Raw genomic sequence first — 55,506 nt, forward strand, 5'->3', positions numbered from 1 at the left:
TATTTATTTTGCTAAGATTACAAAAAAATATATGGTAGTTAATGTTTGGAGATATTATAGATTGTTTATTTGTTTGTGTGATTGAGTTGGAGGATGAGAATAATTGGCCGACGTTAATCCAATTATTAATGTGGTATGGCATAATGTGAAGTGAAACAAGTTTATTTTGAAGCCATACCCTATTGGAGGGAATTCTTCAATTAATAAAGGAGACGTCGAAATTTTTACTAATAATTGCTTACATAATTATTTTATTATAACTGTTACATTTTTTATTTTAACTTTTTTTTATAATGTTTTTAGTCTTTTAAGTTTTAACATTTGAGATCGCAGTTACTAATACATATCTTAATGCAGGGAAAATATATGGAAAAAACTTGAGGAATATAAGAACAAAGGAATTGAGATAAACCCCGACAAAGTCGACTTGGAGGTTGTAGGTGGGCTAAAGAAAGGAAAAGTCTATGGTATAGGGAGTGCTTCACAAATTTACTAAAAAAGCGATCCTACTTCTTAACTTATTGCATCATCTTCCACTCTTTCCATGATTTCTCAACTGGCCTTTTACATCGTCATTAGTTCTTATTTGAAGTAGCTTTCTTTATATGGGAGGTGATTTTTGATGCAATTAGTCATATGATCAAGTTAAACATTGTTTTAATACATTGATATAAAATTGATGATATTTTGGATATTTGAATAAAAATAACATTTTGGTTATTTGAATTTATGCGTTGGTACCTTTTTTTTTATTGATATTGGTCGTCGCTAAATTACGGTCTCCAAATATTGATAGTCAGTCGCAAAAATTTAGCGAGTGCAAATTTGGTTCAGAGACTGATTGGTTAGTTGCAAAATAATTAGTCGCTAATATGTCGCAAATAATTAGTTTTGTAGTTGCAAAAGTTTAGTCTCGTAAGTAGTTGCTAATCCGTCGCGAAAAAATTAGTCTCAGTAATCGCATATCCGTCGCAGTAAAACTAGTCTTCGTAGTTGCAAAAGTTTGGTCTTGTAGTCGCTAATCGGTCGCAAAAGTAGTCTTTAAACATTAGTCTAGTAGTTGCTAATCCGTCGCAAATATTTTACGACGGACAATGATTTAGTTGCTATAATTTGAAAGTTAGTTGCTAAATGGTAGTTGCAAAGGCGTTGCAAATCCATCGCTAAATTTGCACCTGTTCAAAAATTAGTCGCAAAAATGGATTTGCGACGAGGTCTTTGGCAACTAACCAAAGTAGTTGCAAATCCGTCACAAATCCATTTTTGCGACGGATTTGCGACTATTGGCCGTCGCTAATTACCCTTTTTCTTGTAGTGCTACGACTAACATACTAACACACTATGGATAACATTGTTGTTTACAAATCATGCATTACAATAAAAGTGATATGACTAATTAAAGTTTAATGATGGGCTTTTAAATAAACAAAACCGTGTGAAGTGTTAGAAAGATCTAATAGTTCACTCATATGTTACATTAAAATGTAATTTATGATGTGGTAATATTTATTATCACTTCTATAATATAATTTTAATAATTTATGAGTAATAAATCACATGAGAGGAACTAGTACGTACATGTTAAGTTTAATTAAGATCTACGTGTCAATAAAGTACTATTTTTATTTAAGTTTAGGAAAAGTAGTTGATATAAATTATGAGAACTGAGTCATATAGTGCAACCGAATCCCGTTGAGGTCAATTAAATGTGTATAATAATTCGCATTCTATTCAAAATATTCTTGAATAAAATTCTTAGTGAAATTAATTTGTTTTCGATTTACCATATATGTTGCTAAATGACTGAATTATTAATCTTTAATATAATACGATGAGCCTTCAACCCGATTAAAAAAAAATCATAATATTATTATAGCTAAAAGTATATGGGTACAACCTACGATGAGCCTTCAACCTGATGAAAAAAAATGATCATAATATTATAGCTAAAAGTATATAAGTACAATTTCTCATACCGAAACAATAAATTAAAAAAGAACAGAACAAAATTATAATGTTTTAAGAATTAAGCTGACATTGTATTAAAAAAATTTTAAAATTTTAATTTTAAAAGTATAAGTTACATAATTTAAAAACTATTAGTTTTTAAAGGTAATAACATTGGTTTCAAAGGAAATCTTGCAGTCACTATCACACCGATACGAGGTACGGTATCTTAAATTTGAGTACGAATATTTAAAAAAATCGCTAGAAGATTGAAGCAAACGATGATGTTGAGTTCCATGCTGGCAATCCACAACGAATAAAGCAACAATATGCCATCCGTTTATTCTCTATTTTGACCACCCATGCCACGCTGGCAATCTTTGTGTTAACCCTTCAGTAAGAAAGGGCCGTTGATTTATTATTTTTTACCAGATTAACAAAATTATTTAACATCTTAGTAACATAAATATACTTTATGACAATAAATTACATATTAATGTCATTAATATAACACTAAAGATGGTAAGTGATATAAACATGGACTTTAAGATTAAAGGTGAAGCGGATTCTCGGTTTAGGGTTTATAGGTTAAAGATGATTGAACGCAGTATATATTGCTTATCTTATATGTGACAAAAACATTGTCATTATAACAAAGCTATGAAATTTAAAGGATAAAGATGATTGCATGTTAAGGTTTATTAAACATGACACACTATAATGGATGGTTAAACATGATTTTATTCTAAGAAATATAAGATTAAAGGGTATAAGAATTTAGAGTATTAAGATTTTAGGGTTAAGGGTTTAGGGTTGTAGTGTTTAGAGTTTATAGGGTTTAGGGTTTAGGGTTTAGGGTTTAAACGACTAGATGGTTTAGGGTTTATAGGGTTAGAGGGTTTAGGGTTTAGAGTTTATGTAAGGTTCAGGGTTTACGGTTTAGGGTTTAGGGTTTAGAGGGTATGTAGGGTTTAGGGTTTAAGGTTTAGGGTTTATAGGGTTAAAGAGGGTTTAGGGTTTAGAGGGTATGTAGGGTTTTAGAGGGTTTATGCTTTGTAGGGTTTAGGGTTTTTTATATTATCACATTTCCTAACCTCATTCACTAAACACATTACCTAATGACATTAACGGTATGTCAACCACCTTTATTATTTATAAGTAACACAATAAATATTTTAGAATAAACAAAACATCGTATTTACTTTTGTTTTTAGAGGAAAACATTTGTTACATTTCTAATACCATTTGATTGTTTTTTAAACGATTTCTGATTTTGATTTATGTTTTTTGGATTAACTAGTTGATAATTATATGTGTATTTATTGTTTTTTTAATTAACACATTACCTAATCAAACCACATTATTAATTATAATTAAGACAATAACATAAAACCTAACCATTTGATTGTTTGTTTTGATACGATTTATTAATTTAGATGAGTGTTTCATTTATATATTTTAAACACTATTATGGTTAAGGGTTGGATTAAGGGTAGGGTTTAGGGTTAATGGCATTAGCGTAAATATAAGGGGAAAACGTATAACTGGGGTCAATAGAAAAATTTTTATTTCGTTACTAGACAAACATGACTACTCTCATAACCCAGCAACATCAGGTAAGGGAACACAAGAACAAGCTGACAATGAACCTCCACCCAAATTCAATTATTTCGCATTTAGCAAACTTAGAGATAGGTGTTGTTTGTCCCCAAAGAATTACCTATCATCCTTCAGATGAAACCATATATCTTAGGCCCATTTTAAGTTCCGAAGAAGCAGAATTAAAATTTAATTCAACAAAATATTTCGTTGACGATACCGATTTATCCATGTATAATCAGTGTCCAGTTAGCATGTTGTTGAATGAATTGTGTAGTACACCAGAAAAGGGAACTCCTTATGGTTCACCTTTTAGAGTAATGTTGTTGCTAGATGCTGGAGAACACGTACCCGCATACATGCTTCTTATTGCGGATGTCGAAGCTTACTTACTTAGGGGCGCCTCTGTGTTCATGAAATGGTATTGCAGTCATGTGTCCGAGTTGACTCCTGATTTCATACCAGCTGATTTAGTTCCGATATTTAATTTGAAAATTATAATTGCCCCCAAAGAAATTCCTATATATACACTACCATTGAAACTCAAAGAAGTTCTACTAGGTGCCAACAGACATGGTGTCCATGTCTCCCTGCCCAAACTTAGTCCTCGCTCAAAGGTTGGTGACCTGCTGCGAGCGACTCGAGTCTTCGGGCTGCCCTTATCTTGGGCTGCCTCTTCTACACTCCACTCTCTATTTAGATTTCGAGCTTCCAATTCCAACACTTTTTTCCGCAGCTAGACCATCTCTTTCTACTCCGGGGTGAGAGTTACAAGTGTCGACTTCTTCACGGCTGGTTCCGTAGCTGTAGTTACTGGTGGAGAGCCCGTCCCTTTACTGATATTGGTAAGGACTACTGTCATGGCTGCCAACTTCTCTTTACTTCACTTAGAGAGGTTCTGCAGGATGGCTAGCATGTTGACAGGCTGCGGTTTCTGGGTTATTGGTGTTGAGATGATGGGTTCATTGTTCGCGCTTATCACCGACATTCAGTTTGATAATGTATGTATTCGATAATTTCTTCTATTACCTTGTTTATTGCTTGTTTGTTTAGTTTTTAGTCTTCTTGTTGAGGCGTATTTCGAAGTCATGGTATAGCAGTACCTAAGCCTTAACTTAACATACCCTTTCTTCTTTCAGGTGGAACCATGCAGGTTGAGTATCTTGCTGCGTTTGATTTTTTGCTCCCTTATTTGATTATATGGAGCTTTATTGGTTTTATCACTCACCTAACTAGGTATATTAGGTTTGTTAAAAATTGGTGGTTCTGCGAATCCGTTCCTGTAGGGAATATTTCAAGCACTAACCCCAAGCTTGAACCCCACTGTGATCATACATTTAAGTATGGTGGCGTCCAAAGGGAAAGAAAAGAGAGCAAAAGAGTCTCCAACAAGTTTTAGGAACTTGTAAACCAATCATGAGGTGAAGGTTACACCCCTAAACGATCCAGGAGATCGTCAACTCCATAAGGTCTTGAACCAAATAGGGTTCAGGGATGAGGGTATGAATCCAATCTACAAAAAAAGGGCTCGCCCTATAAAATAGGCCTCTACTTTATTCTACTCTTATTCATGTGCACTTTCTGACTAACATGCAAAAATTATATTAATCCTAAACCTGTTTATCGATGTTGGTTGAATATTAATGCACAAATAAAACTATTATTGGCGATCACTTGAATTAAAATCATATTAGCCTAAACAAAATTATTAATCATTTTATTAAGCGCGATTTCAAGAACAAATTCCCTTTAAACATGCATAAAAGGCATGATCAAGCAATAACAATAAAATATATCAAGCAACATAATAATAATAAATAAAAATCATGTTAGTAATAAAGCTTAAATATAATAGCAAGATCCTAGGCATGATACTAACAAGATTAATAACAAATCCTAGCATGTCACTAGACTATAAAGATCAAAGCTTTTAACCTAACATGGTACTAACATGATATTAGAAAGAATAAAAGGCACCCTAAACATGATACTTGAAAGCATAAATAATATCCTAATATGATACTAGGAATTAGACAATAATGAACATGCTCTCTACAAGAATAAAGCAATAAGATTACATACTTCGATGCCTCGTACCTCTTTCTAATAACAAAATACACGCGTTAGTAAACTTCAATGAAAATAATAAATCAAAGAATTAAATTAAATAATTGAAAGAAAGAGTTAAAAAGTTTAGACTGGATTTGGGACAAAACCCTCAGAAAAGTATAAACCTTGCACGTCTAGGGCGAAGGCAACTTCGAACTTGGCTAGGTATTTCTAGATCTAATGTGTGCGGTATTGTGTTTGTAAAAAAGCAAGTTTAGAAAGAGAGAGAAAAAGAAAGCTATAATGCTCAAGAGATAATAGAGAGAATTAATGATTGTTGATTGATTGTTGGTGATTAAAAACGGAGGTCGAGGACCCTATTTGTAAGGAAAATTGTCCGAAAATTGACAGAATTTGATAAGGAATAAAATTACACGTTGTCGCCAGAAATTCACTCTGTCGCCAGGCGACAGACCTGTCGTTTGGCGACTGCCTGGCTTGCACGCGCTTTCCACGCGGAATCCGATCTTTAACCAAATTTGATCTACGGAATCCGTACAGAAGATAAAACGTATTATTGGACCCAGTTTAGTATTTTAGCCATAACTTCCTCAATACGCATCGGAATTGGGCTTATGATATATCGTTGGAAAGGTCTTTTCGAGCCCCATCCAATTACATTATTATTGGACCCTTATCATGGACCAAACTAAGCTAAATTGGCTATTTTAAATAAAATAAGGTTTTTTTCAAAAACAGAGAGAAGAGAATTTTTAATAAAACTAAACCGCAACACTTGACTTTTCCACACTTTCACCTCATTCGATTATGGTTCGACGTGAAAGGCATTCATCACTGGGTTTGGTTTTGGGGAGACACAAATGGGTGTCTACAGAAGCCCCTACTTTGACTGAGTTTGGAGAAACTTAGGTTTCGAAAACAAAAGTCAAAGTGTCGATAGGGACGGAGAATAATTCAGAATGTTCAGCGATCCTAAATCATTCTTATAACGCCGATACCTGTAAAACAATGTTAGTCAAACAGATAAAAGAGTTAAGAAACGTGTATCTTGCACCGTCGAGCACACGTCTCTAGAGGTAACCGTTTTGTTGTATTTTGTTGTTTGTGACAACCTCCACAGTATCTCGTGAATGCCATCATCGAAGGTAACATTACGTTGCTATCTTCAATATTTCTTGGTGACAATCCTCCACAGTATCTCGGGAACATTGTCGAAAATGACCGCACGTCGTCATTCTCAAGGTTGTGGCGGTACGTCGCCACGGCAGTGCGTCGCCGCTATAGACAATCTCTTCTTTATCTTGAGGGACCGTCGAAGGTGACCATATCTTGTCATCTTCAGAATTTGTGACATTATCTCGCCACGGCAGTATCTCGCCACTAGACAACTTCCTCTTTACGTTGGGACATCGTCGAAGATCACTCTACGTATTGATCTTTAATATTACTCTTGTAGCAATACGTTGGTGCTTCTACTGTTTTGTGAACCATTAAGTTTGTGCTTTTATTGCTTATGAACCATTATTTTGGTGCCTTGTTATGAGCCAATATTTAGGCGCTTTAAGCTAAGTGAGACGATCTTTTATCAGGTCGATCACTTAATGTGATTGAAATCGAGCCGATTACTAAATCATGTCAATTTGCTTAGAGGGGGCTAACTGGCGTACCAAGGAACCCAAACTGCTGCACTAGGTCCACATAACCATAATATGGGGCCCAACATGTTGTCCCCGCTCCAGCGCCAGCCAGAAACAGCTGTCGCTAGAATTTGCGTCTGTCGCCTCGCGACAAACCTGTCGTTTGGCGACAGAATTGGGTTTTTAAATACCCTTCTTCCTCTTCATTTCGCTGCTGCTCTGCTTCGTTCATTTTCGCAAAAATTTCAAATCATCCGTTCTTGCTCATTTATTGGCCGAATTCGCTCAAACTTGTTGCAAATCGAAGCTTTTCTCATCTAATTTCCCGATCTATGTAAGTTTGGCTCAAAATCACGCCGGTTTTTTTTATGAATTACATGTTCTTGTTCACGAATTTTTGAAAAATTCGAATATGTTCATGCTTAATTTGCTTTGTTTGTTGAATTTTATGCCTTGAATTCACTTGATTATGTTTGTACATTGCCTTGGGAGTATTTTGAGACTTGTTTGACTCAATTTGGTGAAGAAATGAGCAATTCACCATTGTTGGACCTCTTAAGGTCGTGAAGAACAATGTGTTTTGTTCTTTGTGTTTTTGCCATCTTTTCTTGTACAATTTGTCACAATATGTGCTATATTATTGCAAGAAATTGTTTGTTTGCTTGAAAATGGTAATTATGCTTAGTTGAATTTTTTGCTCTGTTTTAGTACTATGTACTCTTTTTTTTGCGAACATAGTATCATGCGGCTAGGCGAACCTTAGATACTATAGAGCCTTAAATTTAATTATTTTTACATAATTTAGCATGGCTAGACAACGTGGTTCTGGTTCTCGATCGAGAGATCCGCGCTAGGAGGACGAGCCTGCCAGCGGGAGCGAGAATGCTCCGTCTACGTCTAGACTAGGACTTCTTCCAGAGTGGGACGAGCGCACTCTGTGTCATGCACCTGTGCATCATTTGTCGGAGTGAGTCCGACGCGGTCTTGCGAGTGGGAGGACCCGTAGCCATGGCTCAGGTAACTCCACCATCGGCACGCTCTACGACACCTTCATCAGTAGAGATGAGGGTTTACGGCAGCTTTGGGAGTCATGTGGGTTGACTCCTCTTCTTCAGGCCACCCGGGCCATGGTTTTATACGATGGGGGTCCTCGTCGTCCGAGCTTTGGTGGAGTTCTTTTGGGACACCACCAACACTTTTCACTTTCCCTAGGGTGAGATGACAGTCACCCCAGCTGACTTCAGTCTCATCATGGGGCTAGAGTTTCAGTCTGCTCCTCTGCCAATCGACAGCGATATTACGGTCTATTCACCGGTCGTTTTGGAGCTGTTGGGTCCGGTCGCTTTTCGGGCCCAAGCTGAGGCTCGGTCGGGATAGATGAGCTCCCGATGCATTTGTCGCGGCACACTAGTTGCGGCTTTCAAGGATGATGCTACCACTCGCGAGCAGCGGGTGCGCATCTTTGTGCTGTAACTATTGTCCGGGACGTTTTCCCCTGATAGAGGTAGTAGAGTACTTATTTACTACCTGTCCGTTGTTCGCGACCTTCACCTGGCCGGGACATATGACAGGGCCAGCCTAGCCTATGCGGACTTTCTACTGGGCCTGCGACGTTTTTGCCGTCACAGAGCCTTGTCTGGAGAGGTTGCACTTTCCAGCTTCTGGAGGGTTGTAGAGGTACATCTTTTTCCTCTTTTGAGATTTAGCTCTAGATTTAGTGTGAACTTTTACTAACCTTTGCCGTTTATGTAGATTTGGTTCTATGAGTACTTCCCCTCACTTGCGCCTGCGAGACCTTTGCCTCGCGTGCTCCCTATTGCTGCTAGTTGGGGAGGCCGCCGAGGTCCGCCTGAGGTGCTTCGTCTTCGAGAGATGATCCTCTCGGTAGGTTCTCGTAAACACTACTTTTTAATTATCATCTTTTAGGTTAGCTTTTATCTTACATAGTTGTTTTGTAGGAGCCTGGTCCGGTCTATCGACCTTGGGCCAATTTCACTGTACCTATGCTAGCTGCACAGTATACTGTTGAGCGTCGGTACTTTCTGGGGACATATGACGCAGTGGTCTACCTAGGAGAGAGGGTAGCCATTCAGCACTCCTCGGATGTTTTTGTCGTCCCCGCTCCTCCACCTCGGCACATGTTCCATGATGCCTTACAGCGGGACTGAGCGAGCGGATCGTCTCGGGGTACTCCTTGGAGATCCTACATTCTCCTCGAGCAGAGCTACGAGGATGATCTGCTACCGTTGCTAGCGCCGGCTCCTATTCTTTCTGAGGAGGCAACGGTATGCTTTTTACTTTGTTTCATTTGCTTTTCACTAGGTAGCCCCCAAGTGATTTCTAACCTTTCGTCTTTACCTCTATCAGGCCGGTCCAAGGGAGTTCATTCCCCCGAGGATGTCCATACGCTATCAGGGCATGTACGGGCCGATCGAGGAGCTGATTCCGCCAGTTTCGGAGGAGGAGCGGTTCGTGGAGCGCTCCATTCCCCGTCACCAGACTCGGGTAAGCATGTTTGTACATTTTGCTTTTATATTTGATCATGAACTGTTACTAACTTTGTTGTTTTGACAGTTTTCTCGCGAGGTGGTGACAGCTATGGCGAGGTGCATAGACGCCTTTCGCAGCCAGCTCGTGAGGTTGCGGAACCGTGCTACTTGTCGTAGCAACGATGCTGAGGAGGTATTACTTTGACTTTAGCATTATTTCTTTGTTTTTTCTTTACTTGCTTTCTAACTTGATTTACTCTTGCAGGGACAGCCTATTCCTTCCCCACGTACTCGGTCGAGACCCGAGCCTAGGAGGGAGACTACTAGGTCTGACTCGAGGCGAAGCCGGACTACTTCGGGCGGTCGGGGTCATCGTTCTGAGGCCGCCCCTATAGAGGATTCAGCCTCATCTCATGAGGATGCTCCGGTTGGGCCGACCAACCGAGGAGGGATGACAGGGGCTCCTTTCGTGGGTGGTGGGACGTACGAGGTTGGCTCGTCGTCGCAGCAGCCCTTGCAGCCTCAGCCGCTGTCTATTGGATATCAGGGTGAGCCGGGTTGGGCTGGCCCTGAGTTGCGGTTTCCGCCGGCTGGCGGCTCGGGAGATGGTGAGGGACATACTCCACGGAGTACGGCTTTCCTTGATACTTTCAACATCCCTCATCATTTGCGGCCTCCCGCGCCATAGTTGTACCCGTGTTTTTTATTTATTTTGACTTTATAGGACTTTTGTCTAATTTGTATTATATAACTCATGTATTAGACACTTGTATATATGCAATTATTATTATTATTATGCTCATTTTATACTTTGAATTTTATTTTTCATTTTATTTTATGTGCGTGTGAGTGTGTGAAGAAATTGTGATTTTTGCGCAAAAAATTCCGTCATTTTTATTATTAATGGAGGGTACCGACTTTCTCCCCCAAAAGAAAAAATGAAAAAATAAAATGAAGTAAAATATCTCGACTAAAAATAAACCTAAAATTAATTAAGCTTAATTTAATCAAGAGGAAAAAGGATAAAAAATGAAACAAAGTGGGTAGTCTAATCAAAGTCGAATTTGAGTTAGGAAAAACACGGTTTACGAAGGGCGTGACTGTCGCTGCTAAAAATAAATTGGCGCTACGCGACAGACGTTGTCGCCACGCGACAAACTTGTCGCTTGGCGACAACGTTGATTTTCCGAATCCTTTCAGAAATTGAATTCTGACAAGAAAAAACTTATAAATAGCCCCAAGACCCGACGTTTTCTAAATAATTCGAACAGATTAATAATTAAACAAATTAACGATTAATCATGTCTTTAATTAAGAAAAACTTTTGTGATTACACACGTGAGTGGTGTCATTCTTTTACTGCTAAAGAGAGAAAAGAACTAGACTCTTTTCACATGGGGGGTATTTATGGCATAAAGGGGGTAGATCTTGACATAGATTTTATTCATACCGCCTTAGAATATTGGAATACTAACTCTCACTGTTTTAAATTATTCTATGATGAGATTTGCCCTTTAACGGAAGAATTTGGAGCCATTCTTGGCTTCCCCTCCTTAAATCTTGCGGTAATGCCTAGGATAAGTGAGTATTATTATAAAGATTATGAGCGTTTCTTTGGTCTAAGGGGTAAAGATCTAAAAAACATAGTGCATGGTAATATTATTGATTTAAAAGAATTCGCACGTTTTTATTTTGATAGACCACGCTCCGAATCTTTTCATGTTTATAGAAGGAGAGCCTTCCTCTTTTGCATGCTTAGCCAATATCTCCTTACTAGTGGTAAAAATAATGAGGGCCAAGCAATAATTATGTCTGTCTTAGAACAAATTGAATCAGGGAGAAATTTGTTGGAGAGACTATGATGGGTCTAGATGAATTGAAAAAGAATCCAAAAACACCCCTTCGAGGTTCTCCAATTTTATTACAGGTAGAAAAATAATATCCTTAATTATAGAAATTAAAAAATTATTTTTGTATTGTAATACTAATCAAGTGCATTATTACAGGTATGGCTCATGGAGAGACTAGGATTAATTAGTCCTCCTGATGATATTGACAAGTACAATCCCAACTGTTTAGTTCAACGAAAGAAACGTTTTTCTTTAAAGATGGGCCGCCGTGAGTGGGGCAAGGTGTTTGCTGCTGGTGACTTTTCCATAAACTGGGTCGTCCCTTGGTGGAAGATTGAGAAGATGATTGGTTGTAATAACCAACCTTTTTGCCGCCTCCCTAGTTTATCAAAACTAACCTTTTATTATCCCTGTAGAGTTAAGAGACAATATGACATTGCACAAACCATCCCTACGGGAGATCTTCGCCGTCCTTATGAATTCCCTGTTTCACAAGAAGTTGAGCGCTTTGATAGATATTGGTGCGCTAGGCCTTTATGGGAAGTGATTACCCATAAGGTTCCACCCTCTTTATCCAATAGTGTGAAGTAATGGCTTGACGGAAGATCTCAAAAGGACCAAGTCAAAATTGAGAAGACCATGTGAAGACTCGTCTAGGAGACAAGAAAGCTCCTGTTAAGGAACGCCTATGTGGAAGAAGCGAGTTTAAGACTCCTATTATGCCTAAAAAGAAGAGTTCCAACAAAGACAAAGGAAAAAGAAAAGTTGACTCTACAGAAAAACAAGTTTGGGTGGAGAAGAAGCATGGAGTTTTAGCGGAAGGAGAAACTATCTACACCAAAATAGAATGTAGATCTTCTAATGGGTGCCTCCTAGCAAAGGTGATGGACGAGGAAGAAGAAGATGCGGATAAAAATTAGAAAAGAATTAAGAAAGAAAAGAAAGATTAGAGCATTGCTTTTCCTTTGATTTATTAGACAATTTAAAATTAATTTAAGTTAATTTCTCTAAGCTTTATTTCATCAATAATGTAATTTTTTATTAATTAATGCAATTTCAGCTTTTTATTTAAATTAACTTTACATTTAAAGCAATGAAAAAAACTAAAAATATTTATTTTCGGAAGATTTCTTCGAGTACGGAAGTCGAAAAAATTTCCAGAATGCACCAAATTTGTACAGATACTCGCAGAAAATTAGCGCTTCAGGTTTTGATCTTGTCGCCGGAATATTCCTTCTGTCGCCTGGCGACGAAATTGTCGTCTGGCGACAGAGACTTTTTTCTGGCGCCAAACCTGTTTCTCAGTCATAAATATTTCAATTCTGGGATGCGAGAATTTGAAAAATTAAAGTGGTCGCACCTTTTTAAAGGTTGCCTACGTATCCTTTGTTAAGGAATCGGGCCAAACGTAGCTCTCTTGAGTGTTTTACTCAAGTGATTATGGGTAGTACTTCTTAAGTTGGTCAAGATTTGTCATATTTGAAAACTCATTGTCATCCATGTCAGTTAATTTAGCTACGCCTCTTGACAGGATTGTCTTGACAATGTATGGTCCGGACCAATTAGGCCTAAACTTGCCTCTTGGATCCAAAACATATTTTATTAGTGCCTTTAATACCAAGTCCCCAACTTTGATATTTCTAGTCTTGACCTTTTTGTTGAAGTGTTTAGCCATACGAGTCTGGTAGCATTAGGTATGATGTAAAGCTTCTAGTCTCTTTTCATCAAGTAGAATTAGCTCTTCATACCGTGCTCTAGTCCATTCCACTTCATCGAGTTTACTTTCTAACGCAATGCGTAGAGAAGGTATTTCTAATTCCACAGGTTGTACGACATCCATTCCATACACCAAGTTGAATGGCGTATTCCCTGTTGATGTTCGAATTGACGTGCGATAACCCCACAGTGCAAAGTGGAGTTTGTCAGGCCAATCTTTGTAATTCTCAGTCATCTTTTCGATGATAGTCTTTAGATTCTTATTGGCGGCCTCAACTGCTCCATTTGCTTGAGGTTTATAAGGAGAAGAATGGTGATGTTGAATACCATACTTTTGTAGCAGTTCTTCACATTCGGCTTGAAAGTGAGTTCCATTGTCACTTATCATTTCATGTGGGACTCCGTATCGACAAATTATGTTTCTTTCGATAAACAGTGCTACATGTTTTGCAGTGAGTTTAGCATATGATTGTGCTTCAACCCACTTTGTGAAGTAATCTATTGCGACTAAAATGTATTCATGACCTCCTGTCCCAGGAAGTGTAATTTTTCCAATTATGTCAATTCCCCATGTTGAGAAAGGCCATGGTGAAGTATATGTGTAGAGGAGAGATGGAGGAACATGTTGCAAATTTGCATAGATTTGGCATTTAGGATATCTTTTTACATATTGATGACAGTCCGTATTCATGGTAGTCCAATAATATCCTTCTCGCATTATCTTTTGGACTAGCATCTTGCCATTAACATGTGTTCCACATATTCCTTCATGGACAACTCTCATAGCTCTTTGAGCAACCTTTTTACCTACACATAATAAAGCTCGACCTTTAGGTACCCTTTTGTGTAACCCATCTCCTATGAGCACAAACTGGGAAGCCAAAAGTCTTAAGGCTCGTTTTTCCCTTTTGTCAGCATGAGGAGGGTACTCTCCTTTGGTGACATAATTGAGTATATCGGTGTACCATGGTTCTTCTTCTTGTTCTTCTTCTTGAACTACTTCATCATCTTCTATAGCTTGAATGTATGCCGGTTTATTCCTTTTTTCTATGATTAAAGGCATTTGCTCAATTTCTTTAGGAATTCTAACCATTGAGGTTAGTCTTGCCAAGGCATCGGCGAATTGATTTTCCTCTCTAGGTAGATAGGTGTATTCTACCTTTTCCAGCTGATCAGTGAGGGTTTCCAAGTATGTTTGGTAAGGGGCTAAGCTTTCGCTCCTAACCTTCCATCTTTTTGAGATTTGATTGATGATTAAATATGAATCTCCGAAAATTCGAAGTTTCTTTACACCTAAGGCTAGAGCCGTTTCGAGGCCTACCACGCATGCTTCATATTCGGCCGCGTTATCGGTAACGTCGAAATCTAGCTTTATGGAGATGGGAACGTGTTCCTCTTTGGGTGATACTAATAGGACTCCTATGCCACATCTCTTTTGGTTTGAGGCTCCATCAAAGTATAGGGTCCATGTATCATCTTCTGTCATCATTAAATCCTCGTCTGGAAATTCGTTATCTTCTATTGGCGTCGAATCTTCTATTGGGAAATCTGCTAGAAAATCCGAGACCACTGATCCTTTGATTGCCTTTTGAGGCATGAACCTTATATCAAATTGGGCTAAGTTAACTATCCACCTTGAAATGCGTCCATTAAGTGTTGATTTCTCGAATAAATACTTGAGAGGATCCATTCGTGATACTACATAGACAGTGTGTACAAGCATGTAGTGTCTTAACTTGGTTGTGGCCCACACCAATGCAAGGCCCAACTTCTCAAGTGGTGTATAGCGTGTTTCATATTCGAGCATCTTTTTACTTAGGTAGTAGATAACATTTTCTTTGTCTTCTACCTCTTGCGCAAGCATAGCTCCCATTGTTTCTTTGGTAACTGTCAAATATAACCTTAGAGGTATTCCTGGGAGTGCTGGAGCTAATACAGGAGGATTTGCGAGATAGGCTTTGATCTTCTTAAAGGCTTTTTGACACTCATCGTCCCATATAACTGGCACATTCTTCTTGTGCTTTTTGAATATTGGTTCACATATTGTGGTTAACTTGGATATGTACCTACTTATGTATTGCAACCGGCCAATGAATCCCCGAATTTGCTTTTCGGTTTTGGGCGGTAGCATGGACATGATTGCTTTAATCTTGGTTGGGTCTATCTCTATTCCTCTAGAGCTTATGACATATCCCAAGAGTTTCCCTGAGGTTACTCCGAAAGCACATTTGGAGGGGTTCAACCTCATGTTGTATTTTCTTAATCTTTCGAAGAATTTTCTTAAGGCTACTTGATGTCCTGGACGGTCCTTAGATTTTACAATCATGTCATCTACATAGACCTCCACTTCTTAGTGCATCATGTCATGGAGTAGGGCAGTCGCTGCTCGTTGGTAAGTAGCACCCGCGTTTTTCAACCCGATTGGCATTACCGTGTAACAGTAAGTACCCCAAGGTGTTATGAATGTGGTTTTCTCCATGTCTTCTTCGGCCATGAGAATTTGGTTGTACCCTGCGTATCCATCCATAAACGAGAGAAGTGCGTGATTTGCTGTATTATCCACCAAAATATCGATCTGTGGTAAAGGGAAGTCATCCTTTGGACTTGCCTTGTTTAGATCTCGATAGTCGACACACATTCGAACCCTACCATCTTTTTTCGGAACTAGGACCACATTTGCGACCCATTCGGGGTATTTGGATACCCTAATAAAACCTGCAGTTATTTGTTTTTGAACTTCTTCTTTTATTTTAAGAGCTACGTCGGGTTTCATTCGACGTAACTTTTGTTTTACAGGTTTCATTCCTGGAATTAATGGTATTGTGTGTTGAGCTATTTCTCTATTAATGCCTGGCATATCTTCATATGACCAAGCGAATACATCGATAAATTCTTTTAGTAGATTAATTAGATCGGTTCTTTCATCTTTGCTTAGTGTAAGTCCGATTTTAACTTCTCTTTTAATGGTTGGATCTTTTGAGATGTTAACCGTTTCTGTATCTTCGATAATTGGCGTTTTATTTTCAAGTGTTTCCATTGCTTTAATAATTTCTTTGTCATTTTCATCATTAGTTAAACAATGCTCGTCATCTTTGGTTAAAGAAAAACACGAGGAATAAGGGGAAGAAGACATATTATTGAATTCAGAAATTATTACATCGAATAAAGAGATGTCCGTTGGGACTTGACTACTAACTATCCTAGGAGTAGAAATAGAAGATGGAGGTGCTACAACTAGAGATTTAGAAGACTCGATAGGGGAAGACTCTGACTCAGACTCTGACTCAGACGATTCTTCAAACATTGGCCCTTGTCCTATGGTTACGGAGATCTTCCTTCCACTTGTGGTGGTCACCTTTACCGTTTTGCGCCATCCTCGCTCTTGATCTTCTATTGGAGTAATGAACTTTGATGGATCAAAGTTTTCACTTTGTAGGACTGTTTGAATGAGTGAAGAGTTGTCCTCCACGTATCTTGGCTCATTCTTTTCTCGCCCAAAGAAGAGTCCCATGCCATTAAAGTCAAAGCAAGGGGGTGCTTTCTTCTTATGGTTAGGAGTTGGGAACTCATCTAGAAAGTAACAGTCTAGAAATATTTCGAACCCTGGTTGTCTTATGCCATTTATAACAAAGGATTCAGGAAATTCATAACATGGATAATCCTTTCCTTCTCTTATGAATTTTCCATTTAAGGTGAGAGGGTATTGATCCATTGGTATTTCTTTCTTTTGTGTGCGAGCATTCCTACGTGCTTTTGACTTTTCCTGGGCTTGGTTAAGGTCTTCGAGAGTTGGTTCAAAACCAAGTCCGAAAGTGTCCAACTTAGGGAGGCCAGGTAATCCCATGTGCTTAGCTATCCCTTTCTTCTTTCCTAGAGTCATTTCAGGGAAGTGTCCTTGCTTTCTTAAGATAGCATTAGTCACCATGTTTGAGTGGAAGTCGTAGTGAAGAGGGGTCCTTTCATCTTCCTCTATTAAGGAGACCTCTTCGTTAAAGCCCCACAAGTCTTCATCGTCTTCATCATGTTCCACATTAATTAGTGGGTTTTCCACCGTTTTAATTCTCATAGGTGAAGCATCGATGGTGATTGGTATTCCTCCAATTATGGCTTTCACCTGTTGATGAAGAGATGAAGGGACGGCTTTTAAGTCATGAAGCCAAGGGCGTCCCAATAGTAGGTTAAAGGATGCCTTAATATCCACTACTTGAAATGTGGTAGCAAGCTCGATTGCTCCCGCCGTTATGTTCATGGTAATTGTACCTAATGCTTGACGGCGTGAGTTATCGTAGGCTCTTATTCCTTGTGTGGATGGGGATAAATCCTCATCTCTTATGCCTAACATCCTTGCAGTTCTAAGTGCGCAAACATTGATTGCTGATCCATTATCTACAAGGGTCATAGGGACATTCATCCTTTTACATATCACTGTGAGGTTGAGAGCCTTGTTGTGCTTGTCACCTTCTGGTGGCAAATCCTTGTCTGAAAAAGTGATCAAGTTAATAGGACTTGGGAGATCACTCGTGAGGAAATTGGCTAACCCCTCAGGAGTGGTGTCCGAATCTATACCTACCTTAGCCAAGGCATCCATAACTGCAACTCTATGTTCTCGGGATGTGGCTAGTAATTTCTATACATTCATTTCGACCTTAGTCTTTTTTAGTTGTTTGACAACATCGTTGTCTTCTATGATTGGTATGGGAACTTGTTGAACAGTAGGCATAGGTTGTGTTGTAATGGGAGATTGCATTCTCCCGGACCTCGTGAGGACATCTATGGGTGAATCTTCTTCGTCCTAAATGTCACTTACTGGGTATATTGTTGATAGAGGAGTTTCTTCGATATCTTTGAGGTAGACATCCTTATCATCACTGTCCCATACTCCATTAATTGTGGCATCTTGTGGGAGTTGGACTAGTTTCTTCTCCTCAATCAGTTGTTGAATTAATTCTTTGAACTTGAAACAGTTCTCTATTGTATGTCCCCCTGATTGATGGTATGAACAGTAATACCTATCTGTCCTTTTGAGTGATTCAAATGGTCTCGGTTCGAGAGGCTAGATTTTACCATTCTCGGAGAGCATTTTAAACATGTTGGCATAAGACGTCCCAATTGGAGTATATAGCCTGTTACTCTTTTTGGGAGTGTCAATTACTTGTAGGGGGAAGGGTTTCTTGTTTGCTTCTATGAGATCTTGAATGAGATTTTGAAATCTATAGCATTCATCTGTGGTATGACCATTTCCTTTATGGTACTTGCAGTAAGAATTGGGATTCCAACTCGAAGATCGCTTTTCTGGCGTCGGATCTTCAGTAGGGCTTATGCGTTTGATTAATCCTTGACCATAGAGGCGATCGAAAGCAACATCATAGGTCATTCCAATGGGTGTGAGCTCTCTTTTGGGTTTCTTCTCCTTTGGTGGAGGTTTATTTTTGAGCAACTCGTTTTGTTCTTTTAGAGCCTCCTTGGCTTGAAACAACAGCTTTTTTTCCTTCTGCCATAAGTAGTGTTAGTGCATGTATGTCCTGCCTAGTCACAGGTTCTTGCCCATAAGAGTTAATAGCATCCTCAAAAGTCTCTTCTTCTTCGATAGTCTCAATAGGTTCAATAAGACTCGACGGGTCTACTTGACTTTCTTAGTCGGAAATGGCCAAAGAATCCGACAATGGTGCAGTGTTGATGCTTGGCTTCTTACTTGCAGGGGGCAATGGAAGTTTGTTGCTATCAATTAGATCCTGGATGGCTTCCTTTAGTCTCCAACAATTTTCCGTAGGATGGCCCCTACCCTGATGATACTTACAGTGTGCATTTGGGTTCCAGCTAGCCGTTCTCTTTTCGATAGGTGGGTCCCCAAATGGTCCAATGGGAGTTATAAGACCTTTTGCGTGTAGGCGATCAAACGCGGTGTCATAACTCATACCAATAGGAGTATAGTTTTTCCTAAATGGTTTCTTTTATCCTTGGTTGTTGTTCATGGCTAGGACTTCATTTAGATTAAAGGTGCCAACATTATTTGAGTGGGTGGTTTTGGAAGATGAAGGATTGTCGTTCTTCTTACCTTTCCAGCCACTGTTGGAGTTATTGTTGGCAGCTTTTTGCTAGGCTAAGTCGTCTTCAATATTGATACCAATATCATAGACGGCCTTAAAGGTGTGTAAATTACTTAGGTACCTAAGGTGCTTAGAATATTTTTCTTGGAGGTTCTTAATGAACATCCTTACAGATTCCTTTTCACTGGGCACCTCAACCATTTTTGCGGTAGTCTCCCTCCATTTGTTAAAGAAGGAAGTAACGCCTTCATTTTCTTTTTGTTTAAAAATTTCAAGTTTTCTATGATCAGTTTCAACTTGAATATTACATTTATACCTATCAATGAAAGCACTTACAATGGACTCCCAACTAGAGGTTTTCTCTTTGTCAAGAGAAAAGTACTATTGTTGACACACAATTTCTAATGACAAAGAAAATACAGAATGAAATGCTTTTTTGTCTATTCCCTTAATATTCATTACAGTTTCAAAAGCTCTTAAATGAAAATAAGGGTTGTCCATAGGCTTGAACTTCGGGATGTCGTTGGCATTGAACTTCTGCGGAAGAAGGTCTTTGTCCACCGAGACCCTTTGTGAGCTAATTCCTTGGAACCTAAATTCATTGGATAGCTGTTTCTAGATCTAATGTGTGCGGTATTGTGTTTGTAAAAAAGCTAGTTTAGAAAGAGAGAGAAAAAGAAAGCTATAATGCTCAAGAGAGAATAGAGAGAATTAATGATTGTTGATTGATTGTTGGTGATTAAAAACGGAGGTCGAGGACCCTATTTATAAGGAAAATAGTCCGGAAATTGTCAGAATTTGATAAGGAATAAAACTACACGTTGTCGCCAGAAATTCACTCTGTCGCGAGGCGACAAGGCCTGTCGCCAGGCGACAGACCTGTCGCCAGGCGACAGACCTGTCGTTTGGCGACAATCTGGCTTGCACGCGCTTTCCACGCGGAATCCGATGTTTAACCAAATTTGATCTACGGAATCCGTACAGAAGATAAAACGTATACTTAAAAATAATAATATAATAATAAAATAATAATATTTTATTCCAAATAAAAATCTATCTTAATATAATTATTAAATCTAATAATATTAGAATTTAAAAGAACCTTCTAGAAACCTCTAGAAAGTTATAATTAATCCTAATTATTTTAGAAATAATAATTAGCATTGGGCCCTCCTCTAAATCATTGGGCCGTATATAAATAAAGAACCGGGCCCAGTTTAGTATTTTGGTCATAACTTCCTCAATACTCATCGGAATTGGGCTTATGATATATCGTTGGAAAGGTCTTTTCGAGCCCCATCCAATTACACTATTATTGGACCCTTATCATGGACCAAACTAAGCTAGATTGGCTATTTTAAATAAAATAAGGTTGTTTTCAAAAACAGAGAGAAGAGAATTTTTAATAAAACTAAACCGCAACACTTGACTTTTCCACACTTTCACCTCATTCGATTATGGTTCGACGTGAAAGGCATTCATCACTGGGTTTGGTTTTGGGGAGACACAAATGGGTGTCTACAGTTCCTTAGTAAAAATTCACGAAAATTTACAAGATGAAAGATCATTGCTTTTAGAGTCCACTAAAAAATAATCACACAACAAACAAAACAAAATTTCATATATGATCGGTAAATTTTCTTCTATCCATAATTGACGCAAAAACAAACATCCGCCCATAAACCAAATTAGTTTAATAGTTAACTAGCATAATAAATCTTGAAATGTTACAAGTGAAATATAAACAAAAAAAATATCCAAATTCAAACAAAGAATTGATGAAAATTCTTTTGTAACAAGGGAGGATGAGGCAAAATAAAAATGTATTCCAAAAAAAAAAAAAAAAAAATTGGCTCTTGATACCAATTTGATATGGATTTTAATGGGATATAACCTTCATCAATGGTTTGTGATATTGAGTCTCAAACAAGAAACACTAAGCTCTACACGAGGTTTAACCTTAACAAGGCCAAGAATACACAAGCACACGCTTATGTATAACTTTATAAATTTCAAAATCATTCGATCATCCATTAAACACCATCACATATTTATAAGCTAGATAATTAGCCTAAATATCATGCATAACAAAACCTAATACAAATAGGAGAACTAATCCTTACCTGTTAGACAAAGTTTTGCAAATATCTTTAACGCTAATTTATCTTCTAATAACCGAATTTTACCAACAATAGTATTCCATTAATTTTGGCCACCTAAATAAAAAAAAAATATAAATTAAATCAAACTAATAAAATAATACTACTAACGATAGAAAGTTCCAAGAGAGGTAAAATTTGTCATCATCAATACGCTTCAAACATCTTTATTTAAGAAAGTCACAAGCCATCAAGAATCAAGTCAGGAACAAATTGGGTCTTAAAGGTTACATACATTATACTTAATTTGGATCATACTGGTGAGTATCAAATCAATAAAATTAAATTTTAGTTGGGTTGCTTCAAGTTTGTCAATTAATTCTTGAAATTGGGTTTCTAGGTAAGATTAAAAAGAATTCACTTATACAGTACTTTGTAAGTAGTTTATTGGGCTTTTACATGTCCATTTACCTTATTGGACTAAGTTCATATATATACTTCATGCTTTTACTGCAATTTTTTTTCTTAATGTACCAGGGGCCAAGCCTTGTCCCCTATATGCCCTTCTATACTCCACCCCTGACCCTATATATGTCAAATTGAAGATTCTAGAGTTAATTTCTCATCTAATTAAAGATTTCAAATGGTCCCAAAAAAAGGAGAGTAATTATTAAGAACATCATAACTACTCCGTATTACGTATTCATAAAATTGTACTCTTTTTTTTTTTTGAAACAAATAAAATTGTACTCGTAATTTATCTATATATATACTAAAATAGAGGACACTCAACTTGCAACTAGACACATGCCACTTTGTGATTAAAAAAATTTCCCGCTTATTTTTCTACCCTAAATATATCAACTAAATCTTATTATGATATGATATATTAATACACTAAAAATATGTATATTCATATTATTACAAAAATATTCATATACTAATAAGATCAATTAGTAAAACAAAATAGAGTAGGATAATATATATTGATTGCACTAGATATAGTAAAATTTCAATTACTGATTGCACAAAATCTTTCAACTTTCAACTAAATATAGTACAATTTCAATTACTGTTTGCACAAAATGTTTTATTAATTATATCATGACATAATATTCTTATAGTAGTGATGAATTAATAGTGATTAGGCCGCGTTAAAAAATTGATCTCATTACATATTTAAATTAAATACACATATGTAACGACATAATATTATCACCCTAAGATACAATAACCAAAATCGATCATGTGAAATTCCAAAAAAAAAAAACTTTGAATAACTTATAATGTTCTACAATTGTCAAAATTCACGCAAAATAATAAATAAGAATCTGCATATATATACTTAAGATAATGTTCAAAATGAGTTTAATTAAATAAGATGGACATAAACCTAACAATCATCGACCGAGTCTGGTCACTTCGAATTATGGGTTGAAATGCTCAACCCTAACCCAAAGTTTAGGATTCGGGTCAACCTAGATATAGTATAACAAAATATAGTAGGACACTAGGACAATATAAATTAATTGCACTAGACATAGTAAAATTGCAATTACTGATTGCACAAAATCTTTCAACTTCCAACTAAATATAGTACAATTGCAATTACTGTTTGCACAAAATATTTTATAAATTAAATCATAATATAATATTCTTATAGTAGTGATAGATGCATTAATAGTGATTAGGCCACTTTAAGAAATTGATCTTATTACATATTTAAATTAAATACACATATATAACGACATAATACTATCGTCCTAAGATACAATAATCAAAATTGATTTCATGTAAATTCCAAAATAAATACTTTGTATAACTTATAATGTTCTACAATTGTCAAAATTCACGCAAAATAATAAACAAGAATCTGCATGTATATACTGATAATATCCAAAAATAAGTTTGATTAAATAAGATAAACATAAACCTATCAATCGGATCGGTCGGGTCTGGTCACTTTGGGTCATGGGTTGAAATGCTCAGCACTAACCCAAAGTTTAGGGTTCAGGTCAACCTAACACTTTAGAACAATTTTTTTAATATAATTTATTTTTGTTAAATTTTTAGAAATATATGATTTTTCAAGGTTACTTTGCTATTTTTTTTTTCAATTTTTTAATCAACTATTCTTATTGATATTATTTTGAGTCATTACATGCCAACTACGTAATTTAAACAGTCACCAAAGCATATCAATTCCTAAGCTAACTAATGAAAAATGATATAATAATAATAATAGTAATAATAGTAATAATAATAATAATAATAATAATATAATAATAATAATAATAATAATAATAAACTTTTAAACATTACATAATTAAAGGAAGATGTCAGACCAACCTGGCATGACAATGATGTGGGTTATGCGAATGCAATTATTGTGGGTCGATAGTTGGTGCAGGAGGTTGTTGGTTTGAATCTTAATAAGATTTATATGAGCAGGATTTTAATATATAAAGGAATGAATGTCGGATGGTGAGTCTAGTCTCACACAATATGTTCTCTTAGATATGGTCTACGGTAAATAGATATTTGTAACTTTAATATATATTATTGTAATTAATCATATTAGGATAAAGATTTTTAAATAGACGGTGGTAACTCGATTTTTTTTCTAAAAATGTGGCAACATTATGGGACAGAGAGAGTATGTTTTATTAGCATAATTAAGACAAAAATACACATGATTATAAATGGGTGCACATACATTATTGTATTGTGATAAATGGGTAAACATTTTTGTAATAGTAATTGTTACATAATACTGAAATATATAGACTTTCACTTTTGTGGGTTAAACTAACTATATTTTATTTTCTAAGATTTATATCTGAACTTTTAGGCGTTTGGTTCAAGTATTTAAGGTATGAGGTATGAGTTTAGAATGAGTGAAACCCATCTCTATTGTTTGTTTTTATAAATTTCAATTTTGAAACCCATACCTCAAACCCCTAAGGTATGGGGTTTTGAAACCCAAGGGGGGAGGTGGGTATGAGCCATACCCATACCTTTAGCTTCAAATTAGAAGAAAAACATATCATTCCCAAGTCAAAACCAAACAAATGGAATCAAGTATCAGGTTTCAAACCCATGCCACCCTGGTTTCATTCCTCATTCCAAACCCATATCATTATTTGAACCAAACGCACCATTTTAAGGAATTATTCTTAATCCAAATTAGAACTAAATTGATTACTCCAAATCCATACCTTTTAGTTGATCATAAATAACTCATCACAATATGCTAAACTTTTTGACAAGAAAATACAACAGATAAAGCATAAATATGTTCAATATATAAAAATATAAGGTTTTACTAGAAAGTATAGATAATTGAACATAAGTCTTTGATCATTACTTGTTACTAATTAAAATTGTTTTAGTGTAATACCATAAATAATCGAACATAACTTTATTATCATTAATTGTAATTAAATGAAATTGTTATGTGCAACACCATGGTATACCTGCATGTTTTCTGCAAAATTTCAAACATCGCCAACTGTCATTACTCTATGATTCGGTCGATGTTTTAAACAAATGGGTAAATGGTACAGCCTAAAGATGGTTCACTTATATCACTACAACATTGATGATCACCAGAATATACATGTAAACTCGTGTAGATTTATACAGAAAAGGGATCATCTATGAACTTTTCATATTTATTTTCACATCCTGTGGTAAGCCAAAGGGCTCACATGTTAGTCCCTCACACTTTGAGAAGCCGACAGAATAGATCGATGAAAGAAGCATCCTAGATTAAAACACTTGCTGTTGAAACACATAGCTCAAAGGATGTATTGAAGACACATTTGTGTACTATTCATTGATCCTGTTGAACATGTTCCTTGTTCTCTACTTTGCATTCTTCCTTTCCGATTTTATAGCCTCATACGACATCATTACCTCTTTAAATTTTTCTTCAGCAACCTCTGTAACACCAAATATATTTTTCAGTGAACAGCAAAAGAGAAAATTATACTAAAGGCTAAAAAGTAAGCATTTGACTCGATGGATATAAGTTTATAACTTCTCACCTTTATTACCCTGGTTCTGATCAGGGTGGTACTCCAATGCCTTTGCCCTGAAGGCTGACTGCAAGGTTAGAAAAATATAATTATATCTCACACCAGTGTTAATATCCGAAAGTACTACATTAAATCACATCATGATTCATGCTCATCTTACCTCACTGAAATTACAAATGCAACTGAAAATAATTATACATGTTATAAAAGTACCCGGAAGCTGAAGCTATGCATTAAGCATATACCTTAATGAGATGAAAAAGAGAGGTAATGGAAGGGAAGGAATAAATGGATTTGTGTTTTCCTTTAAACCTTTGAAAAGGGCTTGTGTTTTCCTCCAAAACTTTGGAAGGAAGGACTATCTTTGACAGGATTTTGTTTATAATTGAAAAGAAACTGGATCCTTCTATTCCCCTTGACTCTTCTAAAAACTACGCATTTGTAGCGAGAGAAATTCCAATGAGAACTGAAAACCAATTTCATCCCATACAAGTAAAGAAAATAAACATTAAAGTAAAGCGTATTCATTTTAGTGTATTACGAGTATACATATTTGCAACTCTCTATCCTTGATCTTTATTCAGCTTTTCATGAACAAAACCCTAGTAATAATGAAGTTGCATTAACTATACAATTTTAAATTTCTTGAGGTAAAATTATTTTAGATAACTTATCTGATTTTAAAAGTACATAGAGAAAAAACCATAAAAAATAAATTAAGTCGTTTTAAAAGTATATCAAAATGGTTTAAAATAACAAAGAATCAATTTGATAAGTTGCAAAATTACAAAAGAGCCACTAATGACACGAGAAGCAGCTTGATCGTCCGAAGAGGATGATCTAGTGGCCCAAATTAGTTCTATGATCTAATTTTAGGGTGTGGTTTTTAGGGAGAAAAAATAGTGCTGGACATTAATAAAAAAAAAAAAATATAATGGTAGGTGTTGCCCATTGGGTCATGAATTTCATGATCCTAGAATTGGGCCAATTAACTTGTTTGAACAATTCAAGAATTTGGATTTGCATTTGCCCAACTCTGAGCCTTAAGAGGAATAAGACTGTTTCATTGAATTTGAAATTCCATCTCAAATGTTGTTATTTCAATTTCTAACATTGCTCTCTCCCCTTTCTCTCGCCCTTTTCTTACTCCTTGGCAACCATTAGAGGAAGCTCAATATTTGGCAATTACCTCACAAAGCCACTAACAGAGTAACAGTCCGAGAGTTCTTCTTCTCTCCCCTCTCCCAAACTAATTCTCTCTCCTCTACCATCGTCCCACCACCACGACTCTCTCTTCCTCCACTACCACCAACCTAACAACCATGATTCTCTCTCCTCAAATTAAAATCACCGGCACCATACAACTTCTTCCTAATGCTAATTAAGATTTTGAATCCTTCACTCGTCAATAGAACCCTAGCCTTAAAAAAAGATTTTTAAATTGTAATTTGATCTAAATCTTCGTTAATTATGCAACAATCACATATTTCTTAAAATTTTAGGCTTTATGATTTTTCTAAATTTTTAAATTCTAAAAAAAATATCCATTATTGACTAAACATCTTACTCCTCAAAATTTCAATACCTTGATTCCAAATTCCACTCACCTACAAATGTAAGTTGGAATTGAAATTCTGATGTTTCCAAAAATGGAATTGAATTCAAAGATTTAAAATTCTGAAATTGATTTCCACCATTTGAAATAAATTTCATGCTTCCAAATGCAACCTTAAATAAATTTGCAACTTTATGAAAGCATTATGTACCTTTATCTCATCATCTGTGTATGGTTTTGTTCTTAGCCTGCAAATATGAATAAGCCAAGTCAATTTGACAAGCAGTAAAATTATGTTAAATGTACAAATAAAGCAGTTACATGTTGCTATGCATCAAAACCAAGGAACTGATTGGAAAGAAGAGACTAAAAACATGGAACCCTGTAATAAACAATAAGGAAAAAAAAAAGGATACAATTCTTTTACAGAAAATGGGGAGTTGGATTGATGTATAATGTGACCTTTGTCTTAAAAAATGGAAAAGACTAAAGTGCAACAATTATTTCAAAATGAAGGCAGTATGTGAAAGCACATATCAGAAACAAAGTAGATACAAATTGAGACTTGTAATTGGCTTGATCTATGTAGTGAAGGGCACAAATAAACAAATTTTAAAGCCCATATAGCACAACTCCAAGAAGAAGTGAGAGTAGAAATGTAGAATATGATAGGACACATATCAACAAGACATACTCTGCCCACAGACTCAACTTTGTCACAGTTTGTACATTCTTCACAGCAATGGAACCATTTCCCACCCCACCCCCCCCCCCCCCCAAAAAAAAAAAAAAATAAATAAATAAAAGACATAATATTACAATAATGGAGCCAAAAAAAAACCTGCAACCTTCTAAAAAATTTCAAAAGGACGTCTCCATTACTTCAGGAAAAAAAAAAGGGGGGGGGGGGGGGATAAAACCAATTAAACTAGGCTGTATGGTAATATGGCACACTGTGTACCCTATAAAATGTTCAAATAATAACACACAGTAACAAGAGAAGCAATTACAATCATTACTGTCTTTAAAAAAAAAAAAAAAAATAAAAAATTACAATCATTTCTCTCTCAGTCCCCAAATAAAGTTCCCATTCCTCGCTTTGGGTTGGATCCACAATTCCACATATACCAAAATAATTAACTAACCCCAAACCCGCAATTAATATTCAAATTTTAATCAACAAATCTTCACTTACTCTCATTAAATAATTATTAAAAAAAAAAAAAAAAAGCTTATTTTTCCTAAACTTATTTAAATTTTTTTTTTTAGGGAAATTCTACATGGCCTCCAGGATTCACACATTCTATTTGGTGGACAAAAAAAAAGCCATAATTTCTAGTGATCCCCGAGAATAGCATAATTCTGTTTAGTGACCTTTTTTCATTAAATAATAACCATTCCTAATTTTTATTTTTTTAACCCTAATTCATTAAATTACTTACCTACCCCTTAAATTATTCAACACAAACCCTGATTGACTTACCACCACCACTCCACTACCCAGCTGCCACCGCCACCTCACCATAGAACCACCTCAACTACCCTTTCTCCCTCCTACCATTCTCTGCTACTCTCCCTCTATCCCCAACACCCTTCCCAGCCGCTCCTCATCCCCGAAACCAACCCAAACTCTCACGGCACTACCATAGGGAGGATATCAAGGTTGTGGGTTGCGTAGGTGAGAGTTTTGACTTTCGACAAGGTTTTAGGGGGTTAGGTTGGAAATTGAAAAGGTTTTAAGGTGGGTTGGCTGGAAATCAAAAGGGTTTTAGGGTGGGTTGGTCGGAAATTGAAAAGGGACAGGAAGGGGCGGCGAACGGGCTGGGAAAGGGTTGGCCGGAAAAGAAAAGAATCAGAAATCTGATAGGGTTTATGAGTTTCATGGGGGTTGCGCAAAGACGGTGTTGTTGGTGTTGCAGGGAGGGGAGGGGAGGGGAGGGAGAGGCGACCGGAAAAGGAAGTGGGGCAAGAGAGAAGGTAGTCAGAAAGTGAAGTGGGGCAAGAGGAGGTTGCATGAAATTTTGGAGGGGTAAAGGGAAGAATAGGAAAGGGGAAAAAGAAAAAAAAAATTATTTTTAAAATCAAGGGTAGGTTAGTAAATTAACTATATTGGGTTAATAGGTTAGCCATAATTTGTTTGTTATGCCCAATTTAATGAAATAAGGGCACTATATAGAGTTTTGCAAATCTATAGCGCAATTAGAAATTATGGCATTTTTTTTTGTCCACTAAAAAGAGTTTATATATCTTGGAGGCCACCATGTAAAATTTCCCAATTATTTAACCTGAAATCAGTGAAAATAAAGTGAACATAATAATAGGCCCTAACATCTTTGCTTTAGGTAATCAGCAAAACTCCATTATAATTTCACACCTAAGCAATTTGCACCCAAGAGTAGTGACATTATTTTGGGATGTTTAAGAATATCATATAAGACATTCTAGAATTTCTAACATATATTGATCGTAAAACCATAAATTTTTTAGAAAAATTAAAAACAATAATCCCACCTTTGCTCAACCTGCTCAAAACGAGTCAACCTTTGCGTAATCTAGGAACGAGTCAACCGTTGCGTAATCTGGGAACGAGCCCACCTTTCACCCCTATTTTCTCAAAACAAGCCTTTAACCGATTTTTTAAGTTAGTAACCGGTTTTAGAAGGTGACTTGCCACGTGTCACCTTCTAATTCGTCTAATAATCTTCTCTCTCCGGCCTTTTCCTTCCTAAAGCCACAAACACTACCGCCCCTCCCCCCTCTGCCTGCTGCCCTCGCTGAACAGCCACCCCCTCCCCGCCGCTCCACCCCAAATAAACTAACCCAGAAATTGAGACTTCTGCCATGGTTAAATGTCTCACGCTTCTAAAAAAAAAAGTCTCATGCTTTTAATAATGAAGAAATCAGGTAGCTGTAAGTAGACCTAGCAAATGAGTCATTCGGGTCGGGTCACTTCGGGTCAGGTATGGGTCGGGTCGATTCGGGTTTCGGGTCAACTTCGGGTCAGGTATCGGGTCGAGTCCGGGTCAAATCAATTTCCGGTTCAGGTATATTCGGGTCAGGTCAAATTTGGGTCAAGTATATTCGGGTCAGGTCAATTCTGGTCGCGTCATGTTCGAGTTGTTTCATTTGTGGATTAAGCTCAAATCAATAACTTTATAAAGAATATATTTCAGTTTATGAGCTTAGCTACTGTTGAAAATGAACAATTTGAGTTATTTTTGGCACAAGACATTTTTGTTTAATTATAAGGTAATTTTAGTTCGGGACATTTCTAGTATTGGGTCTATTCGGGTCAAAATCGGGTCTGTTCGGGTCAAACACTTTGGGTCAATTTCGGGTCAGGTCAACTTCGGGTCGGGTCCAGTTTGGGTGTGGGACAGGATCGGGTCAACTCCATTTTCGGGTCGGGTGTGGGTCGGGTGTGGGTCGGGTCGGGTGTCAATTTCGGGTTTCAGGTCATTTTCGGGTCAATGTTTTTGGGTCAATTTTGGGTCATGGGTCAGGTCATTCGGGTCGGGTCAACGGGTCTAGGTCGGATTGCCAAGTCTAGTTGTAAGAGAGTTTGCTTGGGTTTTAAATTTATGGAAGAAAAAAGAAATTAATGTTGCCACTGTTGTTAATTATAAAATTGAAGAAGGTGAAAAGATTTTGGGGTGGCTGGGTTGGGTATTCCGGGCTTGCTGAGGTTTTGGGATAGTTAGGTGGGGTTTCCAGGTGGCTGGGTGGAGGTTCCGAGGATGGAGGTGCCAGGGAATAGGCTTGGGGGTGGAGCTGCCATTGAAGATGGTGTGTTGTGGTGGTTAGGGTGGGAGGAAAGAGATTAAAGGGGAAAAAAAACGGTTAAATAGGTCATAGGTAAAAAGGGTTGTTTTGAGAAAATAGGGGTGAAAGGTGGGCTTGTTCCCAAATTACGCAAAGGCTGGCTTGTTTTGAGCAGGTCGAGCAAAGGTGCGATTATTCTTTTCAAATTTTCCTAAATTTTTTAATAATTAAAAGTGACAAATAAAATTTACTCAACATCGATGAAGAACAATTCTGAATTAGGAGCAGCCACCACCACATTTAATAATTACATTAACTAAATGCAAGCAAAAAATAAATAAACAAATAAAAAAAAACAAAAGAAGTGATCCATCACTATTTTAGTATGCTAACAGTCAAAGCATAATCATTATAGTAAGGAAAGAAAACTACTCAATACAGATCAATCAATCAAAACATAATCATTCACATTTTAATCTACACAAAACATTAAACTAGAAGATCTCCTAAGCTAAATGATGTGATCCTCTTCTATCCTTCTTGTGAACTCATCATCCCACATGCCCCTTAATTAATTAAAAACAATAGTAACAGCAACATAAAAACAAACACTTGCAAGCTCCACTACTATCCTATAGAAAACATTTTAGGAAATTCGCTTTGGTAACACTGTAGTTTTTAAGTTTCTTAGTAGTAAATTGCAAAAATTCTTATTATCTTTGGTAAACTTGAACTTTTTGTTACCAAAAATACTAATTATTTTTAATAAAAATCTTTAACCATAGTTAATTATCTGTTTTTTTTAATAATAAAATAATTTTAGAGATATTTTTTTTTTGTAAAAAAAAAAAACCAACCCCCTCCCCCACCCATCAGCACCACCTGACCCCCTCCCCTTGCCGGCGGCGACCAGCTCCCCTAGCCGGCGGAAACCCCGGTCCCCACCCCCTCCCTCCGACCCTCAGTCCTCACCCTGATTCTCCATTTCGATCTCCTTCCACTCCGATCCCTCACCTTGATTCTCACTGATCAAGAGCAGCTAGGTGTCAGGCTGGGGGAAGGAAATGGAGGTGGGGTTGCAATCTGAGTGGTGGTAGCTGCTGCCAGTTCAGGGGGAGGGGGATGCCAGTGCGCCGGCGTGGGTGAGGCGGAAAGTGGTGGCTGGTTGGTGGGGAAGGGTGGCATTTTTATTGTTTAAAAAAATTTTCTTTCTTTAATAAAAAAAAATAAAAATAAGATAAATAATTAAACTAACTATAGTTAAATATTTAACTACAATTTATCATTAATGTCATGGTTAGCTTAATATAAAAAGTTCAAGTTTACCAAAGATAATAAGAATTTCCCAAATATTTTTAAACTAACCTTTGATACAACTTTTGTCATTTGCAAACTTTCATGCAAAACTGACACAAAATCAACCTCATTTACACACATCCATCTTTATAGGAGAGTACTTGCTTTTCTTTTTCTTCACTTTGGAACCACACTCATCCCAAACATTTTTAATACAACATTTGTCATTTGCAAACTTTCATGCAAAGCTGACACAAAATCAACCTCATTTACACACATCCATCTTTAAAGGAGAGTAATTGCTTTTCTTTTCCTTCACTTTGGAGCCACACTCATAGGAAAATATCTTTGGTCACCTAAGTCCTTAAGTGTATACACCCCCAAATCCCCCTTGCCAATGATTTGTAGTAAAAGGTCCACAACATGGGAGCATATAATTAGTATTAAGACTTACTAGTCACTCCAATTGGACAATGACTAACCAAAAAATAATTGTCTTTGTAAGGTTACGTGGATGATAAGTCTGATGAACTATCCCATAAGATAAACTTAAAATACAGAGTACATTGTAACATACAAAGTCATTCACAAAAACTTTATGAACTATAGATGGCAAGTCAAGAGTGGAAGCTTCGTTTAAAAACCATTCGTAATAATAATATGGAACTTATTGAGATAGAAATCTTAATTTAGATCTAATATAAATTAATTTTCTTTATTTTAATTGAAATTCAGTTAAAAAATGAACTTAAATTCCAATTTAAGAAAAAAAAGGTGCGTTCTCTTTGGTAACACTCTAGTTTTCAATTTTCTCAGTGGTGAATTGCAAAAATTCTTATTATTCTTGGTAAACTTGAATTTTTTATATTAAGCTAACTATAACATTAAAGATAAATTGTAGTTAAATATTAACTATAGTTAGTTTTTTTATTTATTTTATTAATTTTTTTTTTACTTTAAAAAAAAGAAATAATATTTTTTAAAAAAAAAAAAAAAAAGCCCTCCGCCCACCAGCCACCACTCTCCGCCGGCCTCCCTCTGAATCACCGATGGCAGCCACCACTTCCCAATCGGCGATACTGATCTTGAGGAGAGCGAAACCATGGCCAATCTTGCAAGTCATATGATCGAAAATGTCGTCGAAAAGGGGGTTAGTGTTGAAGAAGAGTCGATGACGGAGGTGTTATTGTGACTGCCATGGATGAAGGGCTTGCAATGTTTGTCTACCCAAAACCACCACCCCCTCCCCGATTTCCACCTAAAACCCTAACCGCTCTCCTCCGCTCAAACCGAACCCAAACCCACGACCCAAACCATCGGCTTTAGGAGTGAGGGTTCCACAATGGTGGTGCTTCTTGATAGAATAAATCCATTTCAGTGGCCATGGTTCTAAAAATCAGCGGCGATGGTTTTGAAGATGGCAAGAGCCGATTAAGGTTTTGATGGTGGGCTATTGGGCGGCTGGGGATTTCCGGGGTGGTTTCTAGGGTTTTCGGGGGGAAGGGAGGTGGGTTTCGGGGAAGGGAGGTAGGTTTCGGGGGAGGGGGGATAGGCGCAACACGGGCGGGGTAGGTCGGCACGCCAGCAATGGAGGGTTTTGGGGGGGGGAGGGAGGTGAGGAGGGAGGGAGGTGAGTTTCAGGGAAGGGAGGTGGGTTTCGGGGGATAGGGGATAGGCGCAACACGGGCGGGGTAGGTCGGCACGCCAGCAATGGAGGGAGTAGGGAGCTAGCTCCGGCAGGGGAGTGTGCGCCAGCGTCGGTGTGGTGGGATGCTGGTGGGGGAAGGGGTGAAAAGAAATTCATTTTACATTATTTTTTTTTTGAAAAAAAAAAAAAAAAAAAACTAATTGTAGTTAGATATTTAATTAAAATTAGTCATTAATGTTACACTTGCTTAATATAAAAACTTCGAGTCTACCAATGATAATGAGTTTTTTAGCAATTTACCACTAACAATTTTAAAAAGTATAATGTTACCAAAGAGAATTTCTAAAAATAAAAATACAAAACAACATTAACAACACAATAAATAACCGCCAAGGCATGCTCCTATTTTTGAATTCAATTTTAAATTACTTGTACTGCTTAATGTAGCTCTAAAAATATGTCAAGTCAAAGTTATACATCTCTATCACTATTAAGCTCACATATATCAGTCTGGGAAAAGACAACTCAAATGTCAATACCATACAATCAACGTCTAACCATTACATTTAATATGAAATTCATACAATCCATCAACAAAGGCCCTGTTCTATTTGCCTTATATTCGCTTAACATAAATTGTTTTTGTTAAACTTAAATTATTTTTACTTAACATATTTTTTATACAAAACTGAAATTATTTTTACAGATTAAACTTATTTTTGTTGATTCTCTAATCTCTATTATATTTGTTCTTTGAAGTTACTGAGATTTACTTATTAAATTGAAATTAATTTTTGGTGAACTAAACTTATATTTACTGAATTGAATTATTAGTAAAATTATTTTAACTAATATATTCATTTAAGGTGAAGAGAACATGTCCTAACTTGAATATACTGTAATGGCATTCTTGTGTAGGGTTCTTACACCCCCTTTGGTTGCGTTAGGTTCTTACACCCCCTTTAGTTGCGTTAGGTGAGACACATGTCTTCACACAGGATTTCAACTTTCCTTTTACAGAATTTGTGAGATAGCACCATCAAATGAGACATGTCATATCTCTTGATGTCAATTAATTACATCACCAGAGAAAAATTTTAATTTCTCCCTTAGAATGCTAAGAATTCACCTGATAATAGGTGCCACACATGGCACTTGCCTTTGGGCCTTTTGCCACATGTCATTGTGGGAATTAGGCTACTATACTGATGGTGCTAGGAAAAAAGGGATAAAATTTGCCTAGCTTCAAAGTTGATTTAACCTCTAAGGGGATGTTTGGTTCACTTAGTGGTATGAGTTTAGAATCAAGAATAAAATTAGGGAGACATGAGGTTGGAACTTGATACGTAATACCATGTATTTGGTTATCTTTGACAATGGACATTATATTTACTCAAGCATTAAAGGCATGGTATGAGTCATACTTACCTTAACCCTTGGGTTTCTTACCCCAAACCTTGTGGGTTTGAAGAATGGTTATGAAAATTAAAATTTTCTTAAACAAACACGATGTATTGGTTTAACCTATTCTCTATGTTACTTGGACTCGGGTACCCATGTCTGACACGTCCAAGAGTCCGACTAGGCTATTTTGTTAAAAAAATCCATGATTTTTAACTAAAAGTGAAGTGTCCGGGTATCATATCCATGTCCAAGTGTCGAGGGTCCGACACGGGTACGTGAGGTGAAATGAAGAGTCTGAGTAACATAGCTTATTCTAAACCAATACCTTATACTTAAACTACTTGACCAAACACCCTCTAAACGGGTTTGGTTGTGGGATCTTTTGTAATAGGAGTAGAAAGATCATCCTAATATCATATTTAAAAAATGGGAACCTTTCTAAAAAGTAATGATCATAGACCAGTGGCTCAATATATTTTAGTATTAAAATAGAGAAAAAATTATAAATAAAGTTAATTGGTAATAAATGATGAGAGCTAGTCTTAACAACAGTTTCTTCAACAAGATTTGAAATTTTGAATGTACATTTGTCTCTTTAGGTTTTGTTTTAAGAAATTATTTTCCTCTATTTGTTAATATCTTTCATCCCTTAAAAATTGCTCCCATGTCATATACTCCCTCCGTGTCTTAATAAGTGTTATAGTTTGACCAAACACACATGTCGAGACACGGCTTTGACTATTAATCTATACTTATATATTAAAAAGTGTTCCTAAAATTGTTTATGTGCCACGTCATCCCCCTCTCATAGCATTGTGCCACATCATCAATTAATGACACGTCATTCCCAATTAACAAATCATTTCAACTATTATTAAAAAGCTTTTAATGGGTATCGAACACTAAACCTCAAGGAAACAAGATCTACTTCCTTACCATCTTAGCCAATAACAATTGATGTCATCTATGCATATAAATATAACTATAAATGACATGCATCAATTGAAAAGGAAATACGAAATAAGTAGTTTGAAAAAAAATAAGAGGAATAAAATCAACATTTCACAAACAATAGTGTTAAAAGTTATTTTTCTATACTTTTTATCAATTAGTAACATTATTTTTAACATTTATGCATAACATACATAATCGATGATAATATATTTCATTTTGTCAAAAAAGATGATAATATATTTCATTAAAAAAATAATTTAATCAAAGTGGTACCCCGGTGCAACGCCCGGGCCGCACACTAGTTTATCTATTTATATGTAAGTAAAATTATAAGAAAATTGATATTATGAAAGTATACATTATAACGAACCCAAAAATGTATTACACAATAAAATTTGTTTTTATATATTAGTAAATTAATCAAGTCAAAACCATTTTGTAAATAGAGAAAAAAGTCAAACTGTAACACTTATTAAAACACAGAGGGAATAAGCAAGGACCTATATGAAATGATCATCAATTCAGAAGCTTCCCATGCATATCGTAAGTTCTAATGTATGAGCGGAGCAGATCTTTTACCTGTCGAGGCCTAAGACTGCATAGTGGCGAGATAGAGAATAAGATCCTCTATGTTGAGGTGTCTGTTTATAGTTTGCCTTCCGATCTCTAAAAGACGACTCAGCTGTCCAATACCAGTCCTCCCTCTGAAAATGTTGATTATACCCACCAGTCTCATTCTCTCTCCAACTCTCGTAGCTTCTTTTATACTTGTTTCTCTCTCTATTGAACACACTTTGCATACGACGTATACGCTCCTAATAAAAAAAAAAAAAAAAAAAAAAAAAAAAAAAAAGAGAAATACAAAGAAGACCATTAATCACAAACAAGAAAAGTAAACAATAAGACAACAAAAACGACTCTCCAATTGAAATATGTAAGAATTTAAATAACAGGCACTGTGAAAATTCACTCTACACAAGAAATTGCGCCAGCATAAAATTAGTCAGACACCAAACATCCAAGAACTCGGCAAATTATACTGAGCATAACAAACATTTAAGAGAATGCAACAATACCGTGAAGGAAGAAGCAGAGTGAGGTATAATATAACTCAATTAGTATCGTCACTGCTTCAAAATAACAGTTGATTTAAAATATCAATCAAAAGAGCTTCAAATAAAATTTGGGAAGTTTCAAATTTCAACTTAAGATAATAAAAAATTCCTTCACACACACCCATTTAGCAAGCATCTTACCTTATCTTCATAGTCTTGCAACAGCTGAAAACCACCTCCATGCCTCCTCCTGGAAGGAAGCAAGGAGCAGGAATCAGCAAATGCACTCATCTATGAACCAAAGGTATAAGAGAATGCATCAGAACATAAAATTTAAGACCACAAATCCCAATGACAACAACCTACAGAAAAATGCTGACAAGAAACTCAAGAAATGCACACCTCAGCCACTACGAGGGAAAACATCAACATGATAAATCAAAAGAAGACTGCCATTAGGAGGAGAAGTATTATACTATTCTTAATAAGCATGTGCCACCTTTAAACAACTTAAAAAGTGAAAAATCAATCAACCAGACTCCAAAAAGTTCTGTTTGGCAGTTACAACTTAATTTTGGCAGGAACTCATTCAGAGAAACCCATATAACAGAAGATCTTACCACTCTCTCCAGCTCTTCTTCATATTCTTCTTGCATCCGCTGTCTGTACCTTCTACGTGCTTCCTCCTGGAAAGACGATCTAAAAGAACCACTTCCTCCTTTCTGTGATTGCATCCTGGACATCTATTGAAACAGAAACATTGGAAAAGGGTCAAGGACATGATTGTTACAACAGCAATTTCAAAATACATGATTGATTCTGATTCTAAGTAGGATCTTAGTTTTATACATCTATAATGAGTTAATACAAATTGAGAGTACTAACGTTTGGGAAAAGTTGCACAAAAGGGACTCAAGTTTCACAAGTTGCACATAGGGTACTGAACTTGTTATAGGAGGTAAACAATCTAGTGAATACTTGTTAAACCGGTTACCCCATTTTATTCCTTTAAAAAAAAAAAGGAAAAGCTGAGCTATAGCATTGGAAAATGAAAACCATCAATTCCTTCTGACATTGGCACCACCATCACCCCAAACTTTCATCTAAACGAAGTAAACAACAATATTCAACACATTTTCATCAAATTACCCAAAAAAATCACAATTTATTCAATTAGCACATTTCTCATATTCATAAATTCAAATTGATAAATTACCTCTATCTAAACAATCAAATCAATTAAACACATAAAACAACAGATTTTCAACATTATTCCCATAATGAATCAACAAAATAAAAAATCATTCAAGTCAAAAATGGCAAAATTTAAATCAATTGAACACAAAAACGACGAAATCTAAACCCCACGAGTTGATATGAAAGATTTTTTTTACAGGAAATTGAGAGATTAAGCAGAGTTGCAGCAGCGTTTTCTTGAGCTAATGGTGTAGGAGAGTTAAAGGTTTTAGCTAGGAGAGAGATTGTTGCATCGTCGTCTTCGCCAGCGATTATGGGTCGAATTTCTGGGTCGTTTTTGGTGAGTAATCGGAGGCGATTTGATCTGAACTTCGTCTTCTTCAGCGAATGGGTCAACTTTCTGGAGAGGAAGGCAAGGAATTTGGAGTTTTTGGTGGCAATGGTGTTTGTATTTCCTGTAATTTTTGTAATTATTTCTTCTGATTTTTTTTTCAATAGATGCAAGGTGGAGAAGATGGCTATGGAGATGAGTATATATGGAAGTTTTTTGGAGTTGTACCAGTTAACTGCTAGATTTCTTGAACAATGGCAAACTTTAGTCCCCTCCTTTATTAATGTCAGAATTTTAATTTCCCGTTTTTTTTTCCTTTGGTTAACCTGTTGTAGAAGGTCAATTATGTGGTGAGTACTCTATGTGCAACTTCTGAAACTTGAGTCCCTTTTGTGCAACTTTTGGCAAAAGTTAGTACCTTCAATTTGTATTAACTCCATCTATAATCCTATCAAGATACAGGAAAAACATTTGATGTGTCACAATCTGAATTCAATTTTACAATTCTACCATCCATTGATTCGATCCTACAATGACAACTGGAAATGATAAAATCATTCTTACATGCTATTGTTCACGAATCGAATTCATATATGACCTACATATGCTGTTGATGATAACAACCTTCAAGTCGACGAAATCACAGAAATGAAGATAATTTCACTATATAATTCATAGCAGCTTGATACATAAGAGTTAAAGGAGGATTTCTCGTACTTTAAACTTCAAATATGAATGATTATTAGTATTATACAATGGTATTATCCAAATTTTAGCGTGATGCAGAATCTTACAATTCTGCAACTTGATTCTACATTTCACTTTCAAGCAATCGCTGGCGATCAAAAGTAGGATCTCAATCTTAACTACTCTGGTCAATGAAATTCTGCTCATATATTGTTTTTAGGATTCTGTTCAATCTTTTTCCTTAGTTTCATTTAGGGTTATATGAACATGATGCCTTAGACGTTTCAGGCAGCCTTTAAATATCTTCTGTCCCTCTCAAAGTCATTTGTGATGGATCACCATACGGCCCAACCCATCCAAGTGTACACCCGTAGGCCCAAGGTTGACAAACCGAAGGTCAACAGTAAAGAAGCGGCAACCGATGAGAAAGGGACAACAGAAGCAAAGAAAAGGGAAACTTGAGTCAACAAGCAACAAAGAGCAAGGTGACAAAACTCATCTTTAGTTTTAAAAGGCGTGAGGCGCACCAAGGCGCAAAAGGTCCTTGGAGCCTAGGCGCAAGGCTCAGGCGCGCGCCTTTTGTATATGAGGCGCACTTTTTTTTTTTTTTCTTTTTTATATATATATATTTAATATCCATTAAAAAAAGTTTGGGAAAAAAAAGTGGAGAAGCACGTTATTAGTTTAACGCAGGATGAGTAAGCGGCTAAAATCCAAAAGAAGTGAGAAACTAGGAAAGGCACGTGAAGAGCATTGAATCCAGAGAATATATATATATATATATATATATATATATATATATATATATATATATATATATATATATATATATATATATATATTAGAAAAGGTAGAAGTTGAAAAGTGACGGGAGGAAAAAACAGATTCGACCAACTTACGTCGAAGAACCCACCGGTAAGATGACCACCGTCGCCGGGAACCATCAGAGAAGGCTCACCGGCAACCTCTGTCGCAGAGGCAATTGTTTATTTTTCCAATTGCTTAACCAATCGTAAATTAGGGTTTCATAAATTTAGGGTTTTCAATTTGGGGGTTAAATTAAAGTTGATTGATTCAATTGGTATAGGGCTTTTGCTTGAAATTGTGAATTAAAGTCTGGGTAAGATTTAATTTGGAGTTTTTTTTTGGTTTTTTCTATAAATTCAACTTAGATCTTCTCTTTCTCTCAGCTCTAAACAAAAGGCGTTGAGGCGCTGCGCCTTGAGCCTTGGCAGAGGCGCCTGCTTTGGTTGAAGCGCACTGGTACGCGCTTTTGTGAGCCTTGCGCCTAGGCGCGCCTGAGGCGTGCTTTTTAAAACTAAGAACTCATCTAGAAGGAATTAAGGAAAGCAAGCCTCAACAATGTCTCATTATAGTTTTGCAATTTAGCTAAGGAGTCACATGTATCCATCTTTAGTCTTAGATGTCTTGAGTATAAGTAGGGTAGTAAACTTAGTCGTTAGATTATCCAGAAATTGAGTGAGTTTAGTGAGATCCATATGAGAGTGGTATCCTCAAGCTACCTTGAGATTTATAGCCTAAAGCTATAGTTATCCTTCTTAGTTTGTAATTTGAAAGTCATTATCAATTAAATACTCAAGCTTTTCCCTTACAAAAACCAATTAGGGCTGCAAAGGATGAATTGTAATCTCTATCATTTCTTTCACACTTTTGTTTCTGGAATTTTAGAAAATTCCCTCAATTAAATAAGCTTAGCCTATACTTCGTGATGCATATGTAAGTATTATTTTGCTAAAAAAGAGGAAAAAAAATAGATATACATTATTCATATCATTTATATGCTACATTCTTAAATAACAAAGAAAGACATTCTACGATTCTCCTCCCAGTCTAATACTACCTCCGTTTTTTTTAGATGACACGTTTTGACTTTGACACTATTCAAACACTTGCCTTTGACCGTGTTTTGTGATTTATACGTAATGAAAAATATAGTCATATGGGATCTTGTTAGATTCGTGACGATGTATAGTTTCACAACATCAAATTTTTATATATTTTTATCTTAAGAAAAATTGACAAGAATAATTCCAACTTTGCCTCATTCGCCCAAATTAATCCCTACTTGCGATTATTTTTTAGTATTCCGAACATTGATATGAGTTTGAATCTAATGGTCCCAACCCCTCCCGGATTTCAGCCATCCCCCCTCCTCAAATCTAGTCAAAATAGAGGATGAAGTTCTATGTAATTGCAGTGAATATTATCTATTCAATTCACACCAAAATCGAATAAGAAAACTTGCATTGGAAAAGAGATGAATGAGGAGCATCTACATTGCACGAGGACGCCGGATACGCCTCGGGGACGTCTTGGAGCCGCCGCGGGACGCATTGACTTTTTGGGGACGTGTTGACTTTTTGGGGACGTATCTGGGGACGCGCATGAGTTTCAACGCCGTCCCCAAGGGCATTTTAGGGCATTTGAAATGTTAAAAAAAATAAAATAAAAAAATACCCCCTTTTCCCCGATTCACACTTCCAAAATCAAAAGTTAGGGTTCCCAATTTTCACTCTCTCGGTGGCCCACTGTCTCTCGGCGGCGAGGCTAGCGGCGGCTCACCTTCTGTTTCTCACTCTCTTCTTCTGTTTCTCTTCGAGGTAAGTTTCAGCTTTAGCTTTTCTTTTTTTTGTTGAAGGGAAGTCGACCCTCTTGATTTCTGAGTTGATGAAGGAAGTGATTGAGAGTGTGGGTTCTCAAAATGTAGTTTAAGTAATACTTCGTAACTGATAATGCAGCTAATTGTAAGGGAGCAGGAGTACTAATTGAGAGCATGCCATTTATTGGACCCATGTGTTGTGCACACCCTTTTGGACAATGCTTGATTTTCTTAATTTAAATGTTAAGTTAAACATTGGACTAAATTGTTAGTATTGGGCCATTCAAACAAAATTGTTAGTATTATCAATTTATTTTGTTGCATTAAAATTTTTACAATGCTCCATTTTTTTATATTTAAATTTACATTTTAAAAAATCGCCGTCCCCAAAGCCGTCCCGTACCCTGGAAATTTTAGATTTTCCGTTTTCCGTCCCCGTATCGGTGGAACCTAGAGGAGCAGCAAATTTTGAGTCGAGAATTGCCTCAATTATCAGCCAAATAGTTCGATAGTCGAGAATTGCGTCAATTACCAGCCAAATAGTTTGTATTAATCGTGGGTAGGGTTGCCTAGATGCGGGGTTCGACAGGTTGGGGTTAGCTGGTGGGGGAAGGGTGGTTGGGGCTGGCGAAGAGGGTGGCTGAATGTTCTAGAACCTTCCTTTGTTTCCACTTCCAACGGTCAGATCCTCTCGAACGCAAGCTCTCCGCCGCCATTAAGCGAAGCTAAAGTGTGACTTGAAACGTAAATCCTCAGCGAAAAAAGACGTTGAAAATCTTCAGCAGAGGATATTCTAGAAGAACGTCGTCGAAAACTTCTGAATTTACACTTTGTTAGGATAGCAAAGAAGGAAGGAAAGGAAGGGGAGGGGAAAAGGAGGAAGGGAAGGGAAAAGAAAGGGAGGGGGAAGAGAGCTCTTTTTTTGGAGAGATTATGCTTATTAAAAAGAGAGGAAAAATGGATCCCTCCCTCTCCTTCCCCCAATCCTTTACCCAAATAAGAGAATTTGTCCCCCTCCCTTTCTCTTCTCTTCCTTTCCTTCTATTTCTTTCTATGCAAACAAAGTGTTAATGTTTTCGGGAGCGTCGCAGCCGTGGTTAGGGTGGAATGTTGGTGTTTATCAAGGAAAAAACAGTAATTTCGCTTCTTAGAATGACGGTGCCGGCGCCGGTGGTTCTATGTCTAGTGGTACCTCTAATTAGACGGGTTTTTTTCAATATTTTTTTATAATATTTTTTTGTTTTTCTTTTTCTATTTTTATTTTTATACTAATCACGTAGTGACACGTGTGCAAATAATGTTAACCTGTTTAGCTGGTTTCAAGTCACCCTGTTTAAAATTAATGGAGTATAAAGTTGGGATTCTTTTGGGAGAATGAGACAAAGTTGGGATTATTCTAAACAATTTTTCCTTTTTCTTATCAATAATTATAGATATTAATGGTTGAACTTGTGCATTGGCAAACGTGACTAAAGAAACATGTCAACTAAAAAGAAACGGAGGAAGTATATGAGTAACTAATTACTTATTTTAGAAAAGACACAAGGATCCATAGCTGAAACTTTTTGGAGTCTAAGTAAAAATGCAATTTGATCTATAACACAAACAAACACAAATTCCAACACCTACGAAAAATGAACTAATGTAATATCTTTCTACAAAGTAGGTAATTTACAAGAAATACTCAAAATAAGAACCTTTCCGATAATACATGGAGAAAACAGTATGAGAATAATTTGAAATCTTAATTTCATTCTTTTTCATTCATCAATTGGTATTGAAAGTGGTGAAAAAGGAGGTTTTGAAAGTAACTGATGGGAGCATAATTTACCATATTTCTTATACCAAGTGGGTTAATCCACTTGAAGAGTTTCCAACAAAAGGGGCAAGACTATCATCAAGACTGATCAAGGGTGAGGCCATTTCTAGTCACCAGATATAGAATATGTAGCAATTGTAGAAAACTAAACAAATCCACCCAAAAATACTATGTTACATGGACTCGGGTACGTGTGTCGGACACGTGTCCAAGTGTCCAATTCGTCAATTTCCAAAATTTTAGGACACGGGGACTCTGTCCTATATTTGGACACGGGTGCGGGGACACGGCACATTATAGTTTTATAATTTTATACTTCGTATGTTTTTATCAATTGTGATAAAAAATGAAATACTTCGTAGTGTTATCGGACACAAGGAATACAAGTATTAGTGTATTACAATGAGTGAATGAAGGAGTACATTAAAAATAAAAAATTGAATTGAGATAGTGGAATGTGGGTCCACACAGTAAAGAAAAAAAAAGAAAGAAAGTTATTTGGGTCTAGTGCCAGTCAAACATTTAATTTCAGCCATAAATTTCTGATTTCTCTCTCCTCTCTCCTCTCTCCTATACCCTCTCTCTTCTCTTAAATAAAGTAAATTTTGAACGGTCTTTTTGCTCAAGCGGCTGCCATTTTTTAAGCTTCAAGAACATGGAAGCTCAAGTTGTCAACTCAAACTGTCGTGTTTGAGTGCAATCAGGTGAGTCGGATACGAATTTCGCACCCGTGTCCGCGTCGTATCGTGTCGACACGGGTACGTGTTGATTTTTGCCGAGTCCATGTAACAGAGCAGAAATACTATTTTTAAATCGAAACTTGAAATAATTCGAGCACCCATCCATTTAAATGTGACTATGAATAACTAATCTCTCTAATATTTGATCCATAAAGGGGAGGGAAAAATGATCCTTTTGAGTGGATTTGTTTAGATTTCTATAATCAATATACATTTTCCATCCAGTTACCGTAAAAATTGACTTATCATTGTCAGTCTTAATGATAATCATTCCCCCTTTCTTTCGAAAGACTTGTAAGTGGATTAATTCACTTTCCATCCTATATACATTACGTGATCATCATCAAGCAAAATTCTATGCATGCACAATGAGGGACATATCTCTTTTCAATGGTGTACCAAATGACACTTTTATACTCGCTTAAAACAACTAAGAAATTTACTAAAGAAGCTGACAAGCAATCATAACAATCACAAAAAGGGCATTTTTTTTTAATGTGATTGGCTTTGAGATTTTAAAATTTTCTTTATGACTCATGTGTACAAGAAAGCTCATGTGTACAAACCTATGTGTACAATAAAGCTCCTCGCCCCCTTCACATTAGTGGGAGGCGATAAACATTCAATGACTTTAAATTTGGCATGATCAATCTCGATACGCCAACTAGAATCCACATGACCAAGCACAATTCATTCTTCTTACATAATGACAATTTCCCAAATTAGCACAAAGTTCACTTCTTGACATCTATTCAACTTTTTCACAAAATTTTTCTAGACAAGTACTCCCTCTGTCCCCATTTGATATTCACTTTTGCTAAAAAAATCACGAGAATTGAGGAGAAATAAAGAAAGTACATTGAAAAAGTAAATTTACATTGGGTATGCAAAAAAATAGAGAGAGAAAGTAATTAAAGTACATGGGAAAGTAAAATTTACATGGAAAAGTTAAATTTGCACAAATATTTTTGCGAATGTTAGAGAATTTTGGTAAAAAAAAAATATTAATGGTACTTGAAAAAAGCAAATGTGACTAACATTTTAAGTCACCAAAAATGACAAAAGTGACTATCAATCAGGGACGGAGGGAGTATTATAAGATGACCAAAAAACCAAAAACCTAACCATAAAAGCTTCTACCGATGAATCAAGCATATCAGAGATAATGGCTCTTGAGTGATCAATAGAAACTTCTTTTTAGAAAGGTGTATGCAAGAGTTAGGGTCATTTAAGCATTAGTTCCTATTATTTGAAGCCAATGGAAGTCTAATTGCTTGCCTAATTTAGGAGAATTGTCTAGTTGGTCCATAGTTGGAGGTTTTGGTTTCTTTTTGTAGTCCCATGTGGCCATATATGTTCTTCCCATTCCCTCAAAATAAAACTCTACAAAAGATTTAAGTTTTATTTTATGTCTTCTTTAAAAGTGGCATAATGAGCCACGTGCTTTTAATATCAAGGTTGATGTCAAATGCATTATTTTTTAAAATTAGATTATATTTTACTCAAATTTTATTTGAAAATTCATTCACGAGATTTAATTGAATTGAGGGTTTTTAAATCCAAAAAATCTGATTAGACCAAAATTTTACAGATTTATGATACTCCTTTAAGAGTTAAAACATGTTGGTGTTATATTTTTAGGTTAAACTCTTAGGATGAATATATAGATTTATTAGTTAAACTCTTAGGATGAATATATAGATTTAAGACTAATGTCAGGTATGTGGGTCAAAGATTGAGTTTGTAAAGGTTAATTTTTCATTTGTGAACAAGGCTCTTAGGTCATTATGCTGAATATAAAACTGTTTTGATTAATTTGGATTTTTGGATTGGATCCAACATAGTTAGTCATAAATTGGTTTGAATCAGATTGGACTTGGTACAAATTTGTAGTGGATTGGACTCAAAATCCAAATACTGAATGAGTGAATTCTAACTCGGAATTAATTTGGACGTGACCGAAATCCAAACAATAACCGAAATTTTACTCTTAATCCTATAATGTAGTCATGTTTAAACAACATCATCTATTCGATATAATTTTGAGAGCATGTTAGTTTTTCAGATATAACAAAAGGCATGGTAGAAGGGAAATTGAAAATCAAAATTGATAAGGCGCTGGGACAATTGGATAGAGCTGTCCCCGAAAAACGTGGTAAAATGCTCTCGTTGGTCATACAAATCCTTGCACTAGCAAAAACTGTGGAGAGGGTATGTGCAAAATCACATGGTCTCGTCTTTTCACTAGAAAAGACTGCCATTGATTCAATACTGAAGCTTATGCATCAAACACACATCAACAATCTAACAGCAATCATGAAGGAAGCCTACAGGTTAGACCAAGCAATTATTTATTGATCTTCCTAATTTCCAGGCTTCATATATGTTGACAATTCAATATTTGTGAAGTGCGAAAACTATAACTATGGAACCATGAAACAATAAAGAATTTCATGATAAAAAAACAAGCTAATAAATTCATAAATATTAACAGATTATCAGCTCATTTACCATCTTCAGTCTAAAGTAAATTATAAACCACTTGAAGGAAACTGTTTACCTGGGCAGAAATCCAGTCAACAGTTCGTCCAAACTGCCTCAGTTGTCCAACCTGCAATAATTTTAATGACTTCAATTAGATGAAAACATATAAAAAAAACATGAAACTTATTCACATTAATTTTACGTTCATTCCTCAGGCCTAGAATTCAAATAAATTTATGATATCATTTTCTGTCAAAGGGTTAAATATATATTTGTTGCAACAGAAGAGGCCTCATAATTTTATTTTTTTTTAAAAAAAAAACGAAACAAAAAAAAAGGTCTTTACGCTGTTAGTGGTATATGCAATAAATGAAATCCATATCTTCCTAACGTTACTTTAAATATTCTAACAAAGATAGTACTCTTTTTCTCCTTGAGATTTAATATAGCCTTCCTTAAAGGTATCTAGCATGGATTCAAAAATAAATGAATAAATAAATAGTCATAAAAAAAAAAAAAATCAAAATAATAATAATATAAATAATAATCATTCAATTGTTATCCCACACAACCTCAATATTCAAGGGAAAAAAATGAAAAAAGGATATGCACTTTGTCTAGCTACTTTTAAGACATAGCACAACCCAAGGTGTCTAGAAAATCCATAATTAGAAAGGCTTGCAAAATACACCTTTTGTTCTTTGTTAATAGCAACATGATTTTACACTATTCTGTCTATTCACACACTCTTCTGAAAACTTTTTGTCATTTTCTAAGTTATTATAGTTATATGTTAGGAAAAATCGGAAAACATAATCATGTAGTGTTTTTTTAGATTTGTCTCCAAATATACATTAATAATATTAACTTTTTAAAACTTAACTAAAAACATATTTAAAGATAAAAGAAGTATAAATTGTGCATTGGCAAGCATGAAAACTCCATCGTTATGATTAAGCGGAGGAAGTAAATAGAATTATGCCCACTTACAATCAATTCAAGGTCCACATAAAGACTCCTTATGAGGAGCATGGAATTATAAAGAACACACCAAGATGTTTACAAGTGTATTTCATGCAAAGCCGACCTTCACGAGCATCTTATTCTCATTCAAGAAGATAGAAAGCAAAAAAAAAAGTAATATCTAGCAAGAAAGTCAATGAATTAAATTCCTTATAATGAGCTACATAAAACAATAAAAGTAAATAAAAGACTCTTTTTCTTCTTCTTCTTGAACGCCTTAATCCCATAAGTGGGGTTGGCTACATGAACCAACATGAGGACTTCCAGGAGGTCGCCCATTCTAGCACTACTCTCAATCATGTGGCTCATGTTAAACGATGTGACAAAGTTATACACTGGCTGCAACTGGCCTACCATAACCCCCCTCCTTAATCCCGACTTGAAAAAGTAACAAAAGACTTAAGAGCATAATAGATGCCTTTATAGAAGAGATGAAGAAACAAATCAACAAGGAAGGCTTTCAAAGCTCCTAATACTAGATTTTTAGCTCATAAGATTAACTTGCAAAGGTCAGCATGAGAAAAACTTTTACAGTCTTACAGCATCTAATATAATTTCAGATGTATTCTTTCTTCTGAGGACCTATACCACAGGAGTCCGGATACAAGACTTCAAGGAAAAAGCATCATAAACATTACCACACAATAAACATAAGACTCAATAATACTGATTACAAGAGTACAAACCCCCATTCCACCCTCACCCTCTGGTTGGAGTAATACAAGTGTCTTTCTAAAAATAGGTTATCAAAACTCAAACCAAACTCTGCCAAAAGCCAAACTGGCCTCAATAAGAGATTACTTATACCCTATCCAGAATCTACCATACCAATAAATATCCCTTATCAAAAATACAAGCTTACATACCACACAAACAGGTTGAATTGAGAGAGAAAATACAAAGATTTAGAAGTATAAGGTCTGATCTTTGAAAATATTAAATACATCCTCTGTTAACACGTACTTCTACTTGGGAAGTTTCTATTTAGTTAACACGTTTCTAATTTAGGCATTTTTTGGGTAAATAGTCAATTTTACCCTCATTCTATCTCCTCCCCCTATTAGACCCAAAATACTTAATCTCTCTCCTTTCTCACACCTAATCAACAAACCACCATTCTATTTTCTCTCCTTTCCATCACCGCCGCCGCCGCCGCCGTCACACCTTATGTTCCTTTGCCATCGGACTTGATAGTGAGGATGATAAAAACCCTTGTGGATGTCATTTTGGACATCAGAAAACCAGTTATCTTCACATGAAATGTTGTGTTTTCGTTGAAATGAATACGTGATATGAGCCTCTAATAGATCAACGAATGTGATAGGTGTTTGATTTGAACCTATGGTAGATTGATGAAATCAAGATCTTAAATCTATTTGGCTCTATTATTCAAAAGGATGGAGAATTGGATGGAGATGTTGCTCATAGGATCAAAGCGGGTTGGTTGAAGGGGAAGAGTACAATAGGTTTTTATGGTGATCCCGGCGTACCCCCCATATATTAAAGGGGAAATTCTACCAAATGGCAATAAGGCCTGCTGTGTTATATGGTACAGATGTTGGGTTTTCAAGCATTGCCACATGCGTAAGATGAATGTGACGGAGATGCGTATGTTGCGATGGATGTGTAACCATACAAGAAAAGGATCAATTGAGAAATGAATTAATTAGGAAGATAGTAGGGGTTACATCGATTGAGTACAAGATAAAGGAGAAGCGCTTAAGATGATTTGGCCATGTAAGAAGGAGACCAAGTGATGCTTGAAGAATAGCAAAGTGTTGGCATCGCGAGAGGTAAGGGAAGACTTTAGAAAACTTGGAAGAGGGTGATTGAGAGTGACATGAGTGCTTTGGGGATTGAGAAAAATATGTTGTTAGATAAGGCGGTGTAGAGGGAGAAAATTCACGTCAACGACGTGTAATGATTCTAGATATACTTTCTAAATTTATTTTCGTATTTTTTTTTTAATCATGTTATCCCACTAATGCTTTATGAACTATATTGTTTTCCTTGACAAAAGTTTTCTCAAACCTTTATGTTTTTTATTCCTACATTTTAACTACCCCTTTAAAAATTTCTTGAGGTTCTCTTTTAAAACTCCCTTAATTTTTCTTGAATGCTCTTTCGTTTGCTCTCTCTATTTACCTTTTTTTCAAACTCTTTCAAATGATTATCTTGTTATGTCCCTTTCTATATATTGTACGGTTCCTTATGATTATTCATATTAGTTGACCCCAAATCATTTTGGGTCTAAGCTTACTTGTTGTTATGTTCATAGAGCAACACAACTGACATGGAAAGGGGGGGGGAGAAATTTTCCATCAGGCCTAACTGCCCCAATCCATCCACCAACTCTCCTTGACCAAAACTTATCCCAATCTACCAATACTTTAGTAATAGAGTCTGAATCAATATCTTGTAGACACTCATTGATGTGAAATATCCAAGACTTTAAATTTCTCATCTTTCAAGATGTTATTTTGGTGTCTTTGTGTTTTTAAGAAACAACAAGGAAATAGTACAGCAAAAGGAATAAAATTGTCTCATAAGCCACTAGGTTTGAAGAAAACAAGGTTTCAATCACTAATCCCACACAAAGTTTGATGATTAAAGATTGATTAATTACATAGATCAAGTTGTTTTCCACAAAGGAATATAGAGAGAGAGAGAGAGAGAGAGAGAATCTCCTCAATTCGTAAAACATCAAAAGTTATGGTTAAACTGTACTATTCACCCTAATATAGGTAGCTAACATCATCCTAATAATTAACTATAAGAGCCCTTGGATTATATTTAAATGGTTAAGATCAAATAAGGAAAAGGAAAATTTGAGAAAAATGTAACCAAGAGGCCACCTGATCGGGCACAAGCTGAAACTCCAAAATATTTGAACAATAATACAAGTTTGCCAAGAAATTAGCTTCATGCAATCAGGCAAACAGGGTAAAAAACACTCCTTCGCATACTACTCTATGAGAAAAGCTTTGCCAATCCCCTAGGGCAATCTCACCCGAATACCCGATAGGTTAGCAATGCAAGCAGTGTTTGAAAAAGCGCGCCTAAGGCGCGCCTAGGCGCTGAGGCGCAAGGCGTTAGAGGGCATGCGCTTTTTATGGTCTAGGCGAGGCGACTTCAATGAGGCGCAGCTAAGGCGCACCGAGGCGCTCCTAGGCGCACTAAGGCGCAGCCTGAGGCGCATAATGAGTTTTTTTCCAGATTTTTTTGTTTCTTATTATATGCGCCTCACTTCAATAAGGCGCACTGAGGCGCGCCTTAGGCGCAAGGTACTCCAAAACGCCTTGGTGCGCCTTGAGCCTTTTTATACATTGAATGCAAGATATAATCTCTCGCATATAATTTCTCTTGCCTCATCCACTATTCCTAGACCTTCAAAAGAGCTATTATCCACCACCTAAGCTACATCATTAGCTCATACTTCGTGTAAGCCTTTCCAGCTGTTGTAGCAAAAAAACAGTCATCAACTTGGATTCGGGTCATACATCTATATTCGATCCGGGTTCAATGGATGTTCCCCCGTCACTCATAAATCATAATAGTCATAATTAAGCTAACTGACTACAATTCTACGTTTTTACTAGTACTAGTACTTAAAACTCGTAAATCATAACTAACAATCATGATTTAGAGATCAACTGACAACTCCCATCCCTCCAGGGGCATGAGCACACCCATTCCAATCAAAATAAGCGAAATAAGCTACTCTAGACCAGGGCAAATGAATTCAGCAGCTTTATCAGCTCTCAAAGAGTTTCTAAAGTTTATTTAACCATACAATAAAATTACACAATCTAGCTTTGCAATTAATAATCTCGATTAAACAACCTAATCAAAATCGCATTCCAAGAAGATCAACCATATTCAATTACCCAACAAAATTCATCTAACAAACAATTTTCCCTTTGCATAAAAATGAGAAAATTCACAACAATCAACAATTCCACGCCAAAGTTCATAAACCAATTATTATCAATCGAATTCCAAAGCAACCATAATTTCCAGGATTCAATCAAATCGAAAGTAAATGCAAACAAATTGAAGAACACTGAAATTGAATTGTATAAATACCGCAAAAGTGGTTGCAGTGGCGCCAATCAAACTGAAGAGTACAATGCCCCACAATTTCTTGTGGCCGTCATCCTTATTTTTTTGAAATTCGTCATCTTCCGCCATGTTTGAGCATGTCAATGTTGAAAAAACTTAAGGAGTCGAAGGAATTGATGAGAATATAATCGAAAACCCTGATCGCATGCTTTCTGTTCTCACACCTCGAATTGGTATTTTTGATTCTCGAACAAACTGGTTTCACCGCCTTTAAAAGTTTACCTGGATTTAGTATTCAATATTCAACTGTCTTGCTACACGTGAGTTCGATAGGTTCACTTCGCGAATGCCCCGTCAAAGAAAAAATCTTGTACTCCGTAAAAGGTGGGCTTATGTTAATTATATTATAGATATAATGTCCTATATTGGATATATGATATCATTTATGATTGTGTCTATAATATCTTTTATTGGTTGGATGATATCTGTATTGGTTATATGATATCACAGATGAATGATAACTTTTATTGGCTATATGATATCATCCAACCATGATCTCATATAACTAATAGAGGATATCATCCATCTAGTAGAAATATCATATAGCCAATAAAGGATATCATCCAATTAATAAAGGATATCATCCGGCCAATAGAGGATATCATCCCGTCAATTGAGGATATCACAATACCTTCTCTATTATGGGATGGAGGGAGTATGTAATTTCTAATGGATAAATGCTATGAAAACTATTATGATTAATCTAATACATTATAAGTCTTTTTAAGGATAAAAGTTATGGAATGAAAATGGTAGCTTTTATAGTTTATAAGAGAAAAATAACTTTAAATACTTTTAGGGTAACTTCTAACCTAACTTACAATTACTTAATAAAGTCTGCCTAAATCAAGAATTTGAGCAATCCAAATGTCACACACACTAATGAGTCTCGAACATGATCTCATAATTGGCTCGAAAAATGTGCGAATTTGGGTTTAGATACGCCAAAAATTAAGTTTCTTGGTCAAAGCTCGAATTGCCTGAATAAAGTGCAAGTTTGAATCGGCAAATTTATAAGTTTTTACATCTAAACCGAAAGGAAAAAAAAAACTCAAGTTTACAACAAGATTGGTGATGATATTTTGGAATTAAGTAATAAAAGTACGGACCGATATATGATCGAATATAATTAGGACCTTAGGGGTATCTATCTAACTAATCAATTCGAAAACCTGGTGATTTGATCCAAAATTTTGAATACTTAATTTAATTTGCTTATAATGTTTGGAATATGTCGAATCGAATACCCGAAAATTCAAGTTTTCAGATCGAAAATTTTCATTTAATATACAAGAGATACCCTTAATAAAAAAAAATATTAAACTGGGTTTTTAGATCAAATACGTATTTTTAATAATTAAATATGTGTCACGATGTCTCTTCACTAATCCCCAAGCCATCGGTTATTAGTCTTTTCTTTAATCTTGAAGCACTATTTAATATTATAATTTAGATCTCGGCATAAACTCGAGTCGAGCCAACGTCACTAACAAGCCATGTTTATCCCTCGTTGTCCTTAAGTCACAAATTTAAACCTTTTATATTCTCGAACCTTGCTAATCCCATTTTGTCAACCTTTTATAGACTCTCTTACTTTGTCGATAGTCTTAAATGGTTTGTGTCATCCAAGCATTCAACTCAAGCATTCCCGGTGGGGGCTGCTTGCTTCTTTCAAAAATCACACACATTCACCAACACCTTTAATCTACACAAATACGACTCAAAGGTCCACTAACTAATAGATAGGAAAGTTGAGGAAGAACCACAATGACGCAACTACTTCACAATTGTTAACTACATCTAGATTATGAAAAATGGTTTTTTTGTTGATGTTAAAAATAAAAATGATGTTAACAATGATAAAGGAGAACATGTCAACTTTTGTGTAAATGCTTTCCTTGGTTTGTATTACATATCAATAGAGTATATATAGTACTCCCTCCCTCCCCAAATAATAGTCCCTTATGGCCTATTTTTAGTGCCAAATTGATAGTCTCATTTGCTTTTTTCAAGTACCATTAATATCAAAATTTTATCAAAATTTCCTCCAATTACAACAATATTTGTGCAAATTTAACTTTTCTATGTAAATTTTGTTTTTCAATGTACTTTTATTTACTTTCTCTCTCTACTATTTTACATACCCAATGTAAATTTATCTTTTTAATGTAATTTTACTACTTTTATTTAAGTTTCTTAATTCCCGTGATTTTTGCCCATAAGGGACTATCATTTGGGGATGGAGGGAGTACAATATAATGTAACCTAAAGCCCAATAAATACTTAATTACATAAAACACTACTACACAATATATAAATCCCAACACCCCCCCCCCCCAAGTTGAAGCATGGAGATCATAAATGCCCAACTTGTGAAGTAGGTACAAAAATTTCCGATTGCCTAAAGCCTTGGTAAAAATATCAGCTAGTTGCTCCTCCGTCAAAACATGACTAGGAGATATAATACCTTCCTGAATAGCATCCCTAACATAATGGCAATCAATCTCAATATGCTTAGTACGTTCATGAAACAAAGGATTTTAAGCAATATGAAAAGCCGACTTACTATCATAGAATAAGTCCATCACATGTGGATGCGCCACTCCCAAACTTCCAAGAAGTGCTTTCAATCATTTCAACTCTAAAGTTATGTCGACCGTAGACCTATATTCGGCCTCTGCGGATGATTTAGAAACGGTATGTTGTTTCTTGGTTTTCCAAGACACAAGAGAACAACCAAGAAACACGAGCAAACTAGTGAGAGAACGCCTAGTTAAAAACTGACCCAATTCGAATCACACCATCCGGACAAGAAAAGAGAACCATCAGCCCGAAGTATGATGCCTTGACCCGGACACCCTTTCAAGCAACGCACAACTCGAATGGACGCATCCTAGTGGTCTTGTATTGAGACTTGCATAAATTGTGCCAAGATGTGCACATTGTAAGCCAAATCGGGGCAAGTAAAAGACAAGTAAATTAGACGACCCACAAGACGCATGTACCGTTCAGGATCAACAAGAACCTCAACTCGCCCTTGGCAAGAGCAAGTGTATGATTTTTGCTCAATAGGAAAACCCAAAGGCTTTTAGGCCAAAAGACCTGCTTCTGCAATGATGTCGAGTGCGTACTTACGCTAACATAAATAGATACCCTCGGGACTTCGGGCCACCTCAACCCCTAGAAAGTACTTCAAGAACTCCAAATCCTTCATCAATACAGAAGGTTTTGTGTGAGTCTGTTTCACGTGAGTCCGGTTTATAATGCATACTTCCATTTCCTACCCACTGTCACTGCCTAGTCCGGTGTCGGCGG

General features: G+C 36.1%; 1 protein-coding gene across 1 annotated transcript; it reads right to left on the reverse strand.

Moving 5' to 3' along the window:
• Nucleotides 1-24,888: 24,888 nt before the first annotated feature.
• Nucleotides 24,889-52,406, reverse strand: LOC145615145 (uncharacterized). The gene is made up of 7 exons (XM_081670217.1): nt 52,156-52,406; nt 47,123-47,173; nt 37,789-37,911; nt 36,693-36,928; nt 27,261-27,297; nt 25,504-25,561; nt 24,889-25,398 (listed from the first exon to the last, which is right to left on the reverse strand). Exons 1-7 carry the CDS (start codon nt 52,258-52,260, stop codon nt 25,322-25,324), a joined length of 687 nt encoding a protein of 228 aa, XP_081526343.1. The 5' UTR covers nt 52,261-52,406; the 3' UTR covers nt 24,889-25,321.
• Between the last annotated feature and the right edge of the window lie 3,100 nt (nt 52,407-55,506).

This window comes from Chenopodium album, chromosome 25 (genome assembly GCF_948465745.1).
Source record: "Chenopodium album chromosome 25, dcCheAlbu1.1, whole genome shotgun sequence".
Taxonomy (NCBI): Eukaryota; Viridiplantae; Streptophyta; class Magnoliopsida; order Caryophyllales; family Amaranthaceae; genus Chenopodium; species Chenopodium album.

What these genes read in the sequence shown, in the direction of transcription:
- LOC145615145 (XM_081670217.1), bottom strand. Translation starts at nt 52,260, where the DNA reads ATGGCGGAAGATGACGAATTTCAAAAAAATAAGGATGACGGCCACAAG. An exon ending in TTGACTGGATTTCTGCCCAG is followed by an intron (nt 37,912 to 47,122) that starts GTAAACAGTTTC and finishes CTGTTTCAATAG; the next exon opens with ATGTCCAGGATGCAATCACA. An exon ending in TCAGAACCAGGGTAATAAAG is followed by an intron (nt 25,399 to 25,503) that starts GTGAGAAGTTAT and finishes TTGGTGTTACAG; the next exon opens with AGGTTGCTGAAGAAAAATTT.